This window comes from Rattus rattus, chromosome 4 (genome assembly GCF_011064425.1).
Source record: "Rattus rattus isolate New Zealand chromosome 4, Rrattus_CSIRO_v1, whole genome shotgun sequence".
In the NCBI taxonomy this organism is placed as follows: domain Eukaryota; kingdom Metazoa; phylum Chordata; class Mammalia; order Rodentia; family Muridae; genus Rattus; species Rattus rattus.
The window spans coordinates 135,024,650-135,096,738 of NC_046157.1; the positions used below are offsets into that span (position 1 = coordinate 135,024,650).

General features: G+C 41.0%; 1 protein-coding gene and 1 pseudogene across 1 annotated transcript; both read left to right on the forward strand.

Moving 5' to 3' along the window:
* The first annotated feature begins 8,779 nt into the window (after positions 1-8,779).
* Positions 8,780-42,890, forward strand: Icos (inducible T cell costimulator). Its single transcript, XM_032899558.1, has 6 exons — positions 8,780-8,813; positions 15,182-15,280; positions 24,310-24,448; positions 40,411-40,749; positions 41,382-41,488; positions 42,609-42,890. The coding sequence occupies exons 3-6, from the start codon at positions 24,391-24,393 to the stop codon at positions 42,753-42,755; spliced, it is 651 nt and encodes a 216-aa protein (XP_032755449.1). The 5' UTR covers positions 8,780-8,813; positions 15,182-15,280; positions 24,310-24,390; the 3' UTR covers positions 42,756-42,890.
* A 95-nt stretch (positions 42,891-42,985) lies between these two features.
* LOC116898520 lies at positions 42,986-56,280 on the forward strand (annotated as a pseudogene).
* The last annotated feature ends 15,809 nt before the right edge of the window (positions 56,281-72,089 follow it).

The following is a 72,089-nucleotide window of genomic DNA, read 5'->3' on the forward strand; positions in this document are numbered from 1 at the left end:
GCTAATAGCCACTTATCAGTGAGTGCATACCATGTATGTCTTTCTGTGATTGGGTTAGCTCACTCAGGATGATATTTTCAGGTCCAACCATTTGCCTCATTGAATTTCATAAAGTCGTTGTTTTTGATAGCTGAGTAATATTCCATTGTGTAGATGTACCACATTTTCTGTATCCATTCCTCTGTTGAAGGGCATCTGGGTTCTTTCCAGCTTCTGGCTATTATAAATAAGGCTGCGATGAACATAGTGGAGCACGTGTCTTTTTTATATGTTGGGGCATCTTTTGGGTATATGCCCAAGAGAGGTATAGCTGGATCCTCAGGCAGTTCAATGTCCAATTTTCTGAGAAACCTCCAGACTGATTTCCAGAATGGTTGTACCAGTCTGCAACCCCACCAACAATGGAGGAGTGTTCCTCTTTCTCCACATCCTCGCCAGCATTTGCTGTCACCTGAGTTTTTGATCTTAGCCATTCTCACTGGTGTGAGGTGAAATCTCAGGGTTGTTTTGATTTGCATTTCCCTGATGACTAAAGATGTTGAACATTTCTTTAGGTGTTTCTCAGCCATTGGCATTCCTCAGCTGTGAATTCTTTGTTTAGCTCTGAACCCCATTTTTAATAGGGTTATTTGTCTCCCTCTTGGTCTAACTTTTTGAGTTCTTTGTATATTTTGGATATAAGGCCTCTATCTGTTGTAGGATTGGTAAAGATCTTTTCCCAATCTGTTGGTTGCCGTTTTGTCCTGACCACAGTGTCCTTTGCCTTACAGAAGCTTTGTAGTTTTATGAGATCCCATTTGTCGATTCTTGATCTTAGAGCATAAGCCATTGGTGTTTTGTTCAGGAAATTTTTTCCAGTGCCCATGTGTTCCAGATGCTTCCCTAGTTTTTCTTCTATTAGTTTGAGTGTGTCTGGTTTGATGTGGAGGTCCTTGATCCACTTGGACTTAAGCTTTGTACAGGGTGATAAGCATGGATCGATCTGCATTCTTCTACATGTTGACCTCCAGTTGAACCAGCACCATTTGCTGAAAATGCTATCTTTTTTTCCATTGGATGGTTTTGGCTCCTTTGTCAAAATCAAGTGACCATAGGTGTGTGGGTTCATTTCTGGGTCTTCAATTCTATTCCATTGGTCTATCTGTCTGTCTCTGTACCAATACCATGCAGTTTTATCACTATTGCTCTGTAATACTGCTTGAGTTCAGGATAGTGATTCCCCTGAAGTCCTTTTATTGTTGAGGATAGTTTTAGCTATCCTGGGTTTTTGTTATTCCAGATGAATTTGCAAATTGTTCTGTCTAACTCTTTGAAGAATTGGATTGGTATTTTGATGGGGATTGCATTGAATCTGTAGATCGCTTTTGGTAAAATGGCCATTTTTACTATATTAATCCTGCCAATCCATGAGCATGGGAGATCTTTCCATCTTCTGAGGTCTTCTTCAATTTCTTTCTTCAGAGTCTTGAAGTTCTTGTTGTACAAATCTTTTACTTGCTTGGTTAAGGTCACACCGAGGTACTTTATATTATTTGGGTCTATTATGAAGGGTGTCGTTTCCCTAATTTCTTTCTCGGCTTGTTTCTCATTTGTGTAGAGGAAGGCTACTGATTTATTTGAGTTAATTTTATACCCAGCCACTTTGCTGAAGTTGTTTATCAGCTTTAGTAGTTCTCTGGTGGAACTTTTGGGATCACTTAAATATACTATCATATCATCTGCAAATAGTGATATTTTGACTTCTTCTTTTCCGATCTGTATCCCCTTGACCTCCTTTTGTTGCCTGATTGCTCTGGCTAGAACTTCAAGAACTATATTGAATAAGTAGGGAGAGAGTGGGCAGCCTTGTCTAGTCCCTGATTTTAGTGGGATTGCTTCAAGTTTCTCTCCATTTAGTTTAATGTTAGCCACTGGTTTGCTGTATATGGCTTTTACTATGTTTAGGTATGGGCCTTGGATTCCTATTCTTTCCAGGACTTTTATCATGAAGGGTGTTGAATTTTGTCAAATGCTTTCTCAGCATCTAATGAAATGATCATGTGGTTTTGTTCTTTCAGTTTGTTTATATAATGGATCCGTTGATGGTTTTCGTATATTAAACCATCCCTGCATGCCTGGGATGAAGCCTACTTGATCATGGTGGATGATTGTTTTGATGTGCTCTTGGATTCGGTTTGCCAGAATTTTGTTGAGTATTTTTGCGTCGATGTTCATAAGGGAAATTGGTCTGAAGTTCTCTCTTTGTTGGGTCTTTGTGTGGTTTAGGTATAAGAGTAATTGTGGCTTCATAGAAGGAATTCGGTAGTGCTCCATCTGTTTCAATTTTGTGGAATAGTTTGGATAATATTGGTACGAGGTCTTCTATGAAGGTCTGATAGAATTCTGCACTAAACCCGTCTGGACCTGGGCTCTTTTTGGTTGGGAGACCTTTAATGACTGCTTCTATTTCCTTAGGAGTTATGGGGTTGTTTAACTGGTTTATCTGTTGCTGATTTAACTTCGGTACCTGGTATCTGTCTAGGAAATTGTCCATTTCCTGCAGATTTTCAAGTTTTGTTGAGTATAGGCTTTTATAGCATCATGGATTCTAACAAATGTCCCACACTAGCACAAAACGATGACGGGAGTGGAGTTTGTGCGTGTGTAGGAACGGAGTGCATGGCAACTGTCTGTGCTTTCTGCACAGGTGTATTCAGACTGATTCAAATGATATTTATTAATAAAATAAAAAAATTGGACCATTAAGGACTTTTTAATGGATTTTCACAGTTAAGTATGAGATAGGTTGGGCACAGTTGACTTTTCTCAAGCAAAGTATGACTATCAAGGGAAAGGAGAAAGGTGGTATTAAGGCTTAGGGACTTGTAATAGCATCAAAAGTAGGAAAGAAACAACTAACAAGGTATAGGGGATATGAAGGTCATATGTGTCAAGGAGTATGAAGGTCAAATATGGTCAATAATCTTTGTCAATTTAGAAAGAGTACCAAGTGCAACAGTTGATTATATATGTCCACATGAGTGAGTGAAGAGATACCCAGAGAGCTGGTAAAACATTTCAGGGTATGTCTGCCAGGCTGTTTCCAGGGGAAAGTAATGTTCTGATGGTGGGCAGAGTACAGATCTGCCTCCTTGTGTGGCAAGCATCAGCTAGTCTTTTGGGCGAACATCAACTAAGGTGGAGGAAGGGTGGTTTCTCCTGCCCTCAGACACCTGCATGTTCTCGGCTGTTGGATCTTAGACTTGGATAGGGACTTACATCATTAGCTGTTTTAATGGTTCTCAAGCCTTTGGTTATGTTGGAGTCACCAGCTTTCCTCATCCTTCTTGGATGCAGGTGGAATACTGTGGTGCTTTTCAACTTCCATTGTTTGCACAAGTCAAGCCCTTAGAATAAGTATCTATCATCTGTCTATCTATCTACCATCTATCTTCTATCAATCTACCATCCATTCATCCATCTACATACCTACCTACCTACCTACCTACCTACCTACCTACCTACCTACCTATCTACCTACCTACCTACCAAATCTACCCATCCATCTACTCTTCCTATTGTTAATATACCAGACTTAGTCCTATGTGGTGTGAGGGCAGTATTATGTTAATTTGCCTCTTTTTTCTTTCTTTCTTTTCTTTCTTTAGAGATTTATTTTTCTTTAATGTGTATGGGTATTTTGCATACATGTTCTGAGATTCACTGAATACATGCCTGGTGTCTGTGGACGTCAGAAGAGACCTCCGGATCCCTTGGAGCTCGACTTATGGATATTGTATGCCATTATGTGGGTACTGGGAATGCAACCCAAGTTCTCTTCAAGGGCAGCATATACTCTTTTAAAATAAATTAATATTTTTTATTTTATGTGAATAGATGTCTTGCATGCATGTCTGGTCACCAAGTGAATGTAATACCCATGGAGGCCAGAAGGGTGCACCAGATCCTCTGGAACCCAAGTTAAAAGCAGTTGTTAAGTTGCCATGTGGGTGGTGGGAATTACACCTTGACCATCTGGAAGTTCAGTCAGGGCTCTTTACTGCTGGCCGTCTCTCCACCATCCTACCTCTTCGAGGCAAGATCTCACGCGTTTCAGGCTAACTTTGAAGTTACTATGTAGCCTAGGAGACCTTGAACTCTGGTCCCCTTCATGTGCTGGGATTGCAGATGTGTATCACTACTGATCTATGTGGTGGGAGAGAACTAAGCAGGAGTCCTGAATGTTGGGCAAACACTTGAAAAAGAGCTACAACTTTTTCTTTATAATAAAATAATTAACACATGTAATTTTGTATCTTTTCAAATATTCCACTTCATTATAATTATTATAACTATTATAATAATTATTATTATTAATCAGTCTCTAGTGAAGGTGGTCTCAAAAATGCTATGTAGCTGAGGCTAGCCTCAAGCTCCTGATTCTCCTCCTTTGTCGTCCATGTTCTGGGGCATTGTGCTCCACACAGCACCCAGATCCTGTCTTTTTCTTCACAGGAATGTCATTATTCACATAGGTAGGTCTAGGTACATTTGTACATTTTACTGTTTTCATCCAAAGCATTTCATAGAAATCCCCCACATTAAACAGATGTTACTTTTTATTCCCGGCGCTGGCATTTGTTAATTGTGTGTCTCTGGGCAGATGACGTAACCTTTCTGGCACAAGCGCCCCACCTAAACATAAAGTCAAACATTTCTCCTGGGACAATTGTGAGAACAAATTGATATCACATGTATAAATCTCTAAAACAATGAACCCAGCAAATAACAGGTTCTAATCAAGAGTTACCTAATCCCTACAACCACTGCAGGGAAAGCAAACCCTTTCTTCCTCTTTTGGCAGTTATGGCCTCTCCGGTCCAAGGATTAGTGACTCAATGGAAGTCTGGATGTCTACTGAGTCAGGGGCTGTAGGATGCCATGGATGGAGCTCTGGTTGGGAATCTGACCACATCGATTTCTGACTGTGCCACCTTGGACGAGTTTCTTCACCTGTGCTTCAGTTGCTGCAGTTTCAAAATGGGAATAACAACAGTGTGTGGTAAGACGCCTACTGTGGTGCAAATAAAATTATAAGTGTAACACCCAGCAAACCGAAGCTACCAATGGAAGCAAGTGCACAGTGGAGGGCAGAGGCTTTGATGTTCACTGGCTTAGCCCCTCTCGTTTTCTGGCTGTAAGCTTTGAGAGCATTATTATAAGCATTCATTTAAAACTTGCTTTTTAAAAAATAGGGTCTTATGTAGTCCTGGCCAACCTGGAAATCCTGATCCCCTGCTGTGCCTCATAAGTGTGGGAATTACATGCACGCATCACCATGCTTGGCTATTGTCTTCCACCCCCAGTACTGTAGCCAGCCTGAAGGACACGGGTGCTTTATTGACTGTTTCCAGACCCTAACCTCCCTTCGAGTCTCTCTCAATTTCAAACCTGGTCTTGCCAAGGAACTCTTAGAATTCAAATCTGCAATGAGTACATGCCAACACCTTAGCTGTCTGATCCCTGCCTCTGGTCAGAGCCTAGAGGGAGCGGGGGACATGTTTAACTCTCCTGCACTGACATCATCTTGTTCTGTTTCTTCCCTGTGTGTGTGTATTTAAAGTTACAAGTAACTGCCGCTTGCCACATCACAGATCTGTCGCAGATCTGACAGGGTGGCTGCACGGCGAGTTAGCAGTCAGAGGGCATGGGAACAGGATGGGAGGAGACTGTGTTTACCACTCTTGCCAGCTTCCTATCCTCCCCAGGAAATTGCAATCCTCCAAAGACATCTCAGCGTCCTTCTCAAATCTGAGTGGATGCTCCTGCACTTCTTCCTAAAACAAAGAGAGAGAAAAACCCGCAGCTTTGCAGGTCATTGGCTCCTTTGAGGCTGACATAGAAATTTTAAGAAAGTAGGTAAGGTGTAGCACTCTTTCATCAGACAATCTGTCTATCTTCTGGCTTCCGGTGAGAATACAGGAATTCATTGTGCTTGCTTCTGGGGCCTGTGACTAATTAGACAAAAATCCATTCCTCCTACTGCACCTCATATGCATTACATAAATGCCCGAGGAATCACTTCATCTCTTCCCCAGAAAGGGAGGGAGCGCTAGCATCTGTACAGCTGTGGGTTTGAGGACCATAAGTATGATTCAGCACTGCCCCCCTGTGGTCTTATTCGGTAACTATCGGAGGCTCAGGAATGAGAAGGAATTGAAATTTCAAAGCAGGAAACCCTTAGAAACATACTTTTCTCTTTTAGGTACACAGTCAGATGACACCACTTCCACTTTAAACAAGTATGTTTTGTTGCATAGAACTAATTTCAAATTTTCAAACATGTCTACTTTTTAAAAGCAAATAAAACCCAGTTGAACAAATAACACACATATTTTTTTTTTCTGTATTTTTGGCTGTAGAAATCATTGGAATGTTCCAGTTGGGCCACGCTTCTGTCTGTTTCCATTTAAGTTATGCGACCCTAGGAAGTGGAGCCCAGTAATACACGTCCCTTCATGAAGGCTCTGTCAGGTTAACTTACTGAAAACTACTTGGTGAATGCAAAGTGATCCTGTATCCCTCCACGGGCGTTCCATTTGATATCACCTTCTACATTAATTCTTTTGTAAGAAGAATCAGTCACACTAACTACCAATAGGTCGGATACCCCGTCTTCTCCATCAGACATCCTGGAAAAGGGAGAGTTACCCTGTAGGGATGAACAGATCTCCTACACCTTCAACTACAACTAAACATTTGGTGCTAAGGTGATAGACGTTTTTTACTGTTGTTACCTAAAAAGGACATACCAGGGTTGTTAATATCAATTTTCATAAAAGTAATGGGTTGAAATGATGCTGACAAATAGAGTCCCCTCATTCAAACACCATTCTTTTAAGTCAACAATAAAGTGCCATTGCTCAGACCCAGTAGCCAAGCAACAGTCTGGGGGAGGAGTCCGGTTTGGCATTTTCACGTTAACTTGTGTTTTATTAGGAAACCTCCTGGGTATCAGGTAAAATAAGAATCACATTCAAAGGATGGGGAGACGGCTCGGCTGTTAAGAGCATCTGTCCTTCAGGTGGAGTGAGAGGACTTTAATCAGCATGCCCCGCCATTACAGCAGGATCTGGTGATTGAGAACTGATGGAAACTCTAACATTTAAGCCTGGTCTTTAGAATTTTCTCCTTGTTCCATTCTGGTCTTGCCATGTAAGCTGAGTGGGGACCTTGTACAATTTTTAACCTCTTTACAGAGCACTTTCCAGGAATAATAATAGGGGCGTCTATCTCATCAGGTTCTATGGCAGTCTAAGGGTCCTCTGTATGCAAAGTGTTTAGAGTGGCAGGGAGTGAGTCCTCTGTAAATACCTGCTGCTGTTAACGTTGGAATCCAGCCAGTGTCTAGGAAATAATTCAACTTACTTATACCTGTTAGGAGCCTGCTCTTCAAAGTCAACCGGACTATTTTGCCTGGATGTGGTATCAGCCAGTACTGCTCAATGGAACCAAAAGCTAAGGCATTTCCATAATCACAATTTTTGTAGGAGTCTAATTAAGTAGAAGGAAAACTCACCAGGCACAGGACATCCACATCATGAGAGAATGCAGCAAGGACTCTTCTGTGTGTGAGTCCTTGTCCAGCAGTCATAACCTGATTCTCATCATGAGAAAACATGGGGCAAACCAAAGCTGGGAGACATTGTACAAAATAATAGGTCAATGCTTCTCAAAAGTGTTACTTTCGTTTGAAAGACCGAGGAACTGTCACAGATTGTTGGAGGTTAAGGTGGAGGTGACAACGAAATAGCTTATCTCCATACGAGCCTGCACTTGGGTGTTGGAGGCAGGAGAGTCAGGAATTTAAGTAGAAGGAAAAGCTGTCAAGTGTACACCACGGTTAAGAAGATGGCGCCCCAGTAAACAAGCAGAAGCTTAAAGCCTTGGAACTTTTGAAAGCAAACAACCCCACCAGTGGGGCTTCTGCAACCTGCAGCGTTCTGCTCGAGACGCTGAAGTCATTAAGCCTTTAGCAATTTAGTTTAGATTTCCTTTGAGTTTTTTAATTAGTTTATGGGTTTTGCATTTTTTTTTTCCCGAGGCAGGAGTTCTGAAGCACAGGTCCAGGAGAGCAATAAGCTACAGTCTAAGGAATGCGATCGAAACGATAGAAACGGGGGCGGCTGGGCAGTGTTTAATTCCCCTGGGAAGGAAAATGAAATGCGATTGATTGCCTGGGGGCCTTTGCTCGCTGTGTTCTCCACGGCTGTTTAGAGTTTTCCTGTTTACAGGGCACTGACTAATAGCTAACTAAATAGGTACCTTTAACAAGCAAACTGCAAATGCATGTGTGTTAGGGTTGGGTACTGGTCCCAAAAGAGCCAGATGTCTCTGTTAAAAATCTTTGTTGACGATGCCTAGGAGTTCTGTAACCAAAGGTCTCATCTTCCCTTATGCCATTGTACGTCTTACTCTTTCCCTATGTGTTGAATGTATTGGGATTTTCCATTTTCTTTTCACACAATTATAGTCCGCGTACTGCATCCATTTAGAGCTGAAGGTCAAGGTGAAAGCATCAGAACACAGAACCGCTAGAGGGACACAGCCTGTGCTTAACCTCCCTGGGGGTTGAGTCTTAGAAGAGTAGCAACCTAGGGAGCTAACGCTGCTGTTTACTTCCGCTGAGCTCCTATTGGTGAAAGCAACAGGAAGTGCAGCCTGAGGGTCAGTCTGACGAGGCAGGATAGAGCCCTTCCCAGGAAGCCTTTCACTTCCTGTCGATCCGGAGGGAAGAGGATGGAGTTACAAGGACCTTCTGACAGTCAAACAATGTGAGGAAATTGCAGGTTCCAATTTCTCATTTTCTAATTCGAACGATGAAATGACTTAGGAGAGCTTCTGTTATCACCACTGACTTCCGTTCATTCTATAGTGTACCACAGTGAGGTGGTGGTTGTAAGGCAGGATCTTTCAGTATAGCCAAGGCAGATCTGGAGCTAATCGTGCAACCCGGTCTGTCCTCAAACACATGATGCCTCAATTTCGGGTCTGCCGGGATTATAGATATGTGCCACTATGCCAGCTCCAGACTGAGTGTTCACACATTACCTGGGCCTTGAACTTTGACCTCTGTGCCAGTGTTCACCTAAAGAACTCATCTCGGGTGTAAGCTAAAATAAATCCCTTTCTCTCTGATTGCTTTTCCTCATGATGTTTGTCACAAAAACTAGCCTCTAAGGGCCCCCATGCACTCTCATACTACATAGATGTATATGCAGGCAAAACATTCATACACATTATAAAAGAATGAGAAAGAAAGGAAAAAAGAAAGAAAGAAAGAGAAAGAGAACTGCCTACATTTGGGCCATTTGGATTGATTTTATATGGTGAATTTTCTTTAATAAGCTGCTAAATTAGATCTATTAAGTACTTAAATACATATGTATGCATGTATGCTCATGGTCCATGGTTTGCCTCTGATTCGTCTTGGTTATACCTTCCTATTAATACTATGTCAGCCTCACAATGCCAGATTTTGCTTCCAGACCACTTTAAATACCCTGGAAACTCTGTGTTTTGAGGGCCACTGAGGTTCGTTTGTAGGGTGGTCTGTTTTCAATCCTTCTGTGCTGGTCCTTTCCTTAGTTCTGTTTCCGATTTCTTCACAGGTTCATAGTCTGTTCCATTTTCCCGTTTCTCTGCGAATTTTATGTGTTCTAGAAAATTAGCAACACCTGGCATGTTTTTAAAAGTTATGTGGTATTTATTTGGTGTTGCATTTCCTTTAAAATTAAGATAAGACTCATTAGTATCTATGCTCCTTTCCTTTCTAATATTGGTACTATGGGTTCTCTTTATCCTCAGACTAAAAAGAATCTCGCCCAGATTAATTATTGAAACAAAGATAGCACTTTTAGTTTATTATTTAACATTTCCTGATTCTTAATGTAATAGTTTTGTTTTAAGATACGTATTACTTCTATATTTCTGATTTATAAGGTTACATGATAGTTATTCTTTTTTAATTACTATCAAACCAAGGGATTTATTCATTGGTGCTATTTCATTTCATTTATGCATGTACATGTGTGTGATGCATGTATGTGTGTATATGTGTTTATGTACATATGTGTATATGGATGTGTGCTCTTTCTGTGTGTGTACTGTACATGCATGTGTGTTTGTGCATGTGTATACGTACATGTGTGTATATAGGTGTGTCCTCTGTGTGTGTATGTGCATGCATGTATGTGCATGTGTGTTCGTGTATGTGTATATGTACATGTGTGTATATGGGTGTGTGCTCTGTGTGTGTGTATGGCGCATTCACACATGGAGGACCAGAACAGATGTTAAGTGAATTTCTCCGCTACTCTCCACCCTTCTTCCTAGAGACAGGATCTCTTGTGGAACAGGAAGCGTGCTCTTCTGGTTAGTCTGCTGACCACTGAGCTCTCAGGAAACGCCTGTCTTTGCTGCACTGTGTTGGGGCTATGCAGCCATACCTGGAGTTTTATGCATGGATGCAGCCTTATGGTCATGAGAAACTCACAGAAATGTTAAGAGCAGGAGGAGGGATTGGACTCTGAGCCTGGGATCTGCTTCAGACAACCAGTGCCAAGCCTACCCGTCAAGCTTAAGGCTGGTGACAAGTCCAGTTTTTGATAAGCTGGTTTCGCAGAACCTGGTTTCTGGTACCAGTGCATGAGTCTATATAACATGCTTTATCAAGCCTTAAAGTCTTGTGTCCACAGGTACCTGATTCTGTTCCATCGAACTGTCTGCATGTTTTCCAGGGTGATTAAATGATTGTACCTTTATACTGTGGCAGGCCTAGTAATCAACTTCACCTTTCTCTGTCTAAAACACACTCTTCAGAATGAAATTTAGAATCACTCTGGCAGTCTCCTTTTACTTCCTCTCTGTGATGGTTTGTATGTTTGGACTACAGAGTGGCACTATTTGGAGGTATGGCCTTGTTAGAGTAAGTGTGTCACTGTAGGTGTGGGCTTTAATACCCTAGCCCTAGCTGTCTGGAAGTTGGTCTTCCACTAGCAGCCTTCAGATGAAGATGTAGAACTCTCAGCTCTTCCTGCACCATGCCTGCCTGGATGCTGCCATGCTCCTGCCTTGATGATAATGGACTGAACCTCTGAACCTGTAAGTCAGTTCCAATTAAATGTTGTCCTTCTAAGAGTTGTGTTGGTCACAGTGTCTGTTCACAGCAGTAAAACCCTAAGACACTCCCTTCCTGCATGTTCCTTGGGAGATTTTGAGTCCACATGCCATTTGAGAAAACCACTTATGCCCTGAGCTGGGGAGTCCAACTTGGTTTTGATTCCAAACTTAGTAATCCTGTTCTGAACTAATCTGATTTAAACAGGGAAGTTGGATAATAAAGTGTGACATTAATATTCATGGCTTTATAACTGTACCTGTCAAAAAACTTTGTTAATATTTATATACCCACATGGCTTATCAAACTCCAAAACCAAAGAGCTATGGATACTTCTGCGTGTCTATAATTAGAGGAACAGAGAGTGGTTAGCCGTGTCCAAGGTTATTTATAATTGCATTCCTTAGGCAGCGTAGCCTCTGAGAGATGGGGCTGTAAGCAAACTTTCAGGGCCAATTCTTACACCCCAGAGCCTTTGCTTCTCTTTCCTTCCCAGCACACGAAGAGTGCTAACATAGAAGCAGGTCCGTCTGGGTTCCAGCCATGGTCACAGCTTATCGTAAAGCAACTTCTCTGAGACGGGCCCCTGTGTTAATGAGATGGAGATTATAATATTATCTGTCTGCACAGAGCTGTTCCTGTGAGCATATCATGTGCTAAGGTGTCGTGTGCCCAGCCCCATGCCATGCAAATAACTTTCCCGCCTTCCAACAGTCCTTCCATTTGCCTCTAACTAAGGCACTCTGGGCTGTTTCACAGCATCTTCCCCACTAGGCTTTTCAGGCAGCTCTGACCTTTCTTGCCATAGCTCGAGCCTCAGGCAGATATCTGTTTACCTCCTTCAAGGTCCTGTCGTGGCCTGCCAACTTCTGAGAGAGCCTTGCTTTGATTTTCAAGTGGTTCAGAAGTCAGGAACAGGGGAAGACCTAGTTCCATGTGACTTTCTTAAATCACAAGGCAGTCTACCCAAGACATAAAACAACAGTTCAGAAATGAAAGGGGGCATTGGTAATTTGAAGCGCTCAGTAGTTTTACATCTGGAATTTTAAAATTGTTTTCTTTTCATGTACATATGGTGTGTGTGTGTGTTTGCATGTGTGTGTGTGTGCGTGCACATGTGTGTGTATTTGCGTGTGTGGTGGGGGTGCTTGGCTGAGGTTCATCTTGGGAATCTTTCTTGACTGAGGCAGTGTCTCTCAGTCAAACCCAGAGCTTGATACTATGGTGAGGCCAGATTTTCCAGGGATCCTTTATCTCTGCTTTCTGAAACTGGAGTTACAGCTGAGTCCCCACACCTACTTTGCCATTGCATGGACTCTGGGGATCCAAAGTCTAGTCCTCTTGCTTGTGTTGTTGGGGTTTAAATCTTGGCTTGTGTCCAGACAGAATACACCAAACCCACATGATTCCATGTGGAGAGGTTTAATGAGAGAAGAGGAGTAGAAGAGGGGAGAAGTAAAGGCCGGCCATGAGCAAGTGGAAGGAAGCAGCGGGGAGGGGAATAGGAGAGAGAAGGAACAAAGGAAGAACAGGGAAGAGAAGAGAGCAGAGAGCAAGAGGGAATGGGGAGGGGCAAGCAGTCCCTTATATAGTCAGGCATACCTGGCTGTTGCCAGGTAGCTGTTGGGGTGGAGCTTAGACATAATACCAACATGTGTGGCAAGCATGTTAACTGATGGGCCATCCATCTTCCTGTTTCCGTATCCAAATACAGAACTATACCTATGAAACCACATTTTTTACACATGAAATCGCTTATGAATTAGTAGATTCTCTGTGCTCCTGAGAGTCACAAGTAGGTATGTAGGGGTCTGACACTCAGTTATATAAGGGGTGGGATTATTGGGGAGTTTAAAGGGCAAGGAGGCTGAACATGGAGGTTTTGGGGAGAAAGGAACAATAAGCCTCAGGTTCACAATGAAAATAGTGAGGTGCAGTGGAACTAACAGCCAAGCGAATGAGAACATTTTCTGGGCATATTCTCAAGTTCATTGTAGGGCTGGAGAGATGGCTCAGCGGTTAAGAGCACTGGCTGCTCTTCCAGAGGTCCTGAGTTCAATTCCCAGCAACCACATGGTGGCTCACAACCATCTGTAATGGGATCTGATGCCCTCTTCTGGTGTGTCTGAAGACAGCTACAGTGTACTCAAATACATGAAATAAATAATTCTTTAAAAAATAAAAAGCTCATTGTTAACAATATGATTACCTTTGTTCTGTATGTTTAAGGCACTCTGCTCCTGTATGCACAGTGAAGAGTCACCAAACTTTAACAACACCCCTCACTAACATTCAATGCATCTTATTCTCACTGAATAATACATGATTCAGAAATATTTTTAAAATTTAGAAAAGCACAAAGAAAATATAACTTTTGAAATGTTAGCATTTTAATTAAGATTAAAATTTAATTAAGATTTAATTTCATCAAGATTCTGGCATCTAGCTTTTTGTTGTTATAATTTCTACACAATTTTCTTTTGTATAATATTTTACTGTTGTTCATATGTATATGTGTGTGAACATATGTGTGTTTATGTATGTGTCTGTGTGCTGTACACACTTGGAGGGCAGAGGACAATGTCAGTCTTTCTCTATTGAGTCTACCTTGTTCCTTGAGGTGGGATTTCTCAGCTAGGAGTTAGGCCAGCAAGCCTTAGAGGTTCCAGTCTCCAATATTCATGGTGATGGAGTCACACTTAAGCAAGCAACCTTGCTGGATTTTTAAAAGTTCCTTTTATCTTTCTCTCCCTCCCTTCCTCTCTCCCCACTATGTGTGTGTGTGAGTACACACGCATGTACCTGCCTGCTCTGGTGTCTGTGTTTGTGTGCGTGTGTTTGATAGCACAGTTGATGGGAGTAGATTCTCTCCTACCTTGTGGGTCCTGGGATCAATCTCAGGTCACCAGGATTGGCAGCAAGTTACTTTATCACTGGGCCGTCTTGCTGGCTTTGCCTAGCTAGCTCTTTCTATGTAGATATTGGGAACTCAGAAGCTCACATTTGTGCAGCAAATACTCTTACCCACTGAGCCATATTCCTGGTTACAACTTTATATATTTCATATGAAACTTTAAATATTAAGGTTAAATAAATGGTGTACACATCACTTGCCTTTGCCACTTACTGTATCCTAGGAGGCTTCTCAACCATTCCATGTAATCTTTGGCTTGAACCTTTGTGCTGGCTTCTACTGGATGTGGTTTTTCTTTTGCTTTTTTGGTGGCCTTGAAGGATGAATAGTTATTTTTTTTTCTTTAAGAATGGAAAGCACACTTTCAGTTTATACCAGTAGGTGTCATCCATTCATACAGAGCATAGTCTAAAACGTATAATGCAATTCAACCTCATGTCTAATGCTAGTCTACACAGGTGCCTTGGGGGGAGGGTGTTTAAGTTGTAGCAGATTTTAGAGCTCCTCCTTCTATGTGCGTGTGTGTGTGTGTGTGTGTGTGTGTGTGTGTGTGTGTGTGTGTTGAGGTTGGAGGATGATTTTGGGTTTCCGTCTACACATTCTACCTTGTTTGAGACAAGGTCTCTTTGTTGTTCATTACCATCTAACCCAGGCTAGCTGACATGCTAGTTTCAGGAAATCCTCCATCTTGCTGTAAAAGTACTAGGGGTACAGATGTGCACTAACACACCTGGCTTTACATAGCTTCTGGATATCTGAACTCACTTTTCAGGTTTGTATCTACCCAGCTAGAGGGCAGGTTTATTTTTATTTTTAATGGAATGAAGCTCATATGTTTGAAGATATTGCTTTTGTATCCTCAAAATTTGTCAGTTACTACGGGAAGGTCATTAAAGCCTTACTTTGAACAGCTACGCTAAGAAAGTTGTCATGGTTTTCTGCTAGGGGTCACTAGTCTCAATCCTGTCAATAAAAAATTGAAACATAGTAAGATTTATAGTAAAATATAAAATAATTATTAAAACTGATGAAATATTTAAATAATCACAATAGTACTGCTTAATGACTTTGGAGAATTTTCATATGCGTCATCCTTTTCTCTTTACAAGGGTCCTTTGAGGTCACAGATAAAATAATTTCTGAGCAGAGAAGTTAGACTTCTTTCCCAAGTTCCTGGACCTGGTAAATGATGGAGTCGACTCTAGAATGTAAGTCTTGATGTTGTTCAAATCCATATGTATGTATATAATGTCAAAACGTGTTATGCTTCAAAGCACATGTTTGAAATGGACAGTCCAAGCAAGGCGCAGAGATGCATGTCTGTAATCTCGTCTGTTAGAAAGCTGAAGCAGGAAGACCAAGAGTTTAAGGCCAACTTGGGCTATGAAAAGCAAGCAGCCTGCTAAAACAAAAGCCACCAGCACCACCAGCACCAGAAAAACGTGTGAAAGAAAAGAATATTCTATGAGACAAATCAGATCTTTAGGTATATTTTATTTGCCATTTGTTATGAAGGCTCATACTGTTTTGATATATATATAAAACTTTTTTAACTGAACTGAACATTTAAAAAAATTGATATTTTCTTACTTGGGTTGAAAAAGCAGAAGCCATTGTAGTTATCTTTCCTGGTATGCAACTGGGGCTTTTTGCTGGGTTCCCCCACTCCATTTGCTTTTATTCTGGGTCTCTGTCATTGTCTTATCTGCTTGGCCATGGCTGCGTATGACTTTTTGGGTTCAGTTGTAGTCTTTGGGGAATGATGATGAACTTATTCCAACTATGCTGCTGTGCTTCAGAACACCTAGCGGAGCTTTCCAAATCAGCCCAAGGGCACAAAGAAAAGCCGTGGCAACATACAAAGACCATTTAATCTCTTAGTCAGTGGTCTCCTCACTTGATTTCACAGGAGTATACCACGTATGGAGAGCAGAGAGCTGAGGCTGGGGTTCTGCCAACCATTGGTATCAACAATCAAGGGGAAAACGGAATTAAAAGAATTGACATAGGAGACAGGAAAGAGAGAGGGAAAGGAGGAAAGCAAGCCGTCCTCTTACACCTGAGGACCATGCAGGGACATCACTGAAGTGTGTAGCCACTGAGGGTCAAAGCTTCCTCCTGAGACTTGGACTTCCAATTAGATAGAAAATGGGTCTTAGGAGAGACATGCAAAGCAGCCTATCGCAGGTGTTATAGCTCTTAGAGCTGATAACTCAGTTGGGAATGGATTGTCCAAAGTCAGGGCGCCATGAGTATAAGACTAGGCACAAAGCACATCATCAAAAGACTCAGAGAGCTCAAGGATGCTAAGTGCACACAATCCACTGGAGACACGTGGGTGAGCTTGGAGAGAGCAGTTTCACGGAATGGGAGGAGACAAAAGCAACTGACCTGGATTGAGAGACAAGAATAATAGGAAACGAAGAATAAAAACTATATGGACAGACATCTATTTACTAAAAGAGAAGTAGAAGACAGGGAGATGGATTTGTAGGAAGTATGTGCGTGCACGCGCGCGTGCGCGCGCGCGCGCACACACACACACACACACACACATACACACACACACACACACACACATGACTGGGATGATTCTAGCATATTTATAAACAGAAGGGATACAGGCCAGTGGTCTGGCATCAAAGGTAGCCAAACCCTCAGAGATGGCAGAGGGAAAGGGAAGTAGAGACGTGACTCACGAATGCTTTGAATGGCATCTAATTGGGATGAAGGTCCATGCGTCTTAATTAGGATACGCTTGTGTAACATATTAGTCATATCATTTTATGTCACAACTTACACTGTTATCTCATTGTTTTAAACCTGGAATGGGATGAATAGTTGCTTTTCTTGGTTTTATGGGTTAGTGAATAACTTTACATGAGAAGATGTTTGACTATTAAAATTGAATACTCTTGTTTGATGCTTAGGGATGGGCAGCTGCTGAGGTTAGAGTTGGATTAGGATGATGAATTATTATATGTACTGAACTAGTTCCTATATGAAAGACAAATACACTTTGATCTGTGTTCACATTATCATTTAAAAGAAATAGAAGTGACTTACTAGTTAAGAGCATGTGTCTGCTCCTGCAGAGAGCTGGAGTTCAGTTCCCAGAACCCACATAGGGCGGCTTCCAACCCCCTGTAATGACAGACAGCTGCAAGGAATCCAATTCTGTCTTCTGACCTCTGTGGCCACTGCACTCATGCATACACACGTGCACTCATGTACACACACACACACACACACACACACACACACACACACAAATAAAAAATAAAAAATTTAAATATAGAAATGGTGATTGGTGAGTATTATTGAACTAACATGGTTCTTTCAAAAGCCAGGAGGAGTTTATTGTTTGTTTGTTTGTTTATTTAAACACAGGTCATTCAATAAAGTAGTGGAGCACCCATGTCCCAGGCACTGTGTCAGGCACTGCAGATATAGCTGTGGAAAAGGTACCTGCTTCCCTGTTGTGAGGTTGCTCAAAGTCTAAGACTAAAGGGAAAGTGAAAGCTATCAGAATCAAAATGGTGTCACTTGTGTCAACCCAACCCTCCCCTCACTCAAAAAACAATTCAAGCGAAAAGTGCATTGTGAAAGAAGAATTCTTAAGTATGATTGGCTGATAGAAACTATTACAGAAGAATCTTCCAGAACTGCAAAGTTGTACAGAGTACCACAACCGTACACAAAAAATACTTCTACAAGCATCTGGCCAGCAACTATCTATTTTAACCTCAGACTGATGGTACTTTATGAATCTTCAGGGCCAAGGTTACTGTTTGTCAGTATCCAATGTGTTGTGTGTGCCCCTAGCAATAAATGCTCTGCTATTCCCATAGAAATGTCACTTTTTTTCCTATGGAAATTTCTCTTTGGATTTTTGTTTGGTTGGGTTTAGGTTGACAAAAATCGAACAGGCCATCACACTCATATGGTGAGTCTTCAGATGGGGTGAGGTATTAGATCAAATGGATGCAGAAAAACCATTATGTCAGCAGATGCTTGTATCTGCTCTCTTCCCTTGCAACCCCTCCCCCAACAAAATAAAATAAGATAGAATTAAAAAAAATTAAGTAGTCAGTGGATGAAATCCCATGGGCATGTCTTCCTCCCTTAACTAGTGAATGTGAAAGCCAAGGGTTGAAGAAAAGCAGGACTTCTGTGGAAGAAAGAACACTGAAAGGGAGGGTAGGGAAAATAGGGATGAGAAGCCCCGTCTTTCGGTGTGGCATAAGCATTTGGTGCAGGAAGAGGAAAGAGCAAATGCGTTGAGAAGATGAGGAACAAGAATGGGAGTTGCCTTGAACAGGGTCATAGGAGGTCGTTTGAATCTAACCTAACAGACAGAATGGGGTCATGGGAGGTCGTTTGAACCTAACCTAACAGACACGGAAAGCCATGGAGAGTGTGCTGCAGAGGAAGTCTACATGAACTTTGTGAGCATTTATAATGCCAGTTGAAGACTTTGAAATGGGAAGAGAAGCGTTTAGAAGGCAAGGGGAGAGGCTGGGTGCTGATAATGTAGTGACCCTGGTAAGAGAGGAAGAAAAATGCTTGGGACATAGCTGGGAAGGACAGCAGTTGGGGCTCACTTTGAATCATTGGGAGAAAGGAGAGGACTGGTTAAGAGGCTGGATGGCCTTGCTACTCCACAGAGAACTTTTGGGAGGAGACACCATTTTGATTAGTAAGGACAGAGCTCTTTTTAAGTCTGCCCACTTCAAAGGCAAATGCAGCTTAAGGGACTGGTAGGTGCTTTTGGGAGGCTCTAACTTTTTTTTAGAAAGGTTTTTTGTTCTCAAGACCATGGTGTCTGAGCTCCTCTGCTCACCCAAATGTTGCTTCCTGGCAGCTTTAAGCAAGGCAAAATGAGGCTATCTGTAGCACTTGAGAGAAGCAAGCTGCCTGGCACTGGGCACTCAGCCGCTCAGAAGGCAGGAGCTGCAAACGTTACTTTAAATGTGACAAACTTTCCACTCCCCACCCTCAGCTCCGGTGTCTGCACACACAAATCAAAACCTTCTTAAGTCATGGAATTTAAAAAAAAAATAAAGAAAAGAAAAGAAACAAGCAAATAAAAGGTACTTCCTGGGGCCAGGGGGTGAATGGAATTTTTTTTCTTATTTTTACTCAACTTGTTTTTCAGGCTCAAAGGAAAGTGACTCTGAATATTTCAAACCACAAACGCTTGTACTCTTTACAGAGATTGTGGGAATCAGGGATGCTGGCCCTAAATGTTATTTACATAGACCTTAGCTTTGCTCCCCTGCTTGGTACCAAATGTCTTTCCTACATATTGAGGACCATGGTGGCTTAGAAACAATCAGATTTGCATCAAATAAAAACATACATATTCACTTGAACTAAAGTGGAATTCAACCATAACTGGCCCAACTTTTCTCCCCTTGAGGAAGAAATACTCCACTTAAATTTCACTAGAAAAGTCAGTTTTTGCATTACGGGAATTTGAAACTTCCCCTGGGGACTAAGTATACCCTTCCTTCATGAACAGGGAAGGTTGATTGTGTGATGTAACTGTGAACCCAGGTTCATTGCTTGCGAAAGCCAGCGACTCAAGGATAAGTTATCAGGGCAAGAAGAGAGATTTACTTGGAAAGTTATCAAACCAATTAAAATAAAGAGGCGGAGGCTGCTGTCAACAAGGCTGCCTAGCACAAGATGGCGTATAAGTTACGTAGGGATCTCTGTGGAGGGATCAGGGTAGCTATAAACTTCGGATGACAGACTTCTGCAATGCGTGGGTTGCTGTTATCTGTAGTCACTGGAAATTCTGGATTCTGTAAATCTGAAGTTACTGATTAGAAAGACTTATGACTCATGCCCTTTTAGTTAAGTTTCCCAGAAATTGTTAATTCTTCAGTGAACTAACTATACAAAAGTCATCTTTCCTCTCTGAAGACATAGAGAACAAACAGTTTTTATCCTGTTGGGTGACCTCAGTCAGAAAGATCACCTTCAGCAAAGTTAGTGGCAGGTGAATGATGTGTCACCCAGCCATGTCACTTCCATATGTAAAGATTTCTAAAAGCTCAAATAAGAACAAACTAAGAACAGGGATAATTTAGGACTTTCCTCAGTATAAGCAAGGCTGGGAATTTCTGGCCAGATGAACACAGGCCAGCATCAGCATGTATGGTAGCAGCGTTGAGGGTGGAACCTGTAGTTCCACTGTGCTAGGCCTGACCAGCATCCATCTTTGTACCCCCATGTGACCCCGAGTTAATTACACAACCTCTCCTACTCTCAGATTCTCATCCTTGACCCAGGAAGAATGAGGAGATCTCCTTGGTAGAGGTGTTAGGAGACTTGAATGAGTGAATACGTTAGAAATAGTTCAGGAGTCAGAGGCAGGACCCTTCCAGTTTCTGCCAGCTCCAAGAACCAAAAGCCGGTCACCAGATTATCTGTCATGATCAAGTAGGCTTCATCCCAGGGATGCAGGAATGGTTCAATATATGGAAGTCCATCAATGTAATCCACTATGTAAATAAACTCAAAGGGGAAAAAAAACCCACATGATCATCTCATTAGATGCTGAGAAAGCATTTGACAAAATTCAACACCCCCACATGATAAAAGTCTTGGAAAGATCAGGAATTCAAGGCCCCTACGTAAACATAGTAAAAAAATAATATACAGCAAACCATTAGCCAACATCAAACTAAATGGAGAGAAACTTGAAGCAATCCCACTAAAATTAGTGACTAGACAAGGCTGCCCACTCTCTCCCTACTTAATATAGTACTCGATGTCCTAGACAGAGCAATCAGATAACAAAAGGAGGTCAAAGGGCTACAAATGGGAAAGGAAGAAGTCAAAATATCACTATTTGCAGATGATATGATAGTATACTTAAGTGACCCCAGAAGTTCTACCAGAGAATTCCTAAGCCTGATAAACATCTTCAGCCATGTGGCTGGATATAAAATTAACTCAAACAAATCAGTAGCCTTCCTCTACTCAAAGGATAAACAGGCAGAGAAAGAAATTAGGGAAATGACACCCTTCACAATAGTCACAAATAATATAAAATACCTCGATGTGACTCTAACCAAGCAAGTGAAAGATCTGTATGACAAGAACTTCAAGTCTCTGAAGAAAGAAATTGAAGATGTCAGATGATGGAAAGACCTCCTATGGTCATGGATGGGCAGAATTAATATAGTAAAAATGGCCATTTTGCCAAAAGCCATCTACAGATTCAATGTAATCATCAATGCAATGCATCAAAATTCCAACTCAGTTCCTCATAGAGTTAGAAAGAGCGATTTGAAAATTCTTCTGGAATAACAAAATCCCAAGACAAAGACAACTATCCTCAACAATAAAAGAACTTCTGGGGGAATTACCATCCTTGACCTCAAGCAGTATTACGGAACAACAGTGATAAAAACTGTATGGTATTGGTACAGAGATAGGCAGGTAGATCAGTGAAATAGAATTGAAGACCCAGAAATGAACCCACACACAACAATGGTCACTTGATCTTTGACAAAGGAGCTAAAACCATCCAGTGGGAAAAAAGATAGCATTTTCAACAAATGGTGCTGGTTCAACTGGAGGTCAGCAGGTAGAAGAATGCAGATCAACCCATTCTTATCACCTTGTACAAAGCTAAGTCCAAGTGGATCAAGGACTTCCACATCAAACCAGATACACTCAAACTAATAGAAGAAAAAGTGGGGAAGAGCCTTGAACACATGGGCACTGGGGAAAAATTCCTGAAGAAAACACCGATGGCTTATTCTCTAAGATCAAGAATCGACAAATGAGACCTTGTAAAAATGCAAAGCTTTTTTAAAGCAAAGGACACTGTCCTTTCCCAATCCTACATCCAATAGATGGCTAATATCCAATATATACAAAGAGCTCAAGAAGTTAGACTCCAGAGAGCCAAATAACCCTATTAAAATGGGATACAGAGCTAAAGAAAGAATTCTCAGCTGAGGACTCTTGAATGGCTGAGAAGCACCTAAAAAATGTTCAGAATCCTTAGATTCCACCTCACACCAGTCAGAATGGCTAAGATCAAAAACTCAGGCGACAGCAGATGCTGGTGAGGATGTGGAGAAAGAGGAACACTGCTCCATTGTTGGTGGGATTGCAAGCTGGTATGACCTCTGGAAATCAGTCTGGAGGTTCCTCACAAAATTGGCACTACCTGAGGACCCAGCTATACCTCTCCTGGGCATATACCCAAAAGATGCCCCAACATACAACAAAGACACATGCTCCACTATGTTCACAGCAGCCTTATTTATAATAGCCAGAAGCTGGAAAGAACCCAGATGCCTATCAGCAGAGGAATGGATACAGAAAATGTGATACATCTACACAATGAAGTACTACTCAGCTATCAAAAACAATGACATCATGAAATTCATAGGCAAATAGATGGAACTAGAAAATATCATCCTGAATGAGGTAACCCAATCACAAAAAAACCACACTGGTATACACTCACTGATAAGTGAATATTAGCCCAAAAGCTCAAATTACCCAAGATACAATCCACAGACCATATGAAGCTCAAGAAGGATGACCAAAGAGCGGATGCTTCAGTCCCCTTTAAAAGGGGGAACAAAAAATTCATAGGAGGGGATATGGAGACAAAGTTTGGAGCAGAGACTGAAGGAATGGCCATTCAGAGCCTGTCCTACCTGGGGATCCAGCCCATATATACACAGCCACCAAAACTAGACAATGATGATGAAGCCAAGAAGTGCATGCTGACAGGAGCCTGATAGAGCTGTCTCCTAAGAGGCTCAGACAAAGCGTGACAAATATAGAGGTGAATGCTAGCAGCAAACCATTGAACTGAGAATGGGGTTTCTGTTGGAGGAGTTAGAGAAAGGATTGAAGGAGCTGAAGGGGTTTGCAGCCTCATAAGAACAACAATACCAACCAATCAGAGCTCCCAGGGAGCTAAACCACCATCCAAAGAGTACACATGGACAGACCCATGCTTCCAGCTGCATATGTAGCAGAGGATGGCCTTGTTGGGCACCAATGAGAGGAGAAGCCCTTGGTTCTGCCAAGGCTGGATCCCCAGTGTAGGGGAATGTCAGGACAGGGTGGCAGGAAGGGGTGGTTGGAGAGGGGAAATACTCTTATAGAAGAAGGGGAGGGGGAATGGGATAGGGGGCTTATGGACAGGAAACTAGGAAAGGGAATAACATTTGAAATGTAAATAAAAAATATCCAATTAAAAAAAAAAAGAAATAGTTCAGGTGCTGGGAGAATGCTCATCATCTTGGTGTGGCCTCCAGCCTTTCTTCTGAACTGGGTCTGGGCTCTAGAACTGGGATACCTTGGTGTTCATGAGAGCATCATACTTGTGAGGTAGGAGGTAGCTTTCTGTGTAAGTAAGGGGAAAAGGACACACACTGAAGAGTGTAAGTCGCTTACACATGCCACAGTGAGGACAGGCTAAAAATGAGGCAATCACACAACACCTCAGCTACATCTCAGTGACAGGCCTTGGCAGGAATGGCTCTCTCTACTTGGTTAAGAGCTAGATCTTCAAATGACAACACAGACACTTACTATAGGGCTTGGACCAGGCCGGGCTCTTTACGTTTCTGTGCCTCATTTCCCTATATTTGTGAGACGAGGAAAATAATGACCCCCAATAACAAAGTGGTTAATATCAATACATAACTTAACATGCATAATATAATATAATATAATATAAATATATATAAATAATATAAATATATATATATATATACAGAAAAAGTCCAAGTGAAACAATTTAAGTATAATATTAACTATATTCATAATATGGTATATTCAGAGGCCCGAAGAGGACACTGGGTATCTTCCTCTATCATTCTTCCTGCTGCTGCTTGAGACAGGGTCTCTCATGGAACCTGATACTCACCATTTTGCTTAATCTGACTGACAAGTGAGCTTTGGAGATCCACCTGTCTGTCCTCCTGTGGTGTTCTGCAGTTACAGGCTTGCACAACCACAGCCACGCATGCATGCATCCATCCATTCATTCACTCATTCATGCATCCATTCATTCATTTATTTACACATCCAGCCATCTTTTCATTCATTCATTCACCCACTCACGCATCCATCCATTCATGTAGCAATGGGCGCTTGGCACACAGGAGGCGCTGTGTTAGCTCTCCGTGAAAAGGTGGACGGTAAATGTGACACCGCACCAACCTCCACAAACCCACTTCCTCTCCAGAAAACAGAAAACAACTGAGAACATGATTTCACTGCCACTTTTGAGCACTGGAGGGGAAGAGTGCAGCTGTTCCTGGCAGACATGAAGCCCTACTTCTCGTGCGTCTTTGTCGTCTGCTTCCTAATCAAACTTTTAACAGGTGAGTAGCCTATCCGTAGTTACTGAGTTGTACTTCAAGAGAACGTTAAGAAAAATCCAAAATATAAAAACTAAGTACAAATGGAATATGTTTTCATTTTATTTTATTTTATTTTTAAAAGTGCAGACAGTTTCAGAAACTCTGCAGCTCATGGTTCAGGGCATCACGCTCCGTCAGCATAGATGGCATTGTTTCTTTTGATACTGTGTTTTAACATGAAAAAATATGTTTCAACAGACCATTAAAATTTTAAATCACATGCTTAAAGTTACCTGTCAGTGTATAAAGTAGGAGAGCAGCTCACTGTTTTTAGAGAAAGATGAAAGGCAAGGTGATTTGTGTCAACAGAATAGAAATTGAATAACCCCAGAAATCCTTCTACAGTAGAGAGTAAAGTGGATGGAAAATTTCCAAAAGGAAAATGTTGACTTTAATCTTACCTGGATGGTCCTGTGTCTGAAATGCATCCATCATATGGCTGTTGATTGTTGTTGTTGTTGTTGTTGTATTGTTTTGTTTTTTCTTATTGATTGTTTTATTTTTATTTGTTTTATTTTTCAAGACAAAACCAGACCAACCTGGCTGATCCTATAAGGACACTAGGTATGAAGGTCATCATGACATTTAAAAAGGGGGAGTGGATGACTGACAACATTCACTAGCCCCTCTAGACCTTAAACATTCTGGACTCTTTGACTCTTTTTCATGGGTGACATTGATCAGAATCTACACAAGCAGTTGAAAGAGGGCCATGTGCATTCTAAGTAATTACACATGGTCTTTTATTGGTTCTTATTACATTACGTACATTGACCTATTGTTCTTGAAATTGGGATAAGTGAAGTGAAACATTAAGTGATGGGAAATGCCTTTAGTAGGAGAAGTGAAAGCAAAATATTCCGTAGTATAAGCCCATCTGGAAATGCACTTTTCTAGAACTGTTACTTTTCTATTCAAAAAAGAAGTCAAACCTAAAATTGAATTTACTCAACATTTGATATTGTGCTGTTTCAAAGGTACTCAAATGTTCTTAAGAAGGATGAAGAAAATGCAAAGAGGGTCCTCTCTAATTACCTGGAATAAGTACCAAGAACAGCTCTGGGACAGACGTGTCCTCAGCTATGTAGGCCTTAGCAGAATCTATGAAACAAGACTAGCCATGGCAGGGAAATCCACTCATTTACTCATCCACTCATCCATTCATTCGCACATCACTGGACACTTACCATGCAGGAGATGTTGGGCTGGCTATTGTATGGACAGTGGTGAGCAAGACCAGGCAGGCCCACTCTGCTGAGACTAGCTGGGCCCTAGTGAAAGAGAGATGAATCAAAGAATCCTACGGACTGATGGCAAGAGAGTGTACCAAGGATCCAGGTCAGACAGAGAGGCTGTGTGGGTCGCTGGAGTCATGCAGACTGTTCTGTGGAAATGGCACTTGAATTGAAATTCGAAGGACAAGTAGGTATCGGTGGGAAGAGCAGTGTCAAGGTAAGAAAGAGAATTCTATGAAAAGTCAGTACAAGGGATCTGTAGGTGTCACAGAAAGTCAGAGGGATGGACCAGGGCTGATGTGGCTGAGCACAGGGGGGAAGGGAAGCTGGGCATGATGGCAGATGAGGCTGAGAAAGAAGTCAGTGGTCAGGCTTCTCAGCCTACATGGCCAGCTAAAGAGTTTGGATTTTCTTCCAAGAGTATGTGTACAAGTCATTGAATGGTTGGCTTATAATGCCTCAAAAGTTTTCTGTATCCCAAACACATTTGGGTAGTAATGGTGATGGTGCTGTACTCAAAAGACTTGTATGAAAAAGTGGTAAAAAAAAAAAGAAAAGAAAAAGTGGTACCATTTTTGTAGAGGGATGGATCCAGCCATAAGATTGTCACAAGTTGCCAAAATTAGCTGATCAATATAATCTTCTGGAATAGTCACCTGAGATCCTAAATGAATAAAACCAATGTTAGTCTCATGACATGGAAAACTGTATTGTGTAGAATGCCATTTTTCAATGACAGGTATCAAAATGGAAGCATGAGCAGCTGAGCAGTGGGAAGAAACACACCAATGATCATCATATTTAAGTCGCCCCAGATTGCATATACCTAGGAACTCCTTGTCTCACAGCTATAAACACAGAGCCAAACTCAGGGAACTAAGCACTCCTGAGTAGCCATAATGCTTTTAATGCTTCCAATTCTTGGCTTTCTTATGCTACAATGACACAGGGAGTCTCACCCTCAGGCAGTGCTGAGAAAGATCCATAAACCAAGAAAGGCTAAGTGATCTGTCACACAATACCTAGTGGTAGAACCATCATTAGAAGCCAAGTGTGCCCAGCTCCATTGAAGATTTGTGAACAACACAAATCTCAAAGGGGGGGAGGGGATGGGTTCTGACCAATGTTATTTAGTTGCTGAATTAAGAAGGTTGAGAGTCTTGAATATTCCCAGTCTTCAATGGGTCTCAATGTAAAATTTAACAAAATCTTATTGTTTTAATGATTCTGGAATGACAGAAGGCTCTTTTTTACAGAAGAGTCTGCAGAAAGAAGGTATAAGAGAAGACAACCTTCCTAGGCAATGGAGGTGGTATGGGTGGCCTGCTAAATTCTGGCTTTAGGAAGGCTACTTTGAAAGCAGTGTAGAGAATGCAGCCAGTGGCAATGATTGACAGTAAATGCATGTCTTAGGATATTTTCTTAGGAATCCAGGAGGGTAAACCTCTGACCCTCTGTCTCTGACAGTGACAGAGCAGTCATTCTAGAATCCCACCATCTCCAGAGAAACAGCCCTTCAAGGTTCTTTTTATAAAACTATTTTATTTATTTAGTGTCTATGAGTACACTGTAGTTGTCTTCAGATACACTAGAATTTGTTACAGATGGTTCTGAGCCACCGTGTGGTTGCTGGGAATTGAACTCGTGACCTCTGGAAGAGCAGTCAGTGCTCTTAATCGCTGGGCCATCTCTCCAGTCCGCCCGTTAGTGTTCTTATCACCAAATCCTCCCCACAGAGCTCAATGAGGTCTGGGGAGATGAATTGACCTCTGGGTTCCTCCCTTTGAGCACCTATTTCTAGAATTTATGCTGCATTGAAAAACTGTATATTGCTAACCCTTTCTCTGGATAGATGAATTTAAGTCATTCTCAACATGATAAACCTTGATTTTATGCCTCCAAGAGTGTATGTATTTACCTTATTTTCCTGAGTTACTTAATCACCTTGTTTTTCTCTATGTTTTGTTGGGATAGTGACATTTCCTTTTAATATTCTTTGTTGTGTCCAGTGAATATGAAAGGTTGATGATACCTTTTTTAAAAAGATCATTTTTATTTTATTCAATTGGATGTTTTGTCTGTACTTATGTCTGTGCACCACAGTCATGCCTGGTACCCATGGAGGCCAGAAGAGGGTATCAGACTTTTGGAACTGAGGTTAGAAATAGCTATGGTAATGAGGGTGCTGAGATTTGAACTCAGATCCTCCAGAAGAGCAACAAGTGCTCTTAGTAACCAAATCATCTCTCCAAGCCCTAATAACACTCCTTAATCTATCAAGTCATTATGTTCAGAGGATGATAATTATATAATTAGTTAAATTTATTGATCACTGGGAATTGATCCCAGGACCTTATGCCTGCTAAGCAAGTGTTCTATAACTGAGCTGAACATCCAGTCCTGTTTACTCATTTTTTTTAATAGAAATAAGCATTGTTATGCCCTTGTCTGTAATGCTTAACCCCTACTTACCACACTGGCATAACAACCTTGAAGTGACCTTCTCTCCCCCACTCTTCCACTGACTCCATCATTGGTCCATGCATGAGTTTAGTTGAAATAGTGTCAAGTCAGGTCATTCTGTGTTCCCTCCTGAGAGCGTTCCTTTCCTGTCCCTCTAATCCTTTCTTTGTCCTTCTATCCCAAACTGGACTTCAGAGACAGCATCAGTGTGGATGTTGCTCCTGTCTTGTGACCCCTGTTCTGACCAGTGTTTAGAGCCTTTCCATTAGTCTGAGCACAGGGGATGATGTCTTTCTCCCCTAAACATTAGATGGAAACCTTTATAGCCTAAACTTACCAGTGCCACAGGTACTTTTCCTGTGACTAGGAGTTCTAGTCTGTAGTCTGCTCTCCCTGGAGATTTTCATCTATGCTTTGCGGCCTTCTGGATTGTAGATAAAGTATTTCGTGTTAGTCTGAGTCTTACGTTTTAATCTAATAAAAGTCCTTCTAGTATTTAGTGAAAAACAATTTTTAGACAAGGTCTCATGTAGCCTACACTGGCTTTGAACTTTGGATTCTCCTTCTACACCTCCCAAGTACTGGGATTATAGGTATGGGCCATCACAGGTCTATGGAGCTGGAGACTGAACTTAGGGCTTCCTATATGCAGACAAGCTGAAAAACTGCCCTACTTGTAGAATTTTGTGATCTCAAAAGCCACTCATTTTACCTTTGAAATTCAAGAAGTTCATGCTCATGTTGCCCTCTTTCTCAGGTATTTTCATGAATTTTGTCTGTGACCAGATACTCCTCAATTTGTGAACTCAAACTTTATTCCTTATTTCCAGTATCTTTTTCTTCCTCTAGTGTTTGCTTGATCACATTTTCCTCTGTCTCCCCCTCTTTCTAGAAGTTTCTATTACTCTCATGTGAAATTTTTCTCACCAGAGTGAACAAAAGACCTTTCATTTTTGTGCTTACTAACTACAGCTTCTTCAGATCTATTAGATCATTAGGTTTTTAAAGTTACTAGTACCTTACCAATAATCTGTAGGCACACAGAAAAAAATCCAACTTTCTTCTTAGCTTTGTTCACAACACCATCTATATACATGTTACTTGACTAAAATGTTCACACCAGCATATGTAATAAATTGAATGAATATTATCACTTATGCTACCTTACTCTTCTAAGATCATTTGGTCATTCTGTTTGAGATGTCAAATGAATTACTGGGTTTTCCAATTTAAAAAATTAAAATCACTTCTATTTTCTACATAAGTGGTGACCTGTTTCTTAATCTTCTAATAAATGAGTTACTCTTCTAATAAGCAGTCTGTTCAGTGGTAGTTTTCAGTCATTCTGGAAGAAGGAAATATTGACATTTTATAAGAATTCAAAATTATGTTTTGAAAAGTAGAATATACGTATGTGCAGATCATGAAATATAAGTTAAAGCTGTTGGTCAAGCCATGGTTTGTTTTCACCAGTTTTATCTGTAGAATAAACATTGGTGTGCAAACTTAAATAGAGAGTGGGAGCTTGGGGCTGGTAACCTCTGAGGGCTGTGCATGGTACTGTGATGCCATGACTGCTTTGCTCAAGGAAAAGTGGAGAAGACACAGGTCATGACTAAGCAGAGAGATAGACACAAGTATTTGTGTGCACTTGACCACAGGTACTGATGAATCAACTCTTTCTGAGTCATGCTATTGCAGGTAAAGTACTTCCCATGAGCAATTCAAGAATTTTTAGAGGGGACTGCTTTTACACTTGAGAAATCAGACTTAAACAGCTAATGCTTATGCTGTCCTTAGATAATCCATTCATGCAACAGAAGCAACGCAATTACTTCACTACACTCAAAATCACTTTGTACCATCTAAGATTCAAGCAAAAATCCCATAGAAATGTCTGTTTGTACTTGTTCAATTACAATGGAAGCTTCTTATACCTATAGATCCATTTTTACAGGAGGGCAAATTACTGGACAAATTTCACGAGAAATTCAGACCCTGATATCAAGAAACCAGATTTGTTTTCAACTACACAGGGCAGCTTCATACACAGTGGTTGATAAGTAAACATGTATATAACTGAAGGTGTTACACACATGCAACTGCATACTTGAGAAACAATTTTATTTGTTTATTTATTTATTTTGGTGTATAATTGCCTTTCAGTCACTGAACACATGCATGCCACCAATGCGAGTACTGAGTATTTGTCAAACTAATACGTACGCCTTAAAGGAAAAAGGAAATGCTAAAAGGAATTTCCACCTTTAACTTTATGTTTCTTTTCCCATAGCAAATCTCTTCAGATCCTTTACTTCAGTGCCTGTAAAGTGAGGGATTTGGCCTAGGATATCAGACCAGGAAGCCCATTCAGGAAGCAGACTCTGAGGTCACATCGATTCAATTTATGGCTCTAATATTTACTGCTGGCTTTATTAGCTTGGATAAAGGCTATTGAATATAACAACCCAAGACTTAGTTCCCTCCGCTGTGAAACAGAGATTAAGAAATGACTGTTCCATGTAAAAGCTAGCATTTGAAAGCAAATGATATATTTTTATAATCCTTTAACAATGTACCCTGTACACAGTTAATACAATGGAAGCTCCTGAAGATGATTGGGATTCAAAACACCAGATGGGCATCAATCAGTTTGAATCTTTGGCTTTGCTTTGTAATGTATATGCTCCCCAATTTCCAGCAAATAGGACCCCTTTCTTCATTTGTCTTGTTTTCTTGGTCCATGCTAAGGGCCTATTAAACCTTCATGGCCTTATCTTCATTTATTTTTAAAAGCACCATTGAGTCCCCACTGTGTTCCAGGTCTCAGAAACAATGCAGTTCTTATCTTCGTAGACTTTATGATTAAATGAGGAAGCAAGACAAGAATAATTAGGATCTAATATATATGTTAGAAATATATTGGCTAAATAAAGTGTTGTTGAGAGCATAGACTTAGGAGTCTTTGGGTATCTCAGCAATGGCTAAAGGGAGGACTTGCTACTTAAAATAGTTCTTAAAGAATGAAGGAGTATTTCTAGTGGGATAAAGGGCTGATTGAACTTTGAGGTTTGTGGAAACAGAAGTACTGTGAAAGGAATGGCCCACAACTTCAGTATGGCTGGACCAGATGGTTTGTGGGATCATGGAGGCTTTGGTGTCATGCCAAGGAGATAGGCTTTTTACCTTATAAGCAACAGGGGACTAATGAAGACTTTCAAGCCGAGGAATAAAATGTTTTATAGAAACTCAATTTTAGAGGCAGATGGAGGAAAGAGACAGACTCACTCTCTCTCTCTCTCTCTCTCTCTCTCTCTCTCTCTCTCTCTCTCTGTGTGTGTGTGTGTGTGTGTGTGTGTGTTGGAGTGGGGATAGGTAGCTAAGAAGATGCTTCTACAGATGGACAAAGACACAAATAAGGTCTGAATTGGCAATGAGAACAGAGAAGAAAGACTAAGTTCAAGAGGTTTCTATGAGTTAGAGTCAACTGATCTTTGTGACTGATTAGATGAGGAGCGTCAGAGAGGAGAAGAAATGATGAAGGCTGTGCATGTCCTGGGCCTGGATAGTGGTTCTTTAAAGATACAGGGTAAGGGTTAGTGAGTGACCACGTTCAGCTTGGACACGCTCTACTTGATGTGCTGACTTTATCCAGAGAGAGATGCCGAAAGGGATGGGAAACTGGCCCGGAGGACTAAGCTGGAGATAAGCATCAATGTAAATGAGTTCACCACAAACGTCCTTGTGTGTGAGCCCAGAGCAATGTGCATGGTAACTGGGAAGTGGAAAGCAATATTTGTATTCATGAATCGCAACACCGATCTCCCCTCCCCTCTGTGGACCAGAGCTGATTTCACTTAATCTCATGTGATTTCCTTCCTATGATAATTTCAAACCAGTGGCAGTGAGATCACTAACAGAGTAGTTTATTTGCAAATTAATTATGTTGTGAATATTGATTCAAAGTTTTATATCACCTTTGGGGTTTTCCATTTTCACAAAGAAAATAACTTTTAACTAGAAGAAAATGGAACTTTCATTTTTCTTATTATGCATTCTTAGAAACCAAGGGTTTTTTTCCCCCCCTTTCAGAGTTCCTTGGAGAGTAAAAGCAGCTATCATTGTGTGTGTGTGTGTGTGTGTGTGTGTGTGTGTGTGTGTGTCTGTGTGAAAAGAGAGGAGGGAGGAGGAGGAGGAGAGAGAGAGAGAGAGAGAGAGAGAGAGAGAGAGAGAGAGAGAGAGAGAGAGAGAGAGAGTTTTGGTTTGGGGGGTTTGTCTCCAGTTTTCCTTAGATTTCTGGTTTGCTTTCTCTAAATGGCATAGGGTTTATTTCACTCACTCATCCTACTGTGGAACCCACTCACTCGTATTCGGTTTGGTGATGCTTTTGAATTATGAGTATAGGCACAGTACACACATAAGAGACTACTAGTCAGAATTCTAAAGGTTTTACTTGATGGAATCAAAAGAAATGGCGATTATTAAGATGAAAGGCTGGTAGAAAGTACATTTTAGATACAATGCTAAAATTCATGAGTAAAGGATCAAATGTAAGAAGTCTCTAATACACCATTTTAACTCTGATAAATCTTTCGTTTCACACCCTTGTGCTGTACTGAGCCAACCGAAGCTTATTATTGTTTGACTGTGGAAAATATGTTTAATAAGCACTATCAATAATTGCAAACTCAGGAGATCTTATCTCTCAGTCTGGGGCCTTTGTAGAGGTTTGTGGTTAGAAGTCTGAGTTAAAAAGAATAAAATCACATTGCAAGTCTGTTTTATATCCTCTGCATGGTGTGGGGTCTCTACATGTTTCTTTAAAGCTTTTTTTCAACCAGAGCTAATACAACTGTTTATAGAGTCCTAGCTGGGTAGGTCCTAGGTGGACTATCTGATACTAAGAAATAAAATACTTTGGATATCAAGGGAATCCATTTGCAAGTAAAGTCTTCTGAATTCTCATGAGTTTTTTCTTTGGGGAGGGACCTTTCTCAAGAGGTTTTCTTCTTTTTCTTCCTCTTCCTTTTCTTCCTCCTCTTCCTTCTTCTCTGCTCAGCTGCTTCTTTTTTTTCTGACTCTTGAGATTCGTCTCACTCTGAGGTCAAGGCTGGGCAGGATGTAGCCCAGGATGGCCTTGATCTTAAGGCAATCCTTCTGCTTCAGCCACCTAAGTGTTGGAATTTCATGATGCATCATCATACTGGCTCCAGGGATTTCAAGTATTTCCCTAAAGTAAGAGACACAAATGCTTTTACCTTTGGGAAAAAAAAAGAGAGAAAATCTAAAAAGTCCCATAATATAAAAGCTCTGATTTTACTTTTGAAAGTAGTCTATTGGTAGTATTATATCATAAAATCCACTCAATTTTAAAATCTATTATAAAAGTCACAAGAGCAGGTGACACTTTGGAGCCTGGTGAGAAGAATGTACCCTCTAAGACACTCTGAATGATTCAGAACATATGCCTACCTCCTGTTCTCCGGGGTGAATAGCATCTCGATGTGTCAATAGAGGGCAGATGTGCATTGCTATCAAAACAAGTGTTACACAGCACTCAGAGGTTAAGACATCACAAGGATATAAATGAGCCCATTACTATTCGGACTTTTAGCTTAAGTGTTGAAGTGTGCATCATTGGTGCTTGTGTTACAAATCACTAATAAGTGATGGTTATAAACATTTGGGTGAGTTGGCAGAATGCCTGTTCTGGGACCTCTTGGCCTGTCCACAAAGTGGACAACTTAAACTATCACACACTTCAAGAGAGTTAAAGAATCAGAATTAAACCTGTCTGGCACTTAGTTATCATGAAAAGGGAACCGACCGACCAACTAAATAAACAAACAGACAGACAGACAAACAAACAAACACCTATCAATTAGGCTAGCAAACCTTTTGGTAGGTATTTACAGGAGTTTCATGTTTACCAATTTTTCTGTCTGTCTTCCTCAGTGTGTGTGTGTGTGTGTGTGTGTGTGTGTGTGTGTGTGTGTGTGTGTGTGTTTGTGTGTGTGTGTCTTGAAGCCTGTGCATATGTGCATACCTGTATGCATGTCAAGGCTAGAGATTAATGACTGGTGCTTTTCTCTAGTGATCTTTACCTTTTCTTGAGACAGCAGCTCTCACTGACCCTGGAGCTCATTGATTTACTAGATTAGCTGTATTTGGCTATATTGGTTGTCAATGAATTCCAAGACTTTCTCCCCACCCACTCGCAGTGCTGGGGTTATACATGCAGGCTGGCATATTTACCTCTGTTTATGGATAACCGGGGATCTGAACTCATGTCTCATACTTACATGGCAGCCCCCCAGTCTTAGTACACTGCTCTCTCTCGATGTGCCAAATTCAGCCTAAAGGCTAAGAAGAGTTTGTGATTTGATATGTAGCACATCTGTCCTATAGGTACAAAGTAATTTTGAATTAAATATTTAACTACTGTGGTGGCAAACATTCAAATTGCAGGTTTACAGTTGCCAAACTTTTTTTTTTCCAGACTGAAAGCTTAAAACTTAAACATAGGGAATGTGGGAACATGAGTCAGCCTTCTTTCTGATTACCACATTCAATAACGGAGGTGAGCCTGGACGTGTTCAAGCTAAGAATGATCATTGAAATGAATATTCATGAGTGCCTGAGAGATGACACTCTGGAGGCTGCAGTTGATTTTAATACCCTTGGTTCTGCATATAAGAAAAACTGAACCCTTCCTAGCCACCCCATATCCTTCTGTAGGCAAGAAAGATCATTTCACTCACTTTAGCATTTCCCAGACTCCTTGGTGTTGTGTTTTATAAAAATATAAGAAGAGAAGGAATATGTTTGGTGGAGGTGCAGCCAGGTGTGGGGAAAGGGGATGCCTCTGTGGGACCCTGCTGAGGCATCCCTTCCCCCTGAGGGACCAGCCACAGGAATGTATAATATAGAATAAAGTTTATTCAGGGCATGCATGGGGAAAGGAGTTGAGGGTGGTAGAGACAGAGAAAGGCAGAAAGAGTAGAGGAGTAGAGGCCGGCCATGAGCACGTGGAGAGGGGGGAGGAGAGAGAGAGAGAGAGAGAGAGAGAGAGGGGGGAGGGAGAGTGGAGAGGAGAAGAGAGAGAGAGAGAGAGGAGAGAGAGAGAGAGAGAGAGGACAGAGAGAGAGAGAGAGAGAGAGAGAGAGAGAGAGAGAGAGAGAGAGAGAGAGAGACAAACAGCCCTTTAGAGTGAGTCAGGCACATCTGACTGTTGCCAGGTAACTGTGGGGTAGAGCCTAGACAAAATGCCAACATTCCCTTTTATGGTTTTTTTTTAAGTTTAGTTACAAAAAAGAAAAACATTAGAAAGGGGTTATGGTGGATCAGGAATAGGGTTGTCATGATCTATTGCTTGCTGACTTTGGAATGATGTGTCTCTGGGGAACCTAGGAAAATGGGTATGGGGATGTTGGTCCAGTCTTAGGAGAGTTGGCTGTGTCCTTGCTGTCCAGTGTCCTTGCTGTCCAGGGTCCTTGGAACCATCTGTGGCTAGATAGGAAGGAACAGGTCCAGCAGAAGCATCTGTGTCTGTGAGAGAAAATTGGAGCGTCTGGGGATTGCCTCTCTGGAGCTGTCCTCGATGCAGTAAATGCCTGGACTTGACAAGATGGTGACACACACACACACACACGTAGAGAATAAGGTTAAGTATGTTTGGGAGAAAATTTTTTCCCTTAGGTGTACATTTGGAAGTTTAAGTGCATATTTGAAAATACACTTGAAACCCTTAGGTCTTGGTGGTTGGGGAGAGGGGAGTCTCAGTCCCAGGACACAAGAGAGGAATCCCACTCTCAGAAATTGATAACAAGTGGGAACTTAGGCTATTCACTGGCAGGTACACTTACCTGTATGGAGTCTATTTGGTCCACGAGAGGAACATCTGAGTGGGTTTCCTGTAGTTTATAAGTTTATAAAAGAGACAGATTTGTTAGCAACATGAATAGTCTTTAAGATAAGCTTAGAGAAGAGAAAAACCTTTTGTAGACCAGAAGGAGCAAGAAGGGTTTTTTCCTTCTGTCTAGGAAATTGAATATATAAAAATTTAGCAAGAGAATTTACAACCTTGACCTTACGAATACAGTTAGACAATAGAGCACACTATAGCTTAATGGCAGGGGTAAAAAGTAAGGCTAAACATATTTACAAAAGACAGTGATCTTCAACCTTATTTTGTTTTTAAAAAAGAAGATCATGGGAAGCATGAGGTCTTTGAAGGGAATTCACCTGACAGTGAAGTTGTGTCTCTGTGATCTCTTCTAGATGTGTTCTGATCCTAAATCCACAGAAAGTAACTGTCGGAAAGAACCTCTGTGTGCATGTGCATGTGCATGTGCATGTGCATGTAGTCGTGTGCACAGAGGTGCTTAAGTACACATGTGTGGATGCATATGTGGAGACCAGAAGTCAATGTCAGACGACTTCCTTAGTCACTTTTGACCTTGGGTTTGAGACAGGGTCTCTCCTTGAACCCGAGATCACCATTTTCCTTTGTATTTGCCCAGCAAGTCCCTAGGCTCTGCCTGTTTTCTGTCCTTCAGCACCAGGGTTACCAATGCACACAGCCATGCCAGGCTATTAGTGTCCAGACTCAAGCCTTCATGCTTGTGCACTAAGCCGTTTACCCACGGAGCCATCTCTGCGGAAATAACTCTCTAAAGATACTGCTTCCACTTATTTCACAGATGGCAAGAGAGAAGTCCACAGGGGTACTCTAGGTAGAGACCCACATGCCAGGCACGGGACAGAACCAGAATTTGTTCTTCAGTTCCCTGGGCAGCACTACACAGCAGTTCCACTTTTCACCTTGTGCTGGCTTGAGGGTCACAGAGTAGGCAAAGAAGGGGAAGCTGCTGACACACAACACTTTTTTTATGTGATGCCTGTATACGGCGGCTACACAGTGTTGACCCAGAATCTCTTTGTGGTTTGCTTGCTGCCATTCTAAAGTCTCTGGGAAATTTTCTCCGAACAATGCTAAAGGAACTGAGAGGCTGTCCGCTGATCTTATCTTCTGCAGCTAATAGTAGAGGCTTAGGCTTCAACAGAGCAGGAGTGCAACTTGGCGCTCACTGGCGAAAGTCCTCAGGCAGCGCCCCGCCCCTTTGTTGGAAGCCAGTGCAGCAGCACCTGTGGTCTGATCTCACCCCTTGCTTTTAACTTGCACCTTTCCCTCTATGAAAAGAAGTGAAAGCAGCTTTATTTTCCTTCTGCATGTTTCTAGACGTTTTCACTCCCATACAGAGGCGCGAATAAATAATAAATGAACACGTAGAGTGAATAACCATCGCTCGGGCTACCTCACCCCCACAATTACCGCAAGCCAAGGATAAAGCGTTGCTAGCACACAGACACCTTTCTGCTTTCTATGTTCTTTCCTGATGCAAACTCTCTTCCCCTCTTCAGGCAGGAGCATTACAGGTAGTTTTTGTAGCATCCATTCAGGTGTTTGTTGCGCCTCTGCTCTCGGGGGTGATGCAATAAATCACAGTGTGTGTGCATTCACTATTTTTCTAGTGTGCTCTGGGTAACCAGGAGGCTTCTTTTGGTACACATGTGATTTTTAATCCTCCTGCCTCATGTGTTCCCTGTCCAGCTGATATGAAGACATCACTGCTGTGTCCTGTACTTGCCTTGTTTGGAAGGTAGTGCCGCCAATTTTAGACACCCCAGATGGTCGGATGTCTAGTGTTGTATTTTTTAAAAAAATATTTATTTATGATTGGTTGAGATTCTTGACTCTGCATTGTACCTGAATTCTGCATTTATTTTTAAACCTGGCTTTTAGCTAATCAAGTCTTTTAGTTAATCGGTTCTCTTTCTAGCCTTGCCTCATATACTTTTTAAACTCACTGCATTTTAGTAAGTGCACTTTTTTTTTGGCCTGTTTTATTTCTTTTTCAAATTAGTTGACATTTTTTCCTTTACCCTGATGATAGGATTGTTAGCGTGCCTTTCATTTCTGAAACATAAGGAGCACAGCAGTTTCATTTTGGGGCATCTGATAATTCAAAGGCACACGAAGCTGATGTATGCTTGTCTGATCTGATATTTCTGTTGTTACCTTTTGCCCCATGCTCCATTCTTTTCTTTTTCTTTTTACTGTACTTGTCATGGTATTTTAAAACACTATTTGTAAAATCAACTCTACATCTTTACTACCTGGCTTGCTTTTTACTTTTATAGTCTAGAGTAACGGCAGTCCAAGATGGCTGTGACTAAAACCCCTTATCAAGACTTTTCTGGACTATACCCAACACAAGGGTCAGTTTACTCAGGTTTCTTTTTAGTCCAAGGATCCTTCCAGCATTCTTAGGAAAGCAGCTTACTGAAGTAAACAACCCCCGGCTTCCTTGCTTTTGTCCACTGTGGGACATAAAGGAAGAAGAAGAAAGGAGGAGGAGGAGGAGGAGGAGGAGGAGGAGGAGGAGGAGGAGGAGGGGAAGAGGAGGAGGAGGGGGAAGAGGGGGAAGGAGGAGGAGGGGAAGAGGAATAGGAAGAGGAGGAGGGAGGGGAGGAGGAGGAGGAGGAAGAGGAAGAGGAAGAGGAGGAGGAGGAGAAGAGAAGAAGAAAAAGAAATATTTTCAGAGCAAAATTGCCTGCAAAAGTCCTGTTCTCATCCTGGTCACTTAAAGCTGCATTTTCTAGGTCAATTATTTAATCCCCAAAATACTACTTTTAGGCATTTTGTTTACTCTTTCCTGTTGTTTTGTGGTTGAATAAGGTATATTGGTTGATGTAAATAGAAGTTGGAACACTTGTATTTATCCTTTGATAGCCAAAACTCTAATTTGAGAATATTTCCTAGAAATATGAGAGGAATGCACTAAGGTTAAAATAAATATATAAATGGATAAATAAATTCGTAAGCATTTCTGATGAAGCTTAAAAGATGTTAAGGCACCAAGTATAATGATGCTGATCTTAATGTAACCTGGAGACTTTCCTTAAGGAAATAATATGGTAAGATGCATTTGGGCAAATGCCATAGTGTTTACATGAAAGCAAAGTGCTGAGAACAGTCCTGGTACCACTCTAGTGCTAATTTTAATAAATCATGGGAAACGAACACTGATGGCTCAGGATACAGTCATAAAAAACGATCAGAACGATAGCAGAGCACAAGATAATGTGTTTGCTATGCAAAATTATGCCACTAAAAAGTCAAAATCAAAAGTACAGAAATATTTTGTTTTACTAGGGATGGCTATTTTTTCTTTAAATTATTTATATTGCTTGACATTTTTAAGGAAAAAAGGAGAGATTTCACAACTTAAGTAAAAGCCACCACTCTCATAATGTTTCCAAACAATCTTAGCATAAAATTTTTCATTAAAAATGACATGTCATTTAAAGATGAAATACACTGAACAGTTTGAACCTATAGGCCAGTAGTTCACAATCTACAAATAGGTTAAAACCATTTCAGTGCCTTCCTCCTGTGATCTCCATGTAGCTCACAAAACTAGTGATTCGATGGCTCTAGTAGTCTTAAAAAGTGGAAAAGTAAGCGAAAACCTAGGACCTCACCTTGATGATTGGGCCGATTTTGTTCTTGGTGAATGGGGTACATGAAAGACACATTACTGTCTGAACATAATTGATCCGTTTCTTTCCTTTTCAGTTGGAGGATGAAGCGCTATTTATATACAATCATTCAATTTTAGCTCCAGTAAAGTCATATACTTTTAAATGCTTTTATTTTCTGTAATATCTTCCTGCAAGTCTTTCCTTGTTCAGTTAAAAGAGATTCATGCCTTGGTTTCAGTTTTAAAACTTACTTCTTCAAAGGTATTCTCTGACCCTCCTGTGAATATTACAACGCACTGCCCAGTCCTACCACATTTCCCCAGACAGCACTTTGTTCCCAGTCTAAATTATGGCAAATCCACACTTGTTTATCTGTTTACCACCTGGCCCTAGTGTGGAACCTGTAAAAGCACCAAGACTATGTGAGTCATGCTATGTTACTTGATACATATCATTTTATATTCTATCACATGAAAAGCCCACTTCTGGTTACGTGTATTCTAGTGCATAGTTTTGTCTTATCACACCCTGGTTTTATTTGTTTGACTATGGAATCCTTCATTTTGGTATAAATAGGGGTGGCTTTATAAAAAGAAATCACTTTCCCACTTAAATATAGTTATTATGGCAATGGGTTCACAACACACCACTCTTGCTCTGTTCTTTCTTTTGAACTAGGAGAACTCAATGGCTTGGCCAATCATAGGATGTTTTCATTTCACGATGGAAGTGTACAGATTTCTTGTAACTACCCTGAGACTGTCCAGCAGTTAAAAATGCAGTTGTTCAAAGACAGAGAAGTCCTCTGCGACCTCACCAAGACCAAGGGAAGCGGAAACACCGTGTCCATCAAGAATCCGATGTCCTGTCCATATCAGCTGTCCAACAACAGTGTCTCTTTTTTCCTAAACAATGCAGACAGCTCCCAGGGCAGCTACTTTTTATGCAGCCTGTCGATTTTCGACCCGCCCCCTTTTCAAGAAAAGAACCTTAGTGGAGGATATTTGCTTATTTATGGTAAGACACTGCTTTTATCATTCTGCCTTAAAAGTGTATGCTTGTCTCCAAAACTTTTCTCACCAAGGGAAATAAACAAGTCTTTTTTGTTTGTGTTGTGTTGAAATTCCTTTAGAAGTAGCTGACAGCAGATCATCTTGAATGAGCTATGCACAGAAGGATGTGCTGCTAATATTAGCTGTTATTTATTGGGAATAAGTGATTTCTTTACATAGACTGATGAGTTAGAATTAGGGCACAGCCTTTCAGAATCCTTCATGACTCAGCAGCTATCACGTTTTCTTGCCTAAGGTAGGAAGCAGCTTGGAGAATGAGATGAGACAATTGAACATCAGTATTACACCAAGTATTTTCCTACATAGTCTTGGGGAAGCTGCAGACGGGAAGGCATCTTCTATTAGTCACGCTTGTAAGCACACTAGCATACTCGTTCCAGTTTGAATTGCAGAGTCCATACTGTAAGGCAGAGGTGACGTTGGTTGTCATTTACTGGGTTTCATCGTCATGAGGAAGAAAAGCCTTCCTTGGTTAAGAACCTTCCTTACATTTTGTGAAAGCATCCTCTATTCAGCACTGGGTAAGGACATGTTTTCTGGGTCTTTCATCAACGTATTTTCCCCTCTTCAACCCAGAATCCCAGCTTTGCTGCCAACTGAAGCTTTGGTTACCCGTAGGGTGTGCAGCTTTTGTGGCAGTGCTCCTTTTTGGATGCGTATTTATCGTCTGGTTTGCAAAAAAGGTAAGTGAACTTAACTTTTCCTTAGCCTCTCTTTCCTGGGTGGGGTTTTACTCACCAAAGAACGCTCGGTGCTTTCTCAGAGTAACCTGCAAAGGGTAGACCGCTGCTTTTCCTTACGACATGCATACTAATTAAACTAATAACTCGGAACAGAGATTATCTGCTTGTTTGTTAATAACTCACTTTGTTCCCAAAATGACTCAGAGGCTTATAGAGATATGTTATTATTACTGTTTCTTTCATAAAAAGATGGAAAAGTGGGGCCAGCCAGAGATAAAGGTTAAGGAGGAGGTTAAAATATAAAAAGTGGATGCCTTTGATTTTTTAAGAATCGTCAAACGTTGGGTTAAGATTTGAATCTAACTAGCAAGCGCAAAGGCCCTGGGTTGGTCCCCAGCTCGGAAAAAAAAAAAAAAAAAAAAAAAAAGATTTGAATCTAAGCTTCCTAAGAGGACAAAGCTGAAACAATTAGTTTGAAGTTGCTCTTGATTGGCACATTGACACAGTGGGATTATCTTGCGACCTACTAATAGCAGTTAAGAAGGAAGCTGCTTTTTTATATGTTGCGCCATCAAACTTGCTCTTAAGAAAAATGTCTGAAAAGTTATTCAGAGCAGTATTAATAGGGACAACAAAATATCTTTTTGTGGTAGGAGATATTTTAGCTATTCACATAATAGATTTTTCGATCAAAGAACTTACTCTATTCTGCATATGCTGAATATATAAGAGACTGTTTGTGAATGTGTGTACGTGTGTGTGCATGTGTGTACGAATGTGTATGCATGCGTGCACATGTGAGTGTGTGTGTATGTGTGTGTGTGTGTGTGTGTGCATGCTAACTGTAAGCGTATGAGTCTATTCTCTCCTTGGGCCACTTCAGGTATTGGGGATTGAACACTCAGGTCATCAGGTTTGGCAGCAAGTGCTTTTTTCCCACTGAGCCATCTCACCAGGTAAAAAGCACCTTTTACTGGGAACCCTTTGCATATTGTTTTTACTGAGCTTAAGTTCATAATCACACCTTTGTCGCATGCTACTTCGACAAAAAAAAAAAAAAAAAAAGCTGGAAAACAGATGGGAAAGATCAGATAACAAACCACATTTCTATCTCTTTCAGAAGTACAGATCCAGCGTGCACGACCCTAATAGCGAGTACATGTTCATGGCGGCAGTCAACACAAACAAAAAGTCCAGACTTGCAGGTACAGTACCCCTTAGGGCTTTGGGGAGAGGAGAACACTCTTCATGTCAAGACCGGAATTAATTTGTTTATTTCTATTTTAAAAGAAAGACATTTTTTCCCCTAAAGATAATTTTTGTATTTTTATGTGAAAGTCTGAATTCTTCACTTCAACTGCGCTTATATACTCTGTAGTATATTAAAAATAATGTTTGTGAATCAGTATTAATACATTACCAGGGGTCAAGGACGGAGTTCAACTAGTGTAACACAGACAGAGCCCTGGTTTCTAGCTCCGCACCACACAAATGGGCATGGTGTTACACACTTGTATTCCTAGCACTCGGGAGTTGGAGAATCAGAAGGGCAAAGTCATTTTCAGGTACATGGTGAGTTAGAGGCCAGTCTGCGATATATGAGTTACTGTTTCAAGATTATCAGAGGAGGGGTGGTAGAGAAAGAAAAAGAAAAGAAAAGAAAAGAAAAGGAAAGGAAAGAAAAGAACAACAACCAGAAAAAGCCCCAGATTGGAGTAAGAGAATAGCAATTTAAGCCTAGCCTGGGCTATAGAATGAGTTGCACAAGGCCAAGCTGAGCCACGTGACGAGTCCTTGTCTCCAAAGAAACAGTTAAAAGGGAGATACAGACATGCGCATCCCACAGGTAGAGCACTTGCCTATCATGCCTGAGGGCTTAGTTCAAATCCTAGTACAAAAAAAATAACCCATGACTCACAGTTGTTTTAAGGTGATCTTCAACTGATACTGAGACATCAGAGATGTACTGGCTCTTCCTTGAGAGTAAAGGTCATGGGACCAGATGTGGTCATTTATTGACCATCCTTTAAATGAAAGCTTTTGAGTGAAGGTACTGTGTGGGTGATGGGAATTTTAGATGAGGCTGGGAAGAGAGGTTTAGGTGGATGCTGGGTGGAGGGGAGTTGATGAAAACATTCGGTTGTTTGGAAAAACGTACAAGGCTAGAACACTGTGGCGCAGCTTTCCAACTAGTCCATGGAGAGTTAGAGGGGAGTGCTGCCAAGTCTGGGGATATCCAGAGAGCTTGAAACGTCCACTGTGGAAAACTTTGCACATCTTGCGCCCCTGGGTAGGATGATGTAGGTAGGGTAGGAAAGGAAACCGAAGCCACCGCATTCTGGCTACCACTCGGTGTCTCAGTAGCACACGGATTATCATGGAATCACTGCATGAATGAGGGGCTAGCCCTCACTGTTAGTCTTTACTCTCCACTTAGATAACTGGAATTGAGGTCCAGACTGCCAGCGGCTCCCTTCCAGAAAGTTACTATCACAGCTTTGGCTCTTGTGATCACTTTTGTTTGATTACTTTGCTCCTGAAAAAAGCTAAAACAAAAACAAAAACAAAAACAAAAATGACAACATTCTTCACCCCAATCACTGTCTTAATAATAATGCATTCTCTCTTATTTTGGAGTCCCTTAAACAGAGTCTGTGAGAAGGACTTGGGTGCGAATAGTTCACTGGAATGGTGATCCCAGGGAGAAGTGCAAGGGGGAAGGAAGCCACAGGGCAAGAGAAAAAGGCAGTTGTAAGGTGGAGGGTATGTTACCAAGGCGTTGCTGCCAGGCTCTGGGGGCCTGACTTAATGGGACCTCTGTAATCTGTACAGAGGCCTCCCACAATCTCCATGAAGGATGGAGCATGGGATGCTTAGTCATTGGTTTTATTACCAACAGTTGGGAGCTGGCTGCAGGGAGCATCTCTCGGTTCTCCCTGAACTGGACTCAAATTAAAGCTGTTCCCATGTCTTTAGATAAAGCCAGAGGCAGGAAGGCAGAGGGGGCACACGGGACTACAGTGCTGGAGCAGTTAACACCTACACAGTCTTTTTTTTCCCTCCATCTTTATTAAATTGGGTATTTCTACACATACACGGTCTTACTAGACTGCAGCTGGACCCAGTGCTGGACACGTTCAAAATTCAGATAATGTCCAATCCTCACATCAAGTGTGGGTTGAGTAAAACTTCATGAGAAATGAGAACGTGTGTGTGTCTGTCTGTCTGTCTGTCTGCCTGCCTGCCTGCCTGCCTGTCTGTCTGTGGGTGTACCCCACAGGGAAAAGCAGAAAGCAGATTGGAGGGAATTCAACTCATGTTGAATGTTATTTTACAGGTATGACCTCATAATCTGGAACATGGGAACCCATGGAGGAACTATGCTGTCTGGTTCCCCTGAAACTTGAATGGAGAAAGTCTTCTATTTTCTGGACCACAGGGCATCTGACTTGATTAACTACGGATATCTCCTCTTGGTGTTTTGTTTGTCTGGATCAGTGACTGTCAGTCACTCGGAAGTTCAGCAGACTGCCCTGGGTTTGCTGAGTCCTTTTAAAGCAAACCCCTTCTTATAGAAGACCCAGCTCATATGTATTCAACAAACAGACCTCACTGGGATGCAATCCCCTCTCTCTGCGCCTGCTTCTAGCTATGCACCAGCCAGCAAGACAAACATATCTCCAGCATTTTTACAAAAATGCCCAGGGTATGAATTGGCCACCGTCTGTCCCCGTTTTTCAGATTCCATTTTCTTTCCATAGAGATGAGCATTCCTTCTAGAATCAGACAGTAGAGGGAGATGCTTCACAACAGAGGCTCTTATGTTTCTGAGATGTTGATGTATATACTTCATTGAATCCATGCATTGGTACCAATATGTTCTCTAACAACTTCTATATTCCAGCTGATCACTGCTTCAGGGCTTAGATGCCTGCTTTTGCCTTCAAGTCTCCCCTTAAAGATACTTCCACATGTCTACTTGGCAGCCTGCAGCCACTCTGAATAGGAAGTTTGGTCTACAATTTCCCCCCTCTGCTGCTCAAAAAAAAAAAAAATTAGTAGATATGATTTTCCCATATTCTCCATGCCAAAGTAATTTTTTCCAGCAAAGACATCTAAATTCAGTTAATATGGTTTACTGTGTTGATATTAGTGGCAGTAAACATTTCTCAGAATCAAAAGCAAATTAATTTTGCGGTGGTGTTTTTCTACCATTATCTGGGTTTCCATGGTGCTATTACTCACAAGTTTAGCTATTTTTGTGCATCATATTAAAGTTGCAAGCAAGCAGAGCAACCCTCGGTTAATGGGCAAACATTCTCCTGGGGTAGAATGAATTGTCTATTTAGCCCGAAAACTGCAGTTTCTGTGGGTGGCTGCCAGACTACAGCCGTGCTTTGCTCTGGCTTTGACAGGTTGAAATAGTCCCCATGAGCCTGGAACAGCACTCCAGACTGTGCTGGAGTCCCAAAGTTAGGAGGGCCATGGAGCCTGGGACAGGCTGCTGCTTTGGTCTCTAGGATCTGGGAAGAATTACAGAGGGGCCAAGACAGAGTTCCCTCCCCTAGAAACTGTGCAGCCTGGAAATCAGCCCTGAAACTTTAAGATAGCCTTCTTTAGAACATGAGTTAGTTGGTAGTATTCTGACATGTAAACAGCCTATGACTGCTCAGAGCTGGACCATTTTCTCCACTTCCCTGTCTGCATGCCTAAGACTTCTAGAGCAGCCAATGTATATGCAACATTAAAAAAAAAAAAAAACAGCAAAAAGCAGACAAACAAGATAAACCCCAAACTTAAATAAAATAGGGCTGCTTCCTAGTTTTAAGTTATAGTTGCTTACTCAGTTTGCTTTACAAGTGAACTGGGTATCAACGGATACTTATTACATTAAGCATGTGTAATGCTGGCTATGTACAGTACAGTACTGACCTTAAGTATGGTGTTCTCTCTCTTCCAATGACTCAGGCAGCCTGGCTGGCTCTGTGAGGGCATCCCCTGAGTTGGATGGACCTCTTTGTGTAGGAGGTGAGGGTACTTTACTCCGGTCCTTGAAGGATCCCCATCCCAACACTGAACACCTACCAATGAATTCTTGAAGAACAAAATTTCTGTGAAATAAAATCTGGCTTACAGAGGAGCCACGTGCTAAAGATGTTAGCAATAATACCAAGTCACGGCTAAGCACGCGTGTGCAGCAATGGGATAGAACCTTGCTGTGTTTTCTGGGGGCGAAGAAGTGATGACCTTAGCTACCACATGCAAATTAGCCCTTGCTCTCCCATGACCTTGTGTGCTGCATAAGATAGTTGCTCCCTTTGCCTCACTTTCCCCCTTTTAAATTTATCCACAAACTTATAAAAGAGTCAGAAGCACAGGAAAAAGTGTGTTCTGCGCCTGACTTAGTTTATGCCTTGACCCCCTGGCCCCACAGAATGGTGCCTATTTCCTATGGAAATGAAGGCTGTATTCTTTGATGACTTGACAGTCACCAATGTCAGAAAATCATCGTTGATATGTCACTATTCTCTAGTCTTTGGTCTGCATTCAAGATCTTCCCCTCGGTTCTAGGATGTCTGTAGGAGCCGAAGGTTCTGCTGGAGACTTCCCCTGTGTTTGGCTGTCCTGTCTCTGGAGTATTCTTCAGTCTGGACAGTTCTCTTCAGTCTGTAGTCTGGGCTCTTTGGCTGATCACGGGCCATTGTTTTGTAGAATGTTTCTTTTGGGGGGAGGGGAGTCACTCTGATGTTTCTTTATGAATGAAATGAAGTTATTTGTCTTTAGCAGAAATAATACAGAAGTGGTGTTGTGCCCTGTAGGGCAGCTCACATTTTGGTTCGTCAAGTTACTGCCAATGTTTGTTTTCATCTCTTGACTAAGCTCCTGTCAAGCTTCTCCATTGCGAAGTGATTCTACCCCCCCACCCCCAGCAGCCAATAAATATGCTTTGTGAGAAAGTATTTTGAAGTCCTCTGTTCCTTATCACGATTTCAGCTTATTCATGTGTTCATTTGTAGCTTCATGGTGTTGTGGTCTCTTATTTCATTAAGTGGGTGAAAAATATTATTATTATTATTATTATTATATTTTATATTATTATTATATTTATTATATTATTATATTATTAATATATATTATATAATATAATAATATAATCATATTATATTATTAATTATTATTATTATATTTTGTTGTTTAAAAATGGTCTCATGTGGCTCTGGCTGGCCCTCAAGTTTGCTAAGGATGACCCTACATTTCTGATCCTCTGGCCTCTACTTTGTGAGTACTGGTATTGCAAGCATAAGCCACCAGATAGTCTTCATGATAATGGGACTGAAACCAGAATGTCTAGTATGCTAGTCAACTGATCTGCGTCTTACGCCCATTACTCTGTTTTGATAATAAGGTTGCCCCATCCTTAGCAGTCAATGAACATGCATTTGAAAGACAATGTCCATGGTTCAGCTTTACTCACTGCTGCTGGGGTTTCCATGCTGCTAGGAGCAAAGAATGGACAGCGTTGGAGATATGGATGCTTCTTGACAGGAAGATGCATTATAAGAATAAATACAGGGACAACCATAGTGCATTTACATGTCTGTGTGTCTACAAACTCTGCACACACACACACACACACACACACACACACACACACACACACACACACACACACACACGATTTCTTATGCTTGCATCTATCCAGAAACCTGGGGTGTTCACATCCACGCTACAAGTCTCACGCACTTCACGGACCATTGTAGTTTGCAATCCTTTCATTTATCTGATACTAGGAAACCAGACTCACGTCTTACATTCTTAACCAACTATTTATATGATCAATTCCTAGCCTGAAATCCACCTGCCACCATCTTCCTTCCTCTTCCCACTCTTCTGCACATGGTATCTACTCGGAAACTGACTTTCATCCCCAGCTACCAACCTTATTGCTCTCTTTGCCCAGGCCGAACCATAGCTCTTACCCTGAGCTTGCACAGTGCATAAGTGGCCTTTTCTCTTGTTTGGGGAGTGGGGGCTCACACACTACGCTGAGAATTCCTCTAGGAGGACTACCTCCTTTCCTCACTCACGGCTACAGTGGACTCCCTGGGCAACGATGCACAGTTGTATACTCTGGGACCTGCACAGTGTGTCTTTAAGTCCAAGTTTCAATTACCTGCCACAGTACCTGACTTGCCAAGTATCAGTAGATACTTCTTCCTTGACTCTCTTTTTTTCCACAATTGTTAGTGTTATTCGTCACTTGTCACAGACTCTCCTGTCTTGGTGTTTCTAGAAGGACTCAACAGAAACACCCCGCTTTGATCTGTCAGAGTGGGAGCATCTTGTATTTCCTTGCTTACTCCTCAGCATCTTCTGCATCTTAGGGAACAAGCTCTTCACTAGGCCTTCCCATGCAACCTAAAATTCTATGCATTTCTGAGGAACCCCTGCCAAGTCACGCCAGAATGTGCCCTGTCATCTAGCTCTATCCCTTGCCCCATCCTCAGCACAGACTCTTCCAAGAGTCTGACTTGTGGTGTCTTAGCTTGTGATGACAGAATTCTGTACCATGTAATATCTATTTTCTCTTTAGTTCAGATCACAGCCCGGGAAAGAAAGGGCCATTTCTGCCTTATGTGATCCAAATCCTTAACTCTCTCCATTAAAAAAAATAAAGGCTTTTCTTGGGTGGATAAGATTTCCCCTGGTGCCTCAGCAGACAGGCTGTGCCCAGACTCTGTTAGTTAACCTTTGCTCTGTGGAAAGAGGAGCTGGGGAATTTGAAATTTTCCAGAAGAGTGAACACATCAGTATCAAAATCTAATCTCCTCCTCCAGGGTCTGTGCTTCAGGTAAGACCAGGAAGAGGGTGATACCACTGTCTGTTTCACCGGAAGGCAAGTGAGGATGTCCTTCACTCCAGGCCGTGTTTTATTTCTCTACCTTGCTGGTTAGTGCTTATGATTTCAGTATCTGAATCTTAACAGCTCATCACCTTGCCATATGTTCTATCTGTGGCAGTGAGACCAATGGGGATTGAATCTTTAAGTAACCCAGATGCCAACCCATGTGGACTCTTCACTGTCTTGGTCTTTCAATCTATCTACTGCTGTGTCATTTTGGAGACATGTGCTCATCAATACCCTGTATCATACCCTTTGGGGTCTCATGATGTCACCTAGGATTTTTTTCTTAATTTTCAAGAAGCTAAAAGTGGTAGTCAGGCCGGTTCACTGGAAAATATGGTCCCTGAGAGTAGAGATGGCAAAAATCATGAATATCTGATTTTCTTTTTCTGGGTGCATCCATCTGTTGAAACAGGTTAAAAACAACTTTTCCAGTTTCTTATGGAAAAACAGTTTTGTGGTGTCAGCAAATAACGCAGTGACATCTATGTATGCTCTCTGATAAGCATACTCAGTCTTAGAATGTGATTTCCCCTTAGTACATCTCTCTGAGTTTTGCTATGTTTGGCTTTATAGTAATAATCCCATGTGACTGCAGTCTACGAAAACTGTGGTACTCTTTTTTGATCATTGTTGCAATAACGTGGAGCCTTCCATAAATGCTTTCTTGGGGCTAAAGTTCTCCTCTTCAGTTCAAACTCTTACAAAAATTCCAGTAAAATACCTAATATAAAACCCAAGTAGCTGTAGGTCCATTTAAAGAAATGATAGCTCATCAGAAATAAGTTTCATCTGAAAAGCATATTTTTCCCAGTCTTTGAGGCCATGCCTAAGTAGGGAAGGGTTCATTCTGAAAGCATAGCAAGACTTCACAGCAACAGGGAGGAGCCCCGTTTCTCATGATTATGACCTCCTCCATACATGGAGACAGCAGCTGAGAAGCAGTTTCTTTCCTCTTCCCTAAGTGTTCTTCTGTCTTGCGTCTTCTCCCAGCTCTCTTACTTCACACAGCTGGTGTAATTGCGTTTCTCTCTTCTCCCATTGCTACACTGTCTGCTCTTTGGTGGCAAATCTCCTTCCATCTTTCTTTGATAATACCTTTACATTTAGGGTCTACTTTTTTGTTTGTTTTCTGAGACAGGGTTTCTGTGTTGAGTTCTAGCTGTCCTGGAACCCGCTGGATAGGCCAAGCTGGCTTCAAAGTCAGAGTTCTGCCTGTCTCTGCTTCCCAAGTGCTGGGTTTAAAAGTGTGTACCCCCACTGCTCAGCTTAGGGCCTATAGTTTAATTTAAGATAATTTCCCATAAGTTACCAACTTGGTGAGATTTAAAATCACCACGCAAACAAATGTCTGGGTGTGTCTGTGAGTAATTTTCTAGGCTAGTTTAATTTAGGTGAGATGACCCATGTGCTATCATCACTCCTTGGGCTGAGGTTTTGGACTTACTCAAAATAGGAATGTGAGCTAAGGACAAGCATTCATAGCTCTTTGCTTCCTGGGTGTGGACACCACATGATTGAGCCACTAAAACTTTTGAAGGGGAAAGGGATCCCCAGTAGATCCTCCCTCTTCATCTCAATCTTGGTTTCTATGTTTAAGAATCATGTCATCTTTCTTCGCTGAAACTTCTCCTTCTCTGAAACTCCATGGCTTTCCTTAAGAGAGCTCCTGGTATCATTCACCATCTTTAGGTTATCTCTTTGTCCAGTGACAGTCCTGCACAGAGCTTCTGACATCAGCCCACTGGGGAGAACATCTCCTTGCCTGTGAAAGGGCAGGGAACATGGGCTTCTGTACCATGGGTAAGATAATCTAACTCTGTCAATGCTAGCTGCACTGCCCTTATTACAAAGAGCACCCATAGGCTTAGTGATTTCTTTGCCTGTTAATCTGCTAGAGGCAAACAGAAATCCTTAGAGGGCAGTCTATGCCCGACTCAGCCTACTCTCAGGCAGGAGAATGAAGAACAGGCTTAGTCGCTTGATCTAGCTAGGAGCTGCCCTGTCTCTTATATCTCATCGCTCTGAGATAAGGTGGTTTTTCGTTTCTGTACTTTTTTCTTATGGCAGAGTTTGCCAAAATTCTAAAAGAGGGTGACATTAGTTTTCTAATGTTCATTTGCTTCATCAGTTTCGGAAGTGGACTAGATTTAATTAAATTATATTAGGTCAGAGTTTCCCTTCTAATGGAAACCAGAGTGGGTGCCTCCCAGTTTCCTCCAGCCCCTGTGTACATTAAACGCTATGGTGTCTGAATCTTACTTCTTGTCACACTCAGGAAAAACAGTTCTTTCTGGGGATCATTCTTCTGGCAGAAAGAAACCCAAGTGGGCGAACACGCAGAGCATGCAGAATGCCGACTGCCTTCCAGCCAAGGGTTGGATCTAGTCTAACGTTTCCAAAACAGGGCTTTGATAGCAAAGCCTTTTGGGATGGAAGGATCAAAGGAGTAATTTAAAATAATCAGACTGCCTCCGTATTGTTCTCTTCTCCGTCTGATTCTGTTTCCTCATCCTAAAGGAACAATTATGCTAATCTGGATTTCAAGCAGATTGTTACAGAAATCTAAGTGTCCCGAGTTTTAACTGTCTGAAGTAATCAGTTATATGTGAGCAAAAGTTAAGTCTCAGGCATCAAATCTGTTCAAGAGGAAAAGTGTTTACAACGCTCAGCAGAACAGAACAGAACACTGTCCCCAATTATAGGTGCTCCAAAGACTCCCATTCCAACCTCACAGATTGCCTAAGGGAACCAGATGACTCTCATTGCCTCTGTTCCTTCAGAGAATAGAATTAGGCCAGAAACCAAGGCACATCTCCTTCTCCATTTGCTTTATCTTACCCAATCTCACTTCACACACCCTACAGGGACAGAATGTGAAGAGGATTAAAAGAAAGGGAGGAGGAGTTTCTGGGTAGCAGCAGGTGTCAGGCCACTAAGTGGGGGAGAAAAATCTTCCTGCTCTTCCTGAAGATTGGCCTCCACTTCTAAATCAGCCAATGCCCACCAGCTCTCCCTTCTGCCCTGACCAGAAAACGGGTGTAAATGTTTGTCCTGTAAAGTTTTGTCACATCTGAAAAATGCTGGTCCATAGCTGTTTTAATTATTATCTTTTATTTTATGTGTATGAGTGTTTCATCTGCATGTATGTATGTGTACCATGTACATGCCTAGTGCCCACAGAAGCCAGAAGAGAGCTCCTCTGGAACTGGATTTATAGATGGTCGTAATTTAATAAGTATAGGTCAATTCTGTCAGAGCAATTAAGTGAGACCAAGTGTAATTTATGAAAACAACTAAAAATGAGAATTCCTAGATTAAAGTTTTTGATCTTTGAAAAGTAGTATTAAGAAGATGGAGCTGGAGAAATGACTCAGCAGTTAAGAGCACCGGCTGTTGTTTGTCCACAGGACCCAGGTTCAATTCCCACGATGACTCACAGCTGCCTGTTACCGAGTTCCCGAGTTCCCCGGGGTCTGAGAATTTCACAACTGTCATAATTTGCATAAGAAACAATTCACCACCCCTAGCTAACATTAAACTAGATTTTTTTTTTCAGAAAGCATTTGCTATAAGAAAGTGGTTCCTGTCAGCCACTAATGCTTAAGTGTACCAGATTGTATAGTTTACTCTGACATTATATAACAGCTGTATCATCTTACCTAACCATCTACTCTACTGTAGTCTGGCTTACAGACCTGGGCTGGCCACTAGTTGGCTTGGCTTCTAAGCTAGGTAGAAATGTACAAGACATTTCCTTGTGCATAAACGTGTGTTTGAATATGTCCTGATCACGCCTGTCAATGAAGTATTCTGAATCATTTAGGATAACGTAAAGATATTGGTGAACATAAAAGAGAGAGGAGGCTAGAACTGGTCAGTGCCATTTGACCAGTGTCCAGCCTTGAGACAATAATGATATAAAAATGAAATTGTAGTAACTCTGGGCCAATCAAGGACCTGGTCAATGGCTGACTGTTAATGCATAGGTAGGAAGTGAGGAAATGGATGGCTTATTTAGTCTAACCCTTAGTCAATGCTACGACTGTTTCCATAGCAATCTTGAAAGAGACATTGAGCCTTGCATGAGCACATTGAGTGAGAGAGCTTTTACTCTGAAATAGGGACCCATTTCATTTTATAAACATTCCAAATAGCAAACTCTTCTTATGTTTAACTAAAGTCTGCTTCCTTACACATCACTTGGTTCTAGTTCTCATTGTATGAACATGTGCACATACACTAACACACATACAAACATGCAGAAACACACACACACACACACACACACCCACACACACACACACACACACACACACACACTGAGCTTCCTCCAGTTTTTTTTTTTAATTCAAGGAAAAAAAAAAGTCCATTGTGTCCAAGCACTCTACTAGATGCCATAGGGAATAAAAAATGTAAATCTTGTCTTGATTAGTGTCTTCATGAAGAAACATCATTAGAGATGAAATAGGCAGTCTAGAACACAGAAAGTGTCCAAGGCAGGTAAAAATGAAGTGCCAAGTAGTGAACAGGTTGGGAGATTCAAGAGAGGAATATCTGGGTTGTTTCCAGCTTCTGGCTATTATAAATAAGGCTGCTATGAACATAGTGAAGCATGTGTCCTTGTTATATGTTGGAGCATCTTTTGGGTATATGCCAAGGAGTGGTATAGCTGGGTCCTCTAATTCAACTATTTCCAAATTTTTGAGAAAATGCTAGACTGATTTCCACAGTGGTTGTATCAGATTGCAATCACACAAACAATGGAGGAGTGTTCCTCTTTCTACACATCCTTGCCAGCATCTGCTATCACCTGAGTTTTTGATCTTAGCCATTCTCACTGGTGTGAGGTAGAATCTCAGGGTTGTTTTAATTTGCATTTCCCTGATGACTAAGGATGTTGAAAAAATTTTTAGGTTCTTCTCGGCCATTCGAGATTCCATAGTTGAGAATTCTTTGTTTAGTTCTGCACTCCATTTTTAAGTAGAGTTATTTGGTTCTCAGGAGTCTAACATTTTGAGTACTTTATATACATTGGATATTAGCCCTCTATCAGATGTAGTGTTGGTAAAGATTTTTTTCCCATTCTGTAGGTTGCCATTTTGTTTTATTGACAGTGTCCTTGGCCTTACAGAAGCTTTTCAATTTTATGAGATCCTATTTGTCTATAGTTGATCTCAGAGCCTGGGCCATTGATGTTCTGTTCAGGAAATTTTCTCCTGTGCCAATGTGTTCAAGGCTCTTCTCCACTTTCTCTTCTATTAGATTCAGTGTATCAGTTTTATGTGGAGGCCCTTGATCCACTTGGACTTCAGCTTTGTACAAGGAGATAAAAGTGGATCAATTTGGATGAAAAACAACAATATCAACTAACCAGACCCCCACAGAACTCCCATGGACTAAACCACCAAACAAAGAGTACACATGGAGGGACCCATGGCTCCAGCTACTTATGTAGCAGAGGACTGCTTTATCTGGCATCAGTGAAAGGGAACTCTTGGTACAGTGAAGGCTCAATGCCCCAGAGTAGGGGGATGTTAGGGCAGTGAGGTGGGAGTGGGTGGGTGGGTTGGGGAGCACCCTCATAGAAGCAGGGGGATGGGATAGGGGATGTACAGAGGAGAAACCAGGAAGGGGGGACAACATTTAAAATGTAAATAAATAAAATAACCAATAAAAAAGAAGCCATATGTGAATACATCTTCAAAGGTGATAGGCGGGAGTGGAACAGTGTCAGCATATTTTCCAAGGGGCTATTTCAGGTAAAGGACACTAGGGAGACACAGTCACCACTTATGCTTATATTCCTTGTGTAGAGAAATTTTTTACACTTCTAGCTTTGACATACTTAGTGCTCATTTTTTCCTTCCCTGAATGATAGATGACAGCCATGGGGATGCTTCTTGAGTAAAGGATCAGATAAATATTGGGACCCTTGGGTAGGATGTTCTTACTTTTGTAGTTTAGTAAGCAAGGGCTGATTCTGTCAGGGCAGTTAAGGGAACTAAGTATAAATTATGAAAACAACTAAAAATTAGAATTCATAGACTGAAGCTTTGAAAGGTACTCTTAGGAAATGGAGCTGGAGTGATGGCTCAGTGGTTAGGAGCACCAGCTCCTCTTCCAGATGGACCCAGGTTCCATTCCCAGCATCCACATGACTCACAAGTTTTTGTAAGTCCATACATCTGACCTTTTCTGGCCTCTGTGAGCACCAGGTACATACAAATACCGCACAGACATATGTATAGGTAAAATACCAATATGCACACAAAATACAATACGTTAAATTTAAAAAATTAAATCACAGACATGTAGAAAATTTCTAATATATATCTGACATTTAACATCCAGCAGAATTTATAAATAGTTCTTAGACATCAATAGTTACAAACAGTCCAGTTAAAAATAGACTCAAAGCCACTGACTGATCGTGGAGGACCCAGTGACTGTGGAGTACATCACCCACTACATTGCCAGTCTGAAGCAGTATTATACACAGAGCAATACGTGCAGGCCATTTGGTATCTCTGCCCTAATTGTGGGTTTTGACTTTGATGGCACCCTCAGACTCTATCAGACTGACCCCTTGGGCACATACTATGCTTGCAAGGCAAATGCCATAGGCCGGGGCACCAAGCTGGTGCATGAATTTCTAGAGAAGAACTACACTGATGATGTCATCGACACAAAGGAGCTGACCATCAAACTAGTAATCAAGGCGTTGCTGGAAGTGGTCCAGTCAGGTGACAGAAACATTGAACTTGCTGTCATGAGGCAGGATCAGCTCCTCAAGATTCTAGATCCTGAAGAAATTGAGAAGTATGTTGCTGAAATCAAGAAGGAGAAAGAAGAAAATAAAAAGAAGCAAAAGAAAGCATCTTGATGAAGAGGGTAATGGTCAGAGTAGCTTTGAGCCTCCATCAGGGCAAGCCTCAGTGCTATGGGCCTCTTGGCTATTTGTCCAAGTCTAATAAACTACTACATCTTTTAACTCTTAAAAAAATAGACTCAAGATGTTATAAGTACTTCAAAGACCTACATTTGACCATGACCACATGAGAAAAGTGTCTGATAGCAGGTCAATGCAAATTAAAACCACAGCAGTACAGTACCAACCACACAGTAGTGTACATCAAAGGAGTGACCTTTTAGAGTAGCTGTACCTCTCATACATTGCTATTGGGAATCCAAAGTAGTAAGATAATTTTGGAAAACAGTATGGAAAATTTCTAGAAACTTTAACAGCCTTTTACCCTATGACCTAGCAATTTCACTTGCAAGTTTCTCCCCCAAAGATATAAAAAATATGTGTCTACACAAAAACTTGCATGCAAATGTTTATAATAGCATGATTCATAGTTGATTAAAAGCTAAGAACAAGCAAAATGGTCATCTGATGCTGAATGAATAAATAGACTATACAAAATCTATACACTGGAAATCAATCCAATAATGTGAAAGAAGAAATAATTGATACATGAAATAGCATGAATATGTTATAAAACATCTGGCTCATTCAAAGAAACTTGCTATCAAAGATACTCTATTACATAATTATAGTTATATGACATTCTAGAACAATCAAAACTTTATTGGTAGAAAGCAAATCATTGCTTCCTGAAAGCAAGCTGAGAGAGATGATAAAGAAAACAGTTTTCTGATGTTGAAGAACTATCTGCATCTCGATTTCAGTCATTGTTGCACTTCTGTACACATTATTCAAAAGTCATCAAGCTAAATGCATTAGACATGAGACAATGCATTGAAGCGTTTCAAAAACTAAGAAATAATTATTTGTTATAAAGAGAGTATTCCACTAGATGACTTTTAAAGAAATAATTCACTAAAATAATTATGAATTCAAATGCCAAGAAGGGCACTTAACTATTTCCTTCCATGACACTCAGCAGCTGGGAAAAACATTCTCCTAAGTCATCCAGCAGAAATGGAGGTGGTTTGAAGAGCATTATTTTGCTCTTTCTTTTCAAAATGCACCAAAAGATGAATGAAGACTATGGAAGGAAATTGGCCTTTTAAGCTGAAGCAGGTAGTGTATTTCCTTCAGAGAAATCCTGACATCTTAAAAGACGATGGAATGGAAGGAAAAAAAAAACCTTAACAGGAGAGAAGGAGATGGAACTTTAAAAATGATAAATTTCTAAAATTTCTTTGGAGGTGATGATGTCTTCAGAATCTACAGCAGAAGAGACAATATGCCCTTAGATTTCCCATCAGACATTAAAAAATCTCATGAAAAAAATTTCCTAACTGGATGTGTGCTCATGATCATAAACTTTAGTACTGGTACCAATTGACTGACATCCTGTCAGGGCTGAAGCTGAGACTTCCCCTTGTGGTTCCCCTCAGGAGTTTTGATTCATTGCTGCAATCTTTGGTCATGTTAAGATGTATTTTGATTCAGTGTAGTGATCTCTTGGATGTCCTCTCTATAAATTGCTGTTTGCAGTGATCTAACTTTATAACTATATTGCTTTTGCCATGATAATCTTGGGATGACTTCAGAGTCTTTTTAATGGGAGGAAACAAAAACAGTTATAATTTCCGCAGTGAGAAAGGTCCAGGCGGCAGTGATTGAACAAACCCAGGCTCTACCAGATATCTGAGCCTGAGCTCTGTATGAGCCCATGTGGAACAATAACTTCTCAAGGAAAAAATTTAGGGTGTTAATTTCTTGCATGTTAAATTATTTGAACTTTAGCTTGGAGGAGAATTTAATATTTTAGACTATGTTCTTCTGGGAATTTCACAATATGAGGGAGTTTCTTTGTAAATTTTGATCTCTTTGAGCCGTTGAGTAGTGTTTACTAGTAGAATACCTTAGTGCTGCACACTCCCTTGGATGACATATTGAGCAGCATCTTTGGCCATAATTTGTGGTGGTGAATGGAGGAGACATTAAGTCTTCAGGCTTGGGTGTAGTGCAGTTTTGGAGTTAATCTAGTTAGTGTAGTCTTGAAGAAACTTTATGCTTCCAACCACCAGTCAAAAAAGAGGAAACTAAAGGCGTAGGTAGATGAATTGGGAAAATAAGCCTTCAATACAAGTTGGACTTCATGGGGGGGAGAGGAGAGGAGAGAGAGGAGAGGAGAGGAGAGGGAGGAGAGGAGAGGAGAGGAGAGGAGAGGAGAGGAGAGTGACTGGAGGGAAAGGGAGAGGAGGGGAGAGGAAGAGGGGGGAAGGGGAGAGAGAGAGAGAGAGAGAGAGAGAGAGAGAGAGAGAGAGAGAGAGAGAGAGAATGCTGTTTGCTGGACACGGAGGTTGGGGGGGATCTGGGAGGACTTAGGGAGTGAGTATGGTCAAGCACATAGGATAAAATTCTCAAATAATTAATAAAAATATAATTAAAAGGAAAGTGTCTCTTGAAGGTGAGAATAATATTGAATAAATAAATATTATCTTGTGAAAGAAAGTCATACATATTCTTGGCTGAGAAAAATGTCATGGTTGTTCATTTCTAATATTGTGATAAAATACCTTGAGAACAAAAAGCAACTCAGAAGAGGAGGAGTATATTTTAACTTACAGTTTCTGGTTGTAGTTCAACATTTTGAGGACGTCAGGAATGGGACTTTAAACAGCTGATCATGCCACATTCGTAGTCAAGATCATAGAGAAAGAAATGCCTACATACTCACTCAACTGTACACGTGAGCTTGTGCTTGTCTTAATTTCTCTACTCTTACTTACTTCTGGGCCCCTTATCTAGGAAATGCTACTTACTGTCCCACAGTGGGTCAGGTTTTTCACACAAATTAACATAATTAAGATAACCATCCCAAAGCCAGATCTACAAGTGTACCCAGAGTAGGCCACCCCTCATTTGAAACTGTCTTCCCAGGGGATTCTTGGTTGTGTCAAGTTAACAATTAAAGCTCACTATCATATGATTTATCTCTCAGAGGCTTAGAGCAAAAAATGATGGAAATGCTTGGAGAATCACACCCACCGGCACCCAATCCCATCATCATCATCATCATCATCATCATCATCATCATCATCATCATCATCGTCCATTTCCAATTCTGTAATCAACTAGCTGACACTGTTGTCTTCAGCTTGGCTTTCTTATTTGACCTTACTGACCAATAAAAGCTATCAATTTTCTTAAAAATATTGAGAGTAAAATTTTCTCTCATATAGTATCTCTTGATTACAGCCCCTCCCCAGATCTACCCCCTTTCTATCTTTCTTTAGAAAGCCAAAAGGCCTCAAAGGAATAATAAGAAAATAAAATGTAGCTTCCGGTCTCCATCTGCACCCCGGAGCTAAGGCTGTGCCACAGCTCTCCTTACCCAAATCCCACATGGAGAGAGCTGGTCTCCCAGGAGTGCTGACACACCTAAGATCACAGGCTCACAGGCTCACAGGAGGGACAAGCTCCAGTCAGAGACAGCAAGACCAGCTAACACCAGAGATAACACCAGATGGCCAAAGGCAAGCACAAGAACCTCAGCAACAGAAACCAAGGCCACTTGGCATCATCGAAACCCAGTTCTCCCACCACAGCAAGTCCTCCATACCCCAATACACCAGGAAAGCAAGATTTGGATGTAAAATCACATCTCATGATAACGATAGAGGACTTTAACAAGGACATAAATAACTCCCTTAAGGAAATAGAGAAGAACACAGGTAAACAGGTAGAAGCCCCTAAAGAGGAAAAACAAAAATCCCTTAATGAATTACAGGAAAACACAACCAAATAGGTGAAGGCATTGAACAAAACCACACAGGATTTATTTTATTTATTTATTTTTTATCTTTATTAACTTGAATATTTCTTATTTACATTTCGATTGTTATTCCCCTTCTGGTTTCCATGCCAACATTCCCCCTAACCCCTCCCCCTCTCCTTCTATATGGGCTTCCTCCCCATCCTCCCCATTACCACCCCCAACAATCACGTTCACTGAGGGTTCAGTCTTGGCAGGACCAAGGGCTTCCCCATCAACTGGTGCTCTTACTATGCTATTCATTGCTACCTATGAGGTAGGAGCCCAGGGTCAGTCCATGTATTGTCTTTGGGTAGTGGCTTAATCCCTGGAAGCTCTGGTTGGTTGGCATTGTTGTTCATATGGGATCTCGAGCCCCTTCAAGCTCTTCCAGTCCTTTCTCTGATTCCTTCAACAGGAGTCCTGTTCTCAGTTCAGTGGTTTGCTGCTGGCATTCACCTATGTGTTTGCTGTACTCTGGGTTTGTCTCTCAGGAGAGATCTACATCCGGTTCCTGTTGGCCTGCACTTCTTTGCTTCATCCATCTTATCTAGTTTGGTGGCCGTATATGTATGGGCCACATGTGGGGCAGGCTCTGAATGGGCGTTCCTTCAGTCTCTGTTCTAAACTTTGCCTCCCTATTCCCTGCCAAGGGTATTCTTGTTCCCCTTTTAAAGAAGGAGTGAAGCATTCACATTTTGGTCATCCTTCTTGAGTTTCATGTGTTCTGTGCATCTAGGGTAATTCAAGCATTTGGGCTAATAGCCACTTATCAATGAGTGCATACCATGTGTGTTTTTCTGTGATTGGGTTATCTCACTCAGGATGATATTTTCCAGTTCCATCCATTTGCCTATGAATTTCATAAAGTCATTGTTTTTGATAGCTGAGTAATATTCCATTGTGTAGATGTACCACATTTTCTGTATCTAATCCTCTATTGAAGGGCATCTGGGTTCTTTCCAGCATCTGGCTATTATAAATAAGGCTGCTATGAACATAGTGGAGCACGTGTCTTTGTTATATGTTGGGGCATCTTTTGGGTAGATGCCCAAGAGAGGTATAGCTGGGTCCTCAGGTAGTTCAATGTCCAATTTTCTGAGGAACCTCCAGACTGATTTCCAGAATGGTTGTACCAGTCTGCAATCCCACCAACAATGGAGGAGTGTTCCTCTTTCTCCACATCCTTGCCAGCATTTGCTGTCACCTGAGTTTTTGATCTTAGCCATTCTCACTGGTCTGAGGTGAAATCTCAGGGTTGTTTTGATTTGCATTTCCCTTATGACTAAAGATGTTGAATATTTCTTTAGGTGTTTCTCAGCCATTCAGCATTCCTCAGCTGTGAATTCTTTGTTTAGCTCTGAACCCCATTTTAAAATAGGGTTATTTGTCTCCCTGCGGTCTAACTTCTTGAGTTCTTTGTATAGTTTGGATATAAACCCTCTATCAGTTGTAGGATTGGTAAAGATCTTTTCCCAATCTGTTGGTTGCCATTTTGTGCTAGCCACAGTGTCCTTTGCCTTACAGAAGCTTTGCAGTTTTATGAGATCCCATTTGTCGATTCTTGATCTTAGAGCACAAGCCATTGGTGTTTTGTTCAGGAAATTTTCTCCAGTGCCCATGTGTGCGTGATTCTTCCCCACTTTTTCTTCTATTAGTTTGAGTCTATCTGGTTTGATGTGGAGGTCCTTGATCCACTTGGACTTAAGCTTTGTACAGCCACCCAGGATTTATAAATGGAAATAGAAACAATAAAGAAAGCACAAAGGGAGACAACCCTGGAGGTAGAAAACCTAGGAAAGAGATCAGGAGTCATAGATGCAAGTATTACCAATAGAATACAAGAGATAGAAGAATATCTCAGGGGCAGAAGATACCATAGAAAACATTGACACAACAGTCACAGAAAATGCAAACTCCAAAAAAAAGCTCCTAACCCAAAACATCCAGGAAATCCAGGACACAAGGAGAAGATCAAACCTAAGGAAAATAGGTATAGAGAAGAGCAAAGATTCCCAACTTCAAGGACCAGTAAATATCCTCAACAAAATTTTAGAAGAAAACTTTCCTAACCTAAAGAAAGAGATGCCCATAAACATACAAGAAGCCTACATAACTCCAAATCGATTGGACCAGAAAAGAAATTCCTCCTGTCACATAATAACCAAAACACCAAATGCACAAAAGAAAGAAAGAATATTAAAAGCAGTAAGGGAAAAAGGTCAAATGACATATAAAGGTAAGCCTGTCAGAATTACACCAGACTTCTCACCAGAGAATCTAAAAGCCAGAAGATCCTAAGCAGATGTCATACAGACCCTAAGAGAACAAAAATGCCAGCCCAGGCTACTATACCTAGCAAAACTCTCAATTAACATAGATGGAGGAACCAAAACATTCAATGACAAAAACAACTTTACACAGTATCTTTCCACAAATCCAGCCCTACAAAGGATAATAGATGAAAAACTACAATACAAGGAGGGAAATTACACCATAGTAAAAGCAAGAAAGTAATCTTTCAAGTAACCCGAAAGAAGATAGCCACACAAACATAATTCCACCTCTAACAACAAAAATAACAATCACTATTTTGAAATATCTCTTAACATCAATGGCCTCAGTTCCCCAATTAAAAGGTTAACAGACTGGATACAGAAATGGATGTAGCATTAAGCACCTCAGTGGCAAAGATAGACCTCAGAGTAAAAGACTGGTAAACAATTTTCCAAATGATCCCCCAAAAACAAGCTGGAGTAGTCATTCTAATGTCAGACAAAATTAACTTTCAACCAAAAGTTATCAAAAAGGATAAGGAAAGACACTTCATACTCATCAAAGGAAAATCTGCCAAGATGAACTCACAATTGTGAACATCTATGCTCCAAATGCAAGGGTACCTACATTCATAAAAGAATCTTTACTAAAGCTCAAAGCAGACATTGTACCTCACACAATAATAGTGGGAGACTGCAACACTCCACTCTCAGCAATGGACAAATCATGGAAACAGAAACTAAGCAGAGACACCGAGAAACTAACAGAAGTTATGAACAAAGTGGATTTAACAAATATCTGTAGAACATTTCATCCTAAAACAAAGGAATATACCTTCTTCTCAGCACCTCATGTAACTTCTCCAAAATTGATCATGTAATTGGTCACAAAACAGGCCTCAACAGATACAAGACTATTGAAATAATCCCATGCATCCTATCAGATCACCATGGACTAAGGCTGGTCTTAAATAAAAACAAAAACAACGGAAATCCCACATACACATGGAAGCGGAACAACACTCTACTCAATGATAACTTGGTCAAGGAAGAAATAAAGAAATTAAAGACTTTTTAGAATTTATTGAAAATGAAGGCACAACATTCCCAAACTTAGTACACAATGAAAGCAGTGTTAAGAGGAAAACTCATAGCTCTGAGTGCCTCTGTAGGGAAACTTGAGAGGGCCTGCACTAGCAGCTTAACAGCACATCTGAAAGCTCTAGAACAAAAAGAAGCAAATACACCCAGGAGGAGTAGAAGGCAGGAAATAGTCAAACTCAGGGCTGAAATCAACCAAGTAGAAACAAAAAGAACTATACAAAAAAATCAACAAAACCAGGAGCTGGCTCTTTGAGAAAGTCAACAAGATAGATAAACCCTTAGCCAGACTAACCAGAGGGCACAGAGATAGTATCCAAATTAACAAAATCAGTAATGAAAGAGGAGGCATAACAACAGAAATGGAGGAAATTTAAAAATCATCAGATCCTACTACAAAGCCCATACTCAACAAAACTGGAAAATCTAGATGAAATGGACAATTTTCTAGACAGATACCAGGTACCAAAGTTAAATCAAGATCAGATAAATCATCTAAACAGTTCCATTACCCTTAAAGAAATAGAAGCAGTCATTAAAATCTACCAACCCCAAAAATCCCAGGACCAGATGGTTTCAGTGCAGAATTCTATCAGACCTTCAAGGAAGATCTAATACAAATACTCTTCAAACTATTCCAGAAAATAGAAACAGAAGAAACACTACCCAATTCCTTCTATGAAGCCACAATCACACATATACCTAAACCACACAAAGACCCAACAAAGAGAAGTGCAGACTAATTTCCCTTATGAACATTGATGCAAAAAAAAATAAGCAATACAATTCTTACAAACTGAATCCAAGAACATACCGAAATGATTACCCACCATGATCAAGTAGGCTTCATCCCAGGGGTGCATAGATGGTTTAATATACAGAAATCCATCAAAATAATCCACTATATAAATAAACTCAAAGAAAAAAAGCCACATGATCATCGCATTAGATGCTGAGAAAGCATTTGACAAAAATTCAACACCCTTTCATGGTAATAGTCTTGGAAAGATCAGGAATTCAAGGCCCATACCTAAACATAGTAAAAGTAATATACACAAAACTAGTAGCCAACAGCAAACTAAATGGAGAGAAACTTGAAGCAGTAGCACTAAAATCAGGGATGAGACAAGGCTGCTCACTCTTTTCCTACCTGTTTAATATAGTAATCAAAGACCTAGCCAGAGCAATTAGACAACAGAAGAAGGTCAAAGAGATACAAATTGGAAAGGAAGAAGTCAAAATATCACTATTTGCAGATGATATGAAAGTATACTTAAGTGACCCCAAAAATTCCACTGGAGAACTAAACCTGATGAACAACTTAGGCAAAGAAACTGAATATAAAATTGACTCAAATCAGTAGCCTTGCTCTACTCAAATGATAAACAGGCTGAGAAAGAAATTAGGGAAAGGACACCTTTCACAGTAGTCACACATATTATAAAATACCTCAGTGTGACTCAAACCAAGCAAGTGAAAGACCTGTATGAGAAGAGCTTCAAGCCTCTGAAGAAAGAAATTGAAGAAGATCTCAGAAGATGGAAAGATATCCTTTGCTCATGGATTGGCAGGATTAATACAGTAAAAATAGCCATCCTGATGAAAGTGATCTACAGATTCAATGCAATCCCCATCAAAATTCTAACTCATAGAGTTAGAAATAGCAATTTGCAAATTCAGTTGAAACAACAAAAAACCCAGGATATTGGAAACTATCGTCAACAATAAAAGAAATTCTGGGGGAATCACCATCCCTGACCTCAAGCAGTATTACAGAGCAATAGTGATTTAAAAAAAAACACACACACACACAACAACAACAACAACCCTGCATGGTATTGGTACAGAGACAGGTAGGTAGATCAATGGAATAGAATTGAATGCCCAAAAATGAACCCACACACCTATAGTCACTTGATCTTTGACAAAGGAGCTAAAACCATCCAGTGGGGGGAAAAAAGATAGTATTTTCAACAAATGGTGTTGGTTCAACTGGAAGTCACCATGTAGAAGAATGCAGATCGATCTATGCTTATAGCCCTGTATAAAACTTAAGTCCAAGTGGATCAAGGACCTCCACATCAAACCAGATACACTCAAACTAATAGAAGAAAAAGTAGGGAAGAGCCTCGAACACATGGGCACTGGGGAAAATTTCCTGAAGAAAACACCAGTGGCTTATGCTCTAAGATCAAGAATCGACAAATGGGACCTCATAAAATTGCAAAACTTCTCTAAGGCAAAAGATACTGTCTTTATGACAAAATGGCAACCTACAGATTGGGGAAAAAAAACAACCCTACATCTGATAGAGGGCTAATAGCTAATGTATACAAAGAACTCAAGAAGGTAGACTCCAGAGAACCAAACAATGACTTTATGAAATTCATAGGCAAATGGATGGAACTGGAAAAATATCATCCTGGAGGTAACCCAATCACAGAAAAACACGCATGGTATGCACTCATTGATAAGTGGATATTAGCCCAAATGCTCGAATTACCCTAGATGCACAGAACACGTGAAACTCAAGAAGGATGACCAAAATGTGAATGCTTCATTCCTTCTTTAAAAGGGGAACAAGAATACCCTTGGCAGGGAATAGGGAGGCAAAGTTTAGAACAGAGGCTGAAGGAACGCCCATTCAGAGCCTGCCCCACATGTGGCCCATACATATACAGCCACCAAACTAGATAAGATGGATGAAGCAAAGAAATGCAGGCCGACAGGAACCGGAGGTAGATCTCTCCTGAGAGACACAGCCAGAATACAGCAAATACATAGGCGAATGCCAGCAGCAAACCACTAAACTGAGAACAGGACCCCCGTTGAAGGAATCAGAGAAAGGACTGAAAGAGCTTGAAGGGGCTCGAGACCCCATATGAACAACAATGCCAACCAACCAGAGCTTCCAGGGATTAAGCCACTACCCAAAGACTATACATGGACTGACCCTGGGCCCCAACCTCATAGCTAGCAATGAATAGCCTAGTAAGAGCACCGGTGGAAGGGGAAGCCCTTGGTCCGGCCAAGACTGAACCCCCAGTGAAGGGATTGGGGGGGGGGACAGTAAAGGTGGGACGATTGGGAGGGGAACACCCATATAGAAGGGGAGGGGAAGGGGCTAGGGGGATGTTGGCATGGAAACCGGAAAAGGGAGTAACATTTGAAATGTAAGTAAGAAATACCCAATTAAATAAAGATGGGGGAAAAAAACTCCAAAAGAAAAAAAATAAAATCAAAGATGGGGTACAGAGCTAAACTAAGAGTTCTCAACTGAGGAATTTTGAATGGCATGAAGCACCTAAAGAAATGTTCAACATCCTTAGTCATCAGGGAAATGCAAATCAAAACAATCCTGAGATTCCACCTCATACTAGTCAGTATGGCTAAGATCAAAAACTCAGGTAACAGTAGATGTTGGTGAGGATGTAGAGAAAGAGGAACACTCCTTCATTCTTGGTGTGATTGCAAGCTGGTACAATAAGGATGTTAATTTCTCAAAATTTGCAAGGTAGAGGAGAGTAGACTTAGTGATAAGTGACCAGAAAGTATATGAAAATTTTGGAAAAATAGGGAATATAACTTGGGGTCAAACAATGACCAGAAGTTTAGACAGAAACTGTTTTTTAACCAAATGAGGATCCCAAGAGCAGAATCATTTTCACATAAGTTTTCCAAACAGCAGTTTTGTGACAGTAAAAAAGCAAGGAAAAGCAATACTCCTATTACAGAGATGTCACTAATAGAACTTGACTCTGATTTGGGGAGTAGAGCTTTCAAAACAAAAGTCTTATTCATTCTTGGAAGTTTAAATTACGAGCTGGCAAACAGTTGTGTATAAAGGGTCATTCATTTATGGGCAATACAGTTTCCATGGTGACAAGTTAGCTTTGCCATTGCATTATAAAAATATCTATGGACAAAAGATAAACACATGGCAAAGTTATGTTCCAGTAACCCCTTAGGTTCTATAGTACCTTCTCACAGGTTGTGTTTTGCTGACCCCTGTTTTGAAGGCTTATGCCAGTGTTACCTAGTAACCTGTTACCTGAGGTCTAAATTCAACCTTTCAACCCCTCATGGAATGCTGGGCTGTGACTCTGCAAATGACATTTCTATTTTCTGGAGGTCTGAGGTAGCAAGAAAACAATGACCTCTTTCATGTTTTGCTTCCTGTTCTTGTTGGGAGTCACCACAAGGAATTTTTTTTTGACCATGGTACCTGGAATTGGTTCAGTTTGTTCACACTTTCTGAAGTCAGCTGTGATCTGCTTCAAAGATACCAACACCTGATGCTAGCATGCCCCCCTCCCCCACTCATTCCAGTATCCCAAAGAACAGTTCCAAGCTCCTAATGAGTCAACCCCAACCATCCTGTCCCTTCTTGCCACACCTCAGACATCCCATGTCTTAATAAACGTAGCCCTCTGTTTTGTTCTACCAGCTCCAGGAGTGAAGTTGCTTCCTGAAGTTACTGCCTCTTTGGACATCAGTACTTCCTTGTGCATTTCAACCTCTCAGAATTTACCACATTCCTTGTACTAAATTCAGTTGAATTAACTGTACTAAATTCAGTTTTCATTTCTTCTCATTGAAATCTGATCAAAATAAAACTATATTTTACCTAGAATAGGGCTTTACATGGGGGATAGATAGGAAATCAAAGTATAGCCTTAAATCCTTGATATATTAATACAATATTATATTAATCAATTAATACTATACATAGTTGCATATACTATATATACATATCACATATTTACAGAAACCAGTGGCACGAAGTCCTGAAAAATTGATAATTTACAGATGTCTATCTGGCAAGCAGATTTTGACAAAAGTTGAGGATGTGAATTCATCAAGGCAACATATTCATTCTTATGAGACATGATAAAGAAGACAGAAACACAATGAGCATGACAATGGATTATCCTAGAGAGAGAAAAGACACCTGCCAAGTCCAGGAAGTCGAGAGCTACTCAACGTGGGCAAGTTCTACAAACATCAAGGGAGGTGTTTGTAAGTCATTGCTAGTGACTTACTTGAGACTTATTTAAATAGGAGTGCAAAGACACAACTATTTATTGATGTTTATTTGTGTATTTGAGACTAATCCCAAATTCACTTTGTAACCGAGAATGATCCTGAATCCCTGATTCCGATGCCTCTACCTTGCAAGTGCTGGGATTAGAAGCATGTTATAATATGCCTGGATGCAAGGATAGAATTGGAAGAACTGGTGAGAGAAATGAACTGATATTTAATGGTAAAGGTTATAAAGATATTTAAGGGTCTAAATGAATCAAATAGTTTTGTGTAGTTTTTACTGTTGACTTTAATTTAGATTGAGGAAACTTTCGGGTAGAGAAATATTATTGCTTGTCAGAGGGTTATATAATATGTACAAAAAGGGGGAAAACATATATAGTGGATGGCAGAGATGGGTAAGGACACCTGAGATGGAAAAGTGAAAGTAATGTACAGGAAGAACACCTTTCCCTGTGAGATTTAGCTAAGTTCAGATGTGGGGAAAAGCTACATTTTGTTTTAAGTATATGAAACCTACCTATCCCTTAAACAATAATGAGACCAAATAAAATTTCATAATTGTCTCCTAAGCAAAGCTGAGGCTAATCAATAGTAAGAAGCTGTTTACTCAGGACAGATAAACCATGGGTGGTGAGGCGGGACCATTCTGCCCAGACTCCCCTTCACAGGGAGCTGCTGAAATGCTATTGGAAGGAAGCCTTCATTTGTCATTCCCTGGGGGCTGGCTCAGCTGCAGAAAGATGCCTTGATCTTTTCTTCCTCATTTCTAGGAGCATCTCATGCCGGCTGATGTGAGCCAATATGGAACATAGCTGATGAGTCATTCAAATACAGAGCTCCCAAGAGGAGTCCATTCAAACTGCGATTCCATGTACTGCAAGCCAGATTCCTCCCTGTCTACCCATAGATGTACCTTCAATGTCACTTTCCAACAATCATTTTGAAACCTAAACTGCCCCCGGAGTCTGCCTGATGGATAACTCACCTTGAAACACCAACTCCACAGCTTGCTTCTCACAGCTTGTCCATCGGGCCCAGCATGTGCATCCTGGCCTCATTGTGCTCTTCAAATCAAGTCACTGGGACATAAACTCTCCAACATTCCAACCAGTTTCCTGCTTTATAAGGTCTACCTCAAGGTCAGCTCACCTAGACTTGGACTGTCCCCACCTCAATGAGTTCAGTGTATTTAGCTTTGTTTGAGGGACATGTTCTGACGTTTTCTGATGCCAATTATGGGACATTTGCAGCAAAAGTAGTATTATTCCTTTCAATATTTAGGAAGTCTGGTGGCATCAATGAGAGGAAAACATGTTGGAAAATATTTTTTTTTGGTCAGTGCCATAAGTAATAAAGTCTGAAAGGCATGCTCTCTCTCTTTTCTTAGTAATTCCTAAAGATTGGAAATTACCACAAGGCAAAAGGGATGGAGGTTCTGCAAACTTGAGCTCAGATGACACAATGAAGGACCCTCAGTACAGGTGGCTTTGGGCTTCACCATGCATTAGTGCCCCTCTGAGGGGCAACTTGAGCTCTGGTGAAGCCAGGGTTCTTAAAAATCTGCTTTGACACCCTTGTCCCCTTGGTTCTAAGATGGCTTCCTTGCTTTCTGAGAATTTTCATGTCGGTGATTTTCCTAGACTTTTCTTCTTCCTTTCCACACAATCCTTTCCTGACTTAACAAACAAACAAAAAAGCAGAAGCCAAATGAACAGCAAACACTTCAGCCAGCGAGAAGCGCTGATCGTCACACAAAGCTTGTTTCTTCTTTGTTTAAGATATACTGGTATGGGCTTAAAAGTATTTAGGTTAAAAACAATAGTTTTCCTGTCAAATAATTCTGAGACATCTCTAAAATGGCTGTAGGGGAGATAGACTGTGTGGGCTGAGATATGGCTTTGTCCCTGGGAAGAAATGGAATTATTTAGGCTTTCTGCCTTTCCTAAAACATTCAGAGACAAGTGCTTCTTGTGTATTTTCAGTAGTCCTCACTAGTTTGTATTTCTTCTTTTCTAAATTTTAATTTGTTCATGCCTGTGTGTGTGTGTGTGTGTGTGTGTGTGTGTGTGTGTGTGATAGTTGTGAACATGGAGTATTATTTGCTAGTATGTGAGTGTATATATGTTGGGGGTGGGTATATATGTACCTGTGTACTTGTTTCTGGGTTGCCAAAAGTCAATGAAGGGTATCTTTTCTTAGTCACTCTCCACCTTTATTTTCTGAGTAAGGGACTCTTTGTGAGCCTGAAACAAATTAATTTGGCTAGACGGGTCTCCAATGAGCTTCAGGGATTACCTGTCTCTGTTCTTTCTCCCTCCTCCCAGTGTTGAGGTTCTAGACATGTGTGGGTGCTGAGGAGCCTAAACTCAGTTCCTCATGCTTGCATGGTAAACACTTTGCTGATGAAACCATCTTCCCATGCCTGTCCCCAAACCTTAGAGCAGTGGATCTCAATTTTCCTAATGCTCTGACTCTTTACTACAGTTCCTCGTGTTGTGGTGACACCCGACCATAAAATTATTTTGCTGCTACTTCATAACTATAAGTTATGAATTGTAATCTAAATATTTGATATGCAACACCTGTGATAGGGTTGTTCATGATGTCATATTTATCATTCTTGAAAACTGGTTAGCAAATCTCTTCTCTACTGCCTCTTTTTAGGCCAAATGGACCCAACACCTTTTCTTTTCATTTTTTTTCCTATTTTTCCCAGAAGACTGTTTCAATCTCTCTCTCTCTCTCTCTCTCTCTCTCTCTCTCTCTCTCTCTCTCTCTCTCTCTCTCTCTCTCTCTCTCTCAAAAGCACTGTTGCTAAAGGCAGGGGTAGAGCACTAATTATGTCAAGTTCATCCCCATGAAAGATCCTGAACTCAAATTTACCAGCCTCTGACTGGTTAGACCTTTGAAGTTCGGGTGTATTTGAAGTCTTGTGGGTTTTTACCTCTTTTTATTATCTTCATGATCTAGAGCAAATGGTGTCTAGGGGTATTGACTGTCACAAGGTCAAGCACCGCCCCACCCTGGTCAGCATCTTCCGGCTGTGTTCAAAGGATGTGCCTTGAACTTGAGCTGGGAGTAGAGGCCACTTTGCAGCTGTTTGTACTCAGAGACATTGCACAGGTGGGACACAGTAATCTGAGGAGAGTTCTGATGCTAGGTGACTATAATCTAGAAACTCTGCCACCCCCACGAAGGACAAAACAGAAGTTCTTGCTAAGCACTTTTTTCCACAGTGTAATTTGTTTTTCGGAGGAGATTGGACTTCTGCTGTTGTGCATCAAATTAACATATGAATCTTACTTTAAAAAAGACAAACCTGAATTTTAAATTTGTATTTCCTCTTAAGAAAAAAAAGATTAGAAACCACCCCCCCTTTTTTTTCTAATTACATGCTTGAAAGAAAGTTTACAATTTGGTTATACAATGTTCACTAATAATCTGCCTAAAATTAGTACAATTTCTGTTCTTATAATTATCAGGAGCTTTTTGGCTCTCGCATACACATATCTTCCTTTCTCCATAGCTGTCAC

Excerpts from the sequence above, each read along its gene's own strand:
- Icos (XM_032899558.1), top strand. The coding sequence starts at position 24,391 with ATGAAGCCCTACTTCTCGTGCGTCTTTGTCGTCTGCTTCCTAATCAAA. Across the intron at positions 24,449-40,410 it reads CCTAATCAAACTTTTAACAG|GAGAACTCAATGGCTTGGCC; the intron begins GTGAGTAGCCTA and ends CTTTTGAACTAG. Across the intron at positions 40,750-41,381 it reads AGGATATTTGCTTATTTATG|AATCCCAGCTTTGCTGCCAA; the intron begins GTAAGACACTGC and ends TCTTCAACCCAG.